Source organism: Salvia splendens, chromosome 3, assembly GCF_004379255.2.
Source record: "Salvia splendens isolate huo1 chromosome 3, SspV2, whole genome shotgun sequence".
In the NCBI taxonomy this organism is placed as follows: Eukaryota; Viridiplantae; Streptophyta; class Magnoliopsida; order Lamiales; family Lamiaceae; genus Salvia; species Salvia splendens.
The window spans coordinates 33,354,744-33,426,832 of NC_056034.1; the positions used below are offsets into that span (position 1 = coordinate 33,354,744).

The 72,089-nt window shown below is 40.0% G+C and overlaps 3 protein-coding genes, 3 long non-coding RNA genes and 1 pseudogene across 6 annotated transcripts; 3 read left to right on the forward strand and 4 right to left on the reverse strand.

Annotated features, from left to right (window-relative positions):
* Positions 1 to 364: 364 nt before the first annotated feature.
* Positions 365 to 757, reverse strand: LOC121796893. Its single transcript, XM_042195661.1, has one exon. The coding sequence runs from the start codon at positions 755 to 757 to the stop codon at positions 365 to 367; it is 393 nt and encodes a 130-aa protein (XP_042051595.1).
* Positions 758 to 2,376: 1,619 nt separating this feature from the next.
* LOC121795732 (protein TSS-like) lies at positions 2,377 to 22,305 on the forward strand. The gene is made up of 23 exons (XM_042194331.1): positions 2,377 to 2,616; positions 2,708 to 2,769; positions 10,894 to 10,986; positions 13,598 to 13,670; positions 13,815 to 14,099; positions 14,388 to 14,452; positions 14,569 to 14,700; positions 14,824 to 14,865; positions 14,939 to 15,463; positions 15,554 to 15,711; positions 15,897 to 16,386; positions 16,585 to 16,647; positions 16,734 to 16,835; positions 17,229 to 17,549; positions 17,607 to 17,699; positions 17,788 to 17,889; positions 17,987 to 18,091; positions 18,387 to 18,520; positions 18,685 to 18,868; positions 19,034 to 19,165; positions 19,243 to 19,355; positions 19,673 to 19,754; positions 19,837 to 22,305. Exons 1-23 carry the CDS (start codon positions 2,547 to 2,549, stop codon positions 21,928 to 21,930), a joined length of 5,520 nt encoding a protein of 1,839 aa, XP_042050265.1. The 5' UTR covers positions 2,377 to 2,546; the 3' UTR covers positions 21,931 to 22,305.
* A 2,364-nt stretch (positions 22,306 to 24,669) lies between these two features.
* Positions 24,670 to 34,622, forward strand: LOC121795733 (annotated as a pseudogene).
* On the reverse strand, positions 30,902 to 32,607 carry LOC121795735. Its single transcript, XR_006049623.1, has 2 exons — positions 32,420 to 32,607; positions 30,902 to 31,586 (listed from the first exon to the last, which is right to left on the reverse strand). It is a non-coding gene; the product is annotated as an uncharacterized LOC121795735 (long non-coding RNA).
* A 222-nt stretch (positions 34,623 to 34,844) lies between the features above and the next one.
* LOC121793699 (histone-lysine N-methyltransferase ASHR3-like) lies at positions 34,845 to 39,868 on the reverse strand. Its single transcript, XM_042191742.1, has 11 exons — positions 39,508 to 39,868; positions 38,720 to 38,872; positions 38,225 to 38,389; positions 38,021 to 38,047; positions 37,710 to 37,827; positions 37,406 to 37,496; positions 37,242 to 37,335; positions 37,094 to 37,172; positions 36,377 to 36,548; positions 35,911 to 35,991; positions 34,845 to 35,285 (listed from the first exon to the last, which is right to left on the reverse strand). The coding sequence occupies exons 1-11, from the start codon at positions 39,772 to 39,774 to the stop codon at positions 35,105 to 35,107; spliced, it is 1,428 nt and encodes a 475-aa protein (XP_042047676.1). The 5' UTR covers positions 39,775 to 39,868; the 3' UTR covers positions 34,845 to 35,104.
* A 6,229-nt stretch (positions 39,869 to 46,097) lies between these two features.
* LOC121794051 lies at positions 46,098 to 47,099 on the reverse strand. The gene is made up of 2 exons (XR_006049223.1): positions 46,650 to 47,099; positions 46,098 to 46,330 (listed from the first exon to the last, which is right to left on the reverse strand). It is a non-coding gene; the product is annotated as an uncharacterized LOC121794051 (long non-coding RNA).
* A 21,683-nt stretch (positions 47,100 to 68,782) lies between these two features.
* LOC121794896 lies at positions 68,783 to 70,276 on the forward strand. The gene is made up of 3 exons (XR_006049370.1): positions 68,783 to 68,927; positions 69,351 to 69,411; positions 69,872 to 70,276. It is a non-coding gene; the product is annotated as an uncharacterized LOC121794896 (long non-coding RNA).
* Positions 70,277 to 72,089: the final 1,813 nt, after the last annotated feature.

The following is a 72,089-nucleotide window of genomic DNA, read 5'->3' on the forward strand; positions in this document are numbered from 1 at the left end:
AATTCCTCCAGTGAAGTACACGGATTTCTCAATCTCATTCCAAATTTTGCTAAGTGTAGGAATTGAGCCAATCATTCTCTTCCCCTTTGATTCAAAATGGGCCCATCCCATACCCATTTAATTAAGACCAGCCCACTCTGTCCAATTATAAGCTAGAGCACATCTCTTCATTAAAATTGAATATAGAACAGCTCCCTTTGTTAAAAAAACGATACCCCAAAGAACTTAAGACTCCCCAATGAATCTATTTCAACACATATGATAATTTTCTTTTCTTTTTTCTTAATTAATTTTTTTGAAATATTAAAATAAATAAATAAATAAAAACAAAAAACAAATATTTACATGAAAAGGTTTTATCACCCTAATTCGAAACCTGAGGCATATACAATGGAATCTCTTGCACTGTATATGCTTCTAAAGGTTCCAAATAGATTTTCAACCTATAACCATTCACAACAAACGGTGGAGAAGAAGAGTCAACTCTCTGAATTTTAATGGCTCCATTAGGTTGAATTGCTCGGATCTTGTAAGGACCAGTCCACTTGGACTTCAATATTCCCGGCATGATTTTGAGCCTTGATTGGAATAGGAGAACTTTTTGGCCCACTTCAAACCACTTTCTTCTCAAATTTTTGTCATGCTGTAACTTGGTCTTTTCTTTGTAGCACATCACGGCAACATATGCTTCTAGGAGAAATTCCTCAAGCTCTTGGAGTTGGAGCTTTCTCTCCTCCTCACACTTGCTCGATTCCATACTCGTCTTTTGAATGGCCCATTAAGCGCGATGCTCACTCTCTATGGGAAGGTGGCACATTTTGCCGAAAATGAGGCGATACGGCGACATCCCAATTGGCGTCTTGTACGCTGTGCGGTAAGCCCATAGTGCGTCATCTAGTCTCGCACTCAATTGTCCTTGACTGATTCACCGTCCTCTCTCACACATGCTTGATCTCCCAATCGGAGATCTTGGCTTGGCCGTTGGATTGTGGATGATATGGGTAGCGATGATACACACCATATGTCTTCATCAAAGCATTAATTGTGCGATTGCAAAAATGTATACCTTGATCATTTATGATGGCCTTTGGTACCCCATAACGGCTCAAAATGGTAGACTTAAGGAAAGAATAATGGGATTTTGGGGCATCTCATCTCTAGCCTAAAGTCTTCCCATAAATTGACAACGAGAGAAAATCCATAAGCATCACGATGAAGTGTCGGCCAAAAGAATCCACTGTCCAACACCTTCCCCATTGTTCTCTTTGGTCCAAAGTGTCCCCCGCATGCTAATGAATGACAATGCAGTAGTATGTCTTCTTGATCGGGCTCAAGAATACACCGTCGAATTACTTGATCGTCTCCCACTCACCAAAGGTATGGATCATCCCAAAAGTAGTATTTGCTCTCGCTACGGATCTTCATTCTTCATGCCTCCGAACCATAAGCTCAGTTCCCTGTCAAAATAGCATCTTCTCATACAAATATTCAACTAAATAAGTGCGAAAAGTGATTAAATTCAAGTGATGAAAACTAGCCTATCATCCATTTTTGTAACTGATGCAGATTATCTAAGTACGTATGTCTTAATAATGCAAAATCTTTGTTCAGCCATAAGAAACATTGTTAGTGAGCACATATTTGCTTGGAAATAACTCGCAACTATATGTGGGAACTTTTACCGCCAAAAGTCTTTCCGAGCATAATCAACATGCTCGAAAAATGCTCGCCAAATTAACATGTTTCAAAGATTCCGACCAGTGCTCGGAAAGTTTTTCGGAATTGACCAAATACCCAGAAAAAAAAAATTTGTAGTGGGTGTACATTAACTTGACCTAGTACCCAACTGAATATTAACTAGGCATGCATTTGTGTAATGAACTTGGATTGGAAAGACATCACTAGTATTTGATCTCATTTTATATCCTTCCAACGGTATGATAAGAAGAATGGAGTCCACTTATTTTGATTTGATCCACTCGTTAGATTTCCAATTGCACATATGAATTAATGTGCATGAGACAAAATTAAATTCTGTGTATCTATGTAACACAATAAAATATTTCGGCGTAAGCTCAAAACTTATTTTTAAAATAATTTTCCTTGCAAATATTCAACAGAAGTTAGTTTAATTAGTATGAATGTATTTTAGTTATATTTTTATAATACGTTATACTCCTAATAAATTTGTATACTTTCAATTAAAATTCATGATTTAGATTTACTAGATGAATTTTGTAGAAATCAATTTAATTTAAAAAGATGGGTCCCGCACCATCTCTGCTGCGCTGAAATTTCAGCCTTTCATTCTTATTGAGTTATGTATATAAGAAAAATAGGATTGTGGGTAACATGTTACCTTATCCTCCTATCTTTTCCAATCTCTCTCTCCTCCTCAACGATGTAATTATTTCATCTTCCCTTCATTCATATTTTCATCGAGTTTAACGGCTACTTCTTGCTCACTGTTTCTTACAAATTTGTTTTTGAGTTTCACATTATATACATAATATACACACACATACAAGTAACCAAGCATATAATTAATGGCTCCTAAAGCGGGAAAGACTAAACCTCACAAAGCCAAAGGAGACAAGAAGAAGAAAGAAGAGAGAGGTTGGTTTTTTTTACATTTTCTTGAAATTTTATAATCAATAAGGTGGCAAAATCATATTCATTCAAATTATTCTTGATTTTGTTTCTGCAGTTTTACCAACTGTGATAGAAATAACTGTAGAGACACTTGAGGATTCACAGGTGACATTAAAGGTATGTATTATGTTTCATTCAATTCCCCACTACAATGTGTTATTAATTTATGATGTTATACTTGAAATATTAAATTTTCTACAAAATATTTATCTCATCTCCAACTTGTCATTCAAATGCATGAACGTGCCAAGTAAAGAAATACATCATTCACTAATTTAGAAAATTCTCATTATTCTGCTTATTAGACCATCCACAACGCGTCTCGCGCCGGGCTCGCGTCTCGTCTCGGAGAGATGAGACCCCCGCGAGACGCATTGCAGCGGCCGTCTCGTCTCCAGCTCGCGACCGGCTCGTCGCGTAGCTCGTCTCGGAGAGACACGAGACGAGCTGTCTCGCCACGCGCCCGAGACACGTGGCACGTCCCCATGCGTGCGTGACGCCCACTCGCTGGCCCGCGAGTGGGCGTCGTCACTGATGACGCAATAATTCATTTTTTTTAAAAAAAATCGATTTTTAATAAAAAAAAATTTTTTTTTTTTCAAACGGTAATATTACCGTTAAATATTTATTTTCATTTTTTAAATTTTTAATTTTTTTACTCTATAAATAATTCTATTCCATACTCATTTCAAACACAAACACACATCTATTCCTCTCAAATCCTCTCTATCACTCCAATTTCCATCTTCAATCAACTCAAACAAATGGATCCTTTTGAGCAAATGCGTCAATTAATGGAACAATCACTCGAAGAAGATCGACGACGAGAGGCGGAGGAAGCCGCACCACCCCCACGACGCTCCCGGAAGTACATCAATCGGAACCGGGAGGAAGCCGCCGCACGGTTAGTACGCGACTACTTCTGCGATAACCCGATTTGGGGAGATACCTATTTCCGTCGCCGTTTCCGCATGCGGAAACCGCTATTTCTCCACATAGCGAATACTTTGGCGGCCAGGGAGGAGTTCTTCCGAGAAGGGTTCGACGCGGTCGGTCGTCCCAGCCACACGACGCTGCAGAAATGTACTGCAGCCATCCGGCAGCTTGCGACTGGACAAACGGCCGACATATTCGACGAATACCTGCACATCGGAGACAGTACTGGGCGCTTGTGCTTGCTCAACTTCTGCAGAGGCGTCCGGGCAGCCTTCAGTGACGAATTTCTCCGGAGGCCAACCACGGAGGATTGTCAGTTCCTCCTCAACCTGCACGAACAAGTGCACGGATTCCCCGGGATGCTTGGCAGTGTCGATTGCATGCACTGGCAATGGAAGAATTGCCCGGTGGCTTGGAGGGGTTCCTACACGAGCGGCCACAAAGGCACCCACCCAACCGTTGTACTCGAGGCCGTTGCCGACTACCGACTTTGGATCTGGCACGCGTACTTCGGGGTCCCTGGCTCGAACAACGACGTAAACGTGCTCCAACAGTCCGACCTCTTTACCGAAGTTTTGGATGGTAAAGCGCCGGCCATCAACTTCGTCGCCAACAACCGACGGTATAAAATGGGGTACTATCTCGCCGACGGCATCTACCCGAAGTGGCCGACCTTCGTGAAGACGTGCGGCAGGCCAGCGAACCCAAAGCAGGCTCTTTTTGCGCAGAAGCAGGAGGCTGCGCGCAAGGATGTGGAGAGGGCGTTCGGGGTTCTCCAAGCGCGCTTCAACATCATCAAAGCCCCGGCTCGTTCGTGGTTCATGGAGAGCATGGTCGACATCATGTATACGTGCATAATCTTGCACAACATGATTGTCCGAGACGAAGGACCCGATGCCGGAAATTGGTTCGACCCCGAATCCCCCGGAAGCTCAACTGCAAGTAGTCCGCCGCGAAGTGGAGCGCATCCATCTATACAAGAACGGTTGGCTATTCGGGCAAGGACACGCGACTCTAGCGCCCACACCCAACTCCAAGAGGATCTAATTGAGCACATTTGGGAAAACTTTGGCGGAGAATATTAAATTATGTCATTTTTATTTTTTTAGAATTTTAATTATGTCTTCGCTTTTTTAATGTTAAGTTGTAATATTGTTTTAATTTTAATAAAGTGTGTTTGTTTAAATTGAATTGGGTTTTAAAAAAAATTATAAATTAAATTGAATGAATAGTAATTAAGAGACGGTATAGAGACGGTTAAGAGACGGAGCGTTGCAGGTTCCGTCTCTTAGTTAAGAGATGGAGGAAAAAAGGACAGTGGGGCCCTCAAATAGTGCTCAAATAGTAGTTAAGAGACGGTTTAAGAGACGGTATATAGTTAAGAGACGGTTTAAGAGACGGTATAGAGACAGCGTTGTGGATGGCCTTAGACTTTTCTAATTAAATTGATTTTTTTTACTGTATTAGTACAGTCCAACGCCTACATTGGTGACATGTCGTGTTCGTAAATTTAATTACGGCCACCGCAATTTCATTTTAAGATAAAAATACATTTCGCCAATCTATATGTTTTCACATTATTCATGAATTTACTATTGACCAACCTACCATTGTGTTAGGTGATATTTAAATGTGATATTATTTATATTAAGATAATTGTTTTTTAGTGCTCAAAGATCGTAGATGTGTTATGTGATATTAATTATATTAATGAATGTAATTGAACATTAACTAGTAGTACAATTTTAATTATCATCAGTAATTGTCACCCACAGGCCACAAGAGACTCTTTAGTCTAAAATACTTTCATTTTATTTCTTATTTAACTATTCCTTTTTTTGGTAAATCTACCATTGTGTCAGTTGAAATTTTCACCGAATTCACGGTGATACCGCACTCATATTCGTAAGTATAAACGAAGTGATTTATAGTGCTCAAGAGTTGTTGATAATGCAAAAGCGCGTGAATATCAACTTTTTATTGCTCAAAGATAGTAAGTAGGTGCCTTTTCTACCTCTTGTAAATTGAATACTTTTCAATTTTGGGAAATGAAGTCGTCAACATTTTTTTGTCGACAATTCTACTCTTAACAATCGTGTCATTAACCCCCTAGCTCGTACAATATTTTATACTCCAGTTTAGCTTTCTTTTTTTTTCTTTTTTATGGAACATCAAATATTTTTTGTACTCCGGTTTAGCTCTTTGTACTTTTGTTTCCTCGATTAATAGGCTTATACTATCTTTTAAAATATCAAATGTACACTATTTTTGTGAATATGTGCATAAAAATACTAGCACTAATTTTTACTACGATATTCATAATTTAATACAGATGTAAAATGCACGGAATTTATCTGCTTTGTAGCAAATTTATTATTAATGTTAATTAGTATTTTGAATAAAAAATTATCTACGCATAACATCACATGTTTTATTTATTTTTTTCAGAAGAAAATATTTATTCACGAGAAGAAGACTCCCTAGTAAATTAATAAATAAAATTAAATATAGTTTTTTTTAACTCAAATGAGTATGTGGCATTATGCATCAAACGCCACTGTTTCAATGCTAATTAATGATGTATTTCTCTTCTTTCTCTCTGCATATATGTGCTGTGTGCATCTATTTCATAAATTACAATAGTATACTTGGTAACTATACTCACGTTGCAGCCTGGTAATGACATCTCGATATTTTATTTGCACATATATTTAAAATTAAGAATAACTTTTTTAAGTTGCTCCTCATGCATGCAGATATGTATATAATTGGTAAGAGCATCCACTATAGCATAGGCGCGCCTATAGCCTCGGAGGGGGCGACGGCGGGGCGCCTTATAGTGGGAGGGACGTCCGCCCTGGGGCGGACCGACGATCGGCGTTTTTGGGGCGAGGACGCGGCGGTCGCCCATAGCAGCGCCTATAGGCGCGACGGTCTATAGTGGGACGGCGTTCGGCGTGCCTATAGCCCCCTTCGAATTTTTTTTTCTTTCAAAAATTAACCCTATAATTACCACTTCTCCACCATCCATTTACACCATTTTCACACACTCTTCCTTCATTCACTATCTACACTTTCACTCTCTAAAAATGCACGGTGGAGACGACGAATCACCCGGGTCGCATGAATCGAGATATGGCGGCAATCCTTCCCAGCCGTCGGAATATGGCGGCTATTCTTCTCAGCCGTCGGGATATGGCGGCTATCCTTCTCAGCCGTCGGGATATGGCGGCTCTCCGTCCCAGCCATGGTGTTGGAGTCAATCTCCCCCGCTGTGGGCATCGAGTCCAACTCCTCCACCATCTCAGTCGTGGAGGTCTTCTCCCACGCCCCAACCTTTGCCGAGGAATCTGACCCGCTCGGCGTTTGGAGATTACAGACCCAACCTCGACGCCCTTAACCATCCGCGTCCGGAGACCCCTTTCCAATCCAGCAGCTCTCCTTTCAATGACGCAGATCAAGACGCACTGGAGACGATGATGGGTCTGCTCAGTTCCGGCGTACCGGATACGCCTGTTGCGACGAGACTCAGGGGGTCCGATGGGGCTGGCTCGGGCAGTGGCGGTGGCGGCGGCGGAAGAGGTGGCGGCCGTCGCAGTGGCGGTGGCGGCTCGGGCAATGTCAGCGGGGGTTCGGGCAGCTGCTCAGTGGAAGCCGGAAACAGACGGGGTGTCCACTACACCAAAGCGGAGTCCATTGTTGTGGCGAGGGCGTGGGATGCCGCCACATCCGACCCCATAGTGGGCACCGATCAGACCGAGGTGAGCTTTTGGAAGCGCGTATTGTTGGCCTACAACGAGTTCAAACCTCGCGGCGCCAGACCGCGTGACGCAGAACAGCTTCGCAAAAAGTGGTCTAGGATTCTGCCGGCCACCAAGCGGTTCGCGGGCATATACCAGAACAACTTGCTCCATGCGGAGAGTGGCCGCAGCGAAGCTGACGTGAAGGCACTTTCGATGGGCCAATACAACACACAGGGCTGGCCGAAGTTCACAATGTAGGAGGAGTATCTAGTTCTCGAGGACTGTCCGAAATTCAAGGCCATTTGTGCGTAAGAGCAGGCTCCTGCGCCGAAGCGGACAAGACACAACATTGACGGGGACTACAGCAGCGGCAGCGGCTCGCAATCGTTCGACCTGAACGACGAGCAAGCCGAAGAGCCCTCCGCTACACACTGTAGGCGCGCACGCCCTCCGGGACAACATGCTTCTATCCGACGCGCTAGAGAAGCTGGAATTTCCTCCCGCCGATCGTCGGCAGCGTCTGGATCGCGCACCCCGTGCCTATACCGCCGCCAAGGGTCCCTATTGCCAGCGAGGTCTTGAGGGATAACGTATATGTGCAGCTGATGCAACAAATGCATGAAGTCTGCAGCAAATACGAGGCCGCAACCGACCCGTTCATCAAGGATATATACTCCGACCTCATACGTCGGATCCATCGCCGTCTACGTTTGGCTGATGAGGGTCCTGGGGCAGCGGCGGCCGGCGGCAACGAGGGAGACGGAGAAGAAGAGGAGGAATCGGACTCCGCCACTTATTAGACGGTGGCGACGTTTTTATTTGTATTTTGTTTTAAATGTTCGTTGTATAATTTTACCTTTGCCAATACAACGAATATTCGGTCTCAATTACCTCGTTTTATAATTATTTCAATTCAGCTGATTTTAAAACTAAACAAAAAAATTAAAATGAAAATTGGTTATAAAATTTCGGGGCTATTGGAAGTGTCCGCCTATAGTGGCGGAAACAAAAATTTGGGGTTGTGGACAAAAAAATTGGGGCTGTGGACAAAAAAATGGGGCGGGGTTATTGGGGACGTCCGCCTATAGTGGATGCTCTAAGTCCATACCTCTAGGTGGTGTTCGGTTTCCTAGATAAAATAATACCAAGATATAATTTATGATTAAGTTTGTGTGATTATTTTAGTCATAGGGGATTAGCTCTGACTAATTATCTCATGATTATCCATCTAAGATTGAGCTGGATGACTAAATCTTATGAACTAAACACACTACTAATTTAATCCGAGATACAATCTTGCAAACCAAACACTCCTTAATAGTTAATCTTACTAAGTCTAAGGCCATCCCAACGTTGTCACTATACCGTCCCTTAAAACACTATTTGCGGGCCCCACTGTACTTTTTTACTCCATCCCTTAACTAAGGGACAGAACCTGCAACCCTCCGTTCATTAACCGTCCCTTAAATTACTATTCATTCAATTTCATTTTTTTTTTTTTTCACCAAATTCAATTTATAAAAAACACACTTCATTAAAAATAAAATAACATTACAACATAAAATAAAAAAACAACTTAACATTCAAAAAAATAAAAAAAGACATAATTAAAATCCTAAAAAAATAAAAATGACATAATTTAAAATACAATTTTATAGAAAATAAAAAAAAAACTACTCCTCCGGCGAATCATCCCCCGAAGGCGGTGGAGGTGCCCTGAGGCCACTTAGAGGCGGGATACCAAGTTGTGCCGCCATAAACATGACTCCGTTAAGCCAGGCTTCGTATTGGGTGGGCGTAAAGCGGGAAGTGTCTGCCATTGTGGCGGTCATATACATGGACATAAGGGAGTTCGAGGGTCCCCCCGAGCCCGAGCCCGCCTGGCTTGATTCGGCTCGGCCCCTCCTCCCTCTAGCCGCCTTCGCCGCATTTCTCCCTTGCGGCCGACGGCGCCCACGGGAGGACCCCCCGACATCGTCTGCCAGGGTCTCCTCCTCCTGCGAGGCAAACTCTTGTGGCCCGATGCCCGAACCGCCCTCACCAGACGAGTATTGGCCACTCGTCGTGTGCTTCGTGCGCTTCGAGGTCGAGCCCGAGCCCGAGCTGGACCGCACACCCCCGGCCCACCTTTCCTCGTCCCTGACGACCTCCCAAACATCGCCACATTTGAATTGTTTGCCGGTGTCTTCGTAGTAGACCCGCAAAGCCGACCTCAGAATGTCGGCTCCCGTGGCTCCGCTTTGGTATTGAGCCGCTTCATTCTTATAGATGCCGCAGAATCGTTTGACCTCTCTTTCGACTCTGTCAAAGTGAGCGCGGAGCATCTTATATGTGCGGCGGCGGGTCTTTTTCGGCTTAATCTCGTGGTAGGTCTCGGTGACCTTTTCCCAGAAGCACTTCCGGGGCTATTGATTCCCGATGATGGGATCGTACGAGACGCTGATCCAGGCGTTGTACACCGCCAGCGTTTCTTTGAGGCCGTATGGATGCCGACCTAGATCCCCCTCCTCCTCCTCCTCTGCCTCCGCCTCCGCCCTGGAGCCTCCCCTGCCTCGGCCTTCTTCCGGAGTGGGTTGAACCGGATAATCCTCCCGAATCTGGGATAATCCCTGCGAATACCGCGGGGCGGAGGGATGAGCGTATGCATCAACATCAAAATTGGGTGGTTGGTACCCCCCGGCGTGCCCGAACCCTGGGTGCCCGGCATCGAGCCCGGTGTCGATGAACCGGAACCACCCAATGTGTTGTACATGCTCCCCCAGTCGCCGAATGCGTTGAGATCCCACGCGCCGGAGCCGCCATCGCCGGACATTTTGTGTTGAGATGTTAGATGAAAATTGGAGAGGAAATGGAGATGAATTGGGATGAATAAATGTGTAGTTATGTGTGAAATGAGGATGAAATAGGAGTATTTATAGAGTAAAAAAAATAAAAAATAATAAAAAAAGGAAAAACGGCTCTATTAACGGTAATATTACCGTTTAACATTTTTTATTTATTTATTTATTATTTAATCCGATTTAAAAAATGAATTATTGGGTCAGCGTGACGATGCCAACTCGCGGGACGGCGAGTGGGCGTCACGCATGGCCTGGGAGCGCGCCACGTCGCCTCGGCGCGTGGCGAGCCGTCTCGTGTTTCGTCGCTGCGGGACAGGTTGCGTGACGGGCTGGTGACGGGACGAGACGCTGCAACGCGTCCCACTCCGGTTCCGTCACTGCAGAACGAAACACTGGCCACCCGCGTGACGCGTTGCGGGTGGCCTAAGTCTTAACAAAGAACTTTAAATTTCGTCTCAATATATATTAATTTGATATCTAATGGAATGAGTTTATTAGGCATGGTGACTTAATTTGTATAAAAAATCTTGCTTTTCTATTTTTATTTATCTTTTAAGATTAGTCATTTTTTCCATTATAAGTTGAGTCTTATTTTCTGCTAAAACATTTTAATCATTTTTATTTTTATTAATTCTGTCAATTTTATATTATTAAAATTTGTGTTTAAGATTAATTTTTCAGACAAAGAATGCATTATTTTAACAGCAATCTTCGAATTGCAGGGAATATCAACAGATAGAATACTAGATATCAGAAAGCTATTGGCAGTCAATGTTGACACGTGTTACTTAACCAATTATTCGCTGACCCACGAGGTATCTCTATCTTCTACTCCTTCCAGTACTAAAATCATTTTGCCAATTTTATATATTTCATAATAATTGAGTTATTTTCTTTTTTAGTTAAAGTCAACATTTTTCTTCTCACTTACTTTTCCATCTTTCTACTTTTTCCTCTCTTCTACTTTATTATCTTTTTATTTAATAGTACATTACACACATTTTTCTTAATTTCTATACCGAAAAAAATGCACCAACTATTATGAAACGGAGGGAACACTATTTGTGCATTTTTGCAATGCAAGTTAGACCAAATTATATTGCGAATTCGTACTACACATATTAGTGTTGTGGGTAAATAGCCAAAATTAGGGTTGGAACGGTACGGTATACCGCGCCGAAATGGTCATACCGCATACCGTATCGTACCGTTTTACTCTCTCCATCTGCCATTAGGAGTCTCATGTCTTGGCGGCACGGGTTTTAAGAAATGTTAAAAAAAGTGGGTGGAAAAAAGTTACTAAAATATACGTCACACTTGTGTATATTAGTTTTAAATTAAAATGTGAGTAGAATGAGTTAGTGGAAGGTGAGACCGTATTACCAAAAATGGTAAAAATGAACTGGGACTCATATTCACGGACAGACTAAAATGGAAAAATGAAACTCCTATTCGCGGACGGAGTGAGTATTAATTAATTTGGTTTTCACGGCAAATTAATAATATTAAAATTCATGGCTAAAGTGTGATGGTTCATGTACTATAATCACATATTCATAGTTATTAATGTTTAGATTATAAATTGGAAGAATGGGAAATACTCCCTCCGTCCGTGAATAAGAGTCTTGTTTTTTTACTTTAGTCCGTCCGCGAATAGAAGTCCCGCTTCACTTTCACAATAAATGGTATTAAGGTTCCACCTTCCATTAACTCATTCCACTCACATTTCATTTAAAACTAATATATTCAAGTGGGACCCCTAGTCCAATAACTTTTTTCCACCAACTTTTCTTAACATTTCTTAAAACCCGTGCTGCCAAGGAGTGGGACTCCTATTGACAGACGGAGGGAGTAAGATACAAATTCAAAGTAACGTCTAATAAAATTGAATCATTGTGAGGATTACAATCAATCAGTTTTTGTATATTACATCCCAATGATCCCATGAAAAAACTTAAAATTTGATAATCAAAAGCAATAGTACATTTTTAAGGGGTTACAAATAAAATCATCTAAAAATTAATGTATTTTTTGACCACGTTCAATGTCTGTCTACTTTTTTACAATATTATAAGTTCGTCTATAAACCATGTGGAACCGGCGATGAGATGACATAGATGGTCACCACGTAGAATTAATATCATTGAAAATTTGAACATACTAAAAACCTGAATTAATCAAAAGTTGGTATTGCCTTTATCCTATAAAAATATGCACACTTTTCATTTTCGTCTGTCCCATAAATATGTGCATTCTATTTTTAGAAAGTTATCCTAATTTATCACCTTTATATATCAACTTATTTATAACTTATACCACCATTAAACGCTCCTAATAATGTGAGTCTCACTATCAACTAAGGGTTCGTTTGATTGCCATGATAGAAAATAGCAAGATAGTTATCTTAAGATAACATTTTCGGGCCGAAAATGAGATAGTGTCTGATAGTATTTTATGATGTTGTTTGATTGACAAGATAGTGTTTTATAGATAAGATGTAAAATGACAGAAATGTCCTTGTTACTAAATATATTTGTATGTAAATGTGTATCTCTATTTTATGATTACGTTAAGTAAATTGGTGTTAATGGTGATGCTATCAACAAAATTATTAACGATAATCAATATTGTAACGATAATCAACAAATCATAATTAAAATGTCCCAAGAAAAGATGAACAAATTAAATTTTCCATTGAAAATTTGAAAAAAAGATTGATTTTGAAGAAATAACATTCTGACTTTTGAACTACTCTTCTTCTCCTCTCTCTTACTTTCTCAATTTTGTTTTAATTCTTATGCCACATCAATTGCCTATATTTTTATGGGATGGGGAGAGGATTTTTTTTACCACATTTAAAGCTCGTGATAAACTAAAAGTTGGTGTAGTTTTTAACTAATTATCCTATTGTTTTTATTACTTACGTATTCTCATAACTAATAAATAAATGTATTGGAATCAATACATTAATACTCATATTCCTATAAACAAAGATGTCATGTTAGTTTTGGTTTATGAAGTTGGACAGCTCGTCCTCTTTTGCATTTGAACATTTTGATTTATCAAAAAGTTTTGGTTTATGAAGCAATGCCTCCTCCATTGATATTTTTTGAAGCACCAGGACGACTATTTAATTGATGTAATTATGGCTCATACAAATATATATATATAATTAAAATTAATACAGAAATATAATACTATCATAATAACAATAACAATAACAATAATAATAAAATTAATAGTTTGATTTGACGACTCATGACCGGTGTGAGCTAAACTCTTTTGGAGAAATTTTGTGTTTAACACACCCTACCCTTGTGTATTTAGTAGAAATACAGAAAAGCTAACATATATGTTAACAGAATGAAATGATGGTAGTTGTTGTTATGTACATATAACTAAGTTTCGATTAATTGTTGGAGCTAGGTCCGCGGCGCAAGATTAAATGATTCGGTGGAGATTCTGACTCTCAAACCAACTCACCTTACCATTGTCCAAGGTATCTTGTTATACTCATACAATTACCTTAATTCCCTTGTTACACAATCTTTAAATTCCAATTTATTTTACTATAAACTCCTCCATATTTCCTAGTAGTAAAATTGTTTAATTGCAAAAAAAATGGGTGTATGATTCCATGCAGAGGAGTACACGGAACGGCAAGCTGTGGATCATATTAGACGGCTTTTAGATATCGTCGCCTGCACAACCTACTTCAGCGATTCACTCCGAACCGGATCAAAAACCGGGACTAAAGAATCCGGTTCACATGATGCTGCTCCTGATTTCTCTCCTAATCCCAAATCCACCGTTTCGCCCAAGTCCAAGTCCGGGAAGCCGGATGCAGCGTCGGTGTTGTACCCTCCGCCAAGCCTAGGGAAGTTCTACGACTTCTTCTCTTTCTCTCACCTCACTCCACCTATTCAATGTGAGCTCTTTGTGTTCGACATTTTGCTTTCTATTTCAGTATGCATCTGATTTTCATTTGATTTCATCAGCGCCTTGTATGTTTGTACGACGTTTTGAACTCTGCTATGATGTGGTGGCTCGAGTTTGATGTATTTTTTTAAAATTTGTAATTCTGGATTAACGAACAAGCTATTGCGTGCGTATATTGTGTATATGCACAAGTTTGATTTGTTTTCCTGATATGTTCTACTTCTATTTGTATAGCATCCATTTGCTAACCAATTAATCCTCAATGTCAATGTTGCAGATATTAGGAGATCAAGTCGACCGTTCCTTGAGGAGAAAACAGATGAGGATTTGTTTCAAATTGACGTTAGCATCTGGAATTACTTGCTCACAATATGAATTTCTGATATTTTTCTCTTGCTGCATGGGGCAGATTGTCTGAGATAGTTTTTTTTTTTTTTGCCATCAATTTTGGAATGTAGGTGCGGATTTGCACCGGGAAGCCAACAACAATAGTTGCCTCTCGAAAAGGTTTTTATCCAGCCGGAAAGCGTAATCTTGTAAGCCACTCATTAGCCGGTCTTTTGAAGCAGATAAGCAGAACTTTTTATTCTGTAAGTGAAGACAAACTTTATCCTGTTAAGCTTCTCCTATTCTCGAAATTCTGCAATTCAAATCTGTTTGCATCAGTCTATTCTCTGAAGTTCATCTCCTTCTGTTATACCTATTTGGCTCAGGCATTTAAGGCTCTGATGAAAGCTTTCACCGAGCACAACAAAGTGAGTGATTTAGAACTTAAAAACCTAAAATGATTTTGTGGATACATGAATAACGTTACCTGTAATCTCTCAGTTTGGGAATCTTCCATATGGTTTTCGAGCAAACACTTGGTTAGTACCCTCTGTTGTTTCTGAGAATCCCTCTATATTCCCTCCCCTTCCTATTGAAGATGAGAGTTGGGGAGGAAGTGGAGGCGGACAAGGAAGAGACGGGAAGCACGACTACAGGCCATGGGCAAAGGAGCTCGCTATCTTGGCAGCAATGCCATGTAAAACATCTGAGGAGCGTCAGCTTAGAGATAGGAAAGCCTTTCTCCTTCACAGTCTACTTGTTGATGTTTCGGTTTTCAAAGCTGTTGCTGCTATAAACCATCTAATAGAAAACAATCAGCAGTCTGCGAGTTATCCTGGTTCATCAATATTACATGAGGAAAGAACTGGAGATCTACTCATTAGCGTAGCAAAAGATCCCCGAGATGGAAGCACCAAGTTGGATAGCAAAAATGATGGGAGCAAGGTTCTTGGAATTACGCATGAAGAAGTAACTCAAAGAAACTTGCTAAAAGGCATAACTGCTGATGAAAATGCAACCGTACATGTTTGTCTCAGTAACTATTAATTTTTCTCTTCTATTTCCCGGCAATGTGTGAAGTTATATTTCTTACTGTGAGATCATTGGTCCATACAGGATACTTCTACTTTAGGTGTTGTCATTGTTAGACATTGTGGGCACACAGCCATTGTTAAAGTTGCAGCTGTGGTAAATTGGAATGGCGAACCCATTCCTCGGGATATTGACATTGAAGACCATCCTGAAGGAGGAGCCAATGCTTTAAATATCAATAGGTTAGTAGAGATAGTTCTACTTGATATTTGTATATTTTTCAGATTCTTCTAACTTTGGAAAAAACATTCATGCTGTTCAAATTCCACATTCATAAAAAACTGAGTTTTTTAGCTACAAACATACTGTGACAGAGTTATGTGATCCTGGACTAATGAATCACTCTGTTTTTTATTTATGTTTCCAGCTTGAGAATGCTGTTGCACAAAGCCACACCCCAATCACCCAACACGGTTCAAAGAGTTCCGAATGCTGATCTGGAAGAATTACGCTCCAGTTGGCCTTTGGTAAGGCAGGTGCTAACCGAGAGTCTAAAGACACTTCAGGGTGATGATTCGACACTTAAAAAATCCATTAGATGGGAGCTTGGTGCATGTTGGGTGCAACACTTGCAAAATCAGGCTTCAGGTAAAGATGAGGCTAAAAAGAATGAAGACGTCAAAGTTGAGCCAGCTGTCAAGGGTCTTGGGAAGAACGGTGGATTGCTGAAGGATATAAAAAAGAAGTCAGGCGATCAAATAAATAAATCTGACCCCAACAAGGAAATTTCTGCTAATTGCTATTCTGATTCAAACAAGGACATTGAAAAAGATGACAAAGAGATTATATGGAAAAATTTGCTTCCCGAATCATCATATTTGCGCCTTAAAGAATCAGAAACTGGTCTTCACCTTAAGGTCGCCTTTCTGCTTTGTCATAAAGTATATTTTCTGTTTTGTTATTCTTAATCAGGTTTACATCTCTCAAGAGGTGATTTGGGAAGTTCATAATCTAGAAAGGTTCTTTTGGAATTGTAACAAGTTGAAACAAAACCTTTTGATTTATAAATAGTGGAAAATTTAACACCTAATCTATCCGGAAATTGGTGGTTGCAGTCACCTGAAGAGTTGATTGAAATGGCACACAAATATTATGCTGAAACGGCCCTTCCAAAATTGGTAATCTTTTATTCAGAACATATCTTTAACCTGAAGTTGAACCTCGGAACTGATATTTATTATTTTCTTCAATTTTCTTCTGACAGGTTGCTGATTTCGGGTCACTTGAACTTTCACCAGTTGATGGTCGGACGCTGACAGATTTCATGCATACCAGGGGTTTGCAGATGTGCTCCTTGGGCCGTGTGGTAATTTCATTTGGTTTTGTTGTTTATCTATAGTTGATGTCCTGATTGCTTTCCACTGCATACTCCTTGTCCATCTAAAATGTCGACCCACTGTACATATTAGTTGGTTTAAATGTCACATGCATCTATAACCTGGATATTTTCCACTTATAGAAGCATACCATAAGTTTTGGGGAAAAAGCAGGATTTGCCAGGCTCAGGAGTTTTGTGCTTCAATTTTTGATGTATGTCATGAATTGCTAACATTGTTCCTCTAAACTTCTCAAATGCTATGTTTAGGCCTATGATGACTTTTTCCACCACTGTTTGCCTTTTGCCAGTCTCACATTATGTGTTGTTGTTAACTCTCGTAGTTTTTCCCCAACCTATTTCCTTTTGAATCATCCTTATCAGGTTGAACTAGCAGACAAGCTCCCTCATGTTCAGTCCCTTTGTGTTCACGAGATGGTTGTTCGAGCATATAAGCATATCCTTCAGGCTGTTTTAGCTGCAGTTGATGATATTGTTAATATGGCTTCATCTATTGCTTCTTGTTTGAATTTGTTGCTGGGGACACCTGCTGCAAAAAGCGGCGATGCAGATGTAAATAATGATGATGAATTGAAATGGAAGTGGGTCGAGACATTCCTTTTCAAAAAGTTTGGCTGGCAATGGAAGGATGAGGCACGCAGTGATTTAAGAAAGTTTGCTATTCTTCGAGGACTCTGCCACAAAGTAAGCTAATTTAGATTGCTTAGCTAAGAAGGTAGCTACTAATTTATTTATTTTCAGACTGGGCTTGAACTTGTTCCAAGAGACTATGATATGGACTCTCCCTTCCCATTCAAAAAATCAGATATAATCAGCATGGTGCCTATTTATAAAGTAAGCTGTTAGTATTCATTTGAAAAAATTCAAAATATTTATTCAGAGGATGTTTCAAGTAGTTCTCATAGAATTTGTTTTCCAACAGCACGTCGCTTGCTCATCTGCTGATGGACGCACACTTCTGGAATCATCGAAGACTTCCTTGGACAAGGGCAAACTGGAGGAAGCGGTTAATTATGGAACAAAGGTAAGTTCATACCCCTGTCCTTGAGAGGCTTTAGATAATGATCAAATTATGCTCAGGAGTGAGATAACAACTATAATAATTATTTTCTCTTTTGTAGGCACTCTCGAAACTGGTTTCTGTCTGTGGCCCTTATCATCGAATGACAGCAGGGGCATATAGTCTGTTGGCTGTGGTGCTCTACCACACAGGGGATTTTAATCAGGTATGAGGATTCAATCCATAACAATGAAGAGTCCCTGATTAGCTGATAACATAATAATATTAATATTCTAGTAACAGTATATGCAAAATGTTGAGCCAAGCATGTAATGTCACAGAAAAGGGCAATCTTAACACTCTTCTCCATTACATCTGCAGCTCAAAGAAACACCCATTCTTTTGCTGAACTATGTTTCGTGCACTTTAATTTGGACAGCGCTGTGCATGCCAAAAATCTTTTAACTTTAATATAGTTTTGTTAATAAACTTCTGATGTAATTGTTTTATCGTATGAACAGGCCACCATTTACCAGCAAAAAGCTTTAGATATCAATGAGAGAGAGCTTGGTCTGGATCATCCAGACACAATGAAAAGCTATGGAGATTTAGCTGTCTTCTACTATAGACTCCAACACACTGAGCTGGCACTGAAGTAAGTAAAGATATTCTCTGTATCTTTGCATTATGGCCCTTCTACATGTACACATATAATATCACCATATATGGAAACAAGGGAACATGAAAGCATCAGATGGCTAAATCATAGAATTTCTGGATATCCTTAATTATATTTTAACTGAACTAATTTTTTTTCAGATATGTCAACCGTGCATTGTATCTACTGCATCTAACTTGCGGTCCTTCTCACCCAAATACTGCTGCCACCTATATCAACGTAGCTATGATGGAAGAAGGTCTGGGGAACGTCCATGTTGCTCTTAGATATCTCCATGAGGCTCTCAAGTGTAACCAAAGACTTCTGGGAGCTGATCATATACAAGTAATCTCTTTTTTTTGTGTTTTTTGCATTGTAAAATGATAAACCTTCGTAATAGAGGTCTTCCAATAGGAAGATGAGGGAAACTATTGCCTAATGGCGACGCCTAGAAGGCATAAGTTTTTTTATATACTGAATCTCCGCCTTTTCATTACTTGTTTTTTCCAGACAGCGGCTAGCTATCATGCTATTGCAATCGCTCTCTCGTTGATGGAAGCATATTCCCTAAGTGTTCAACACGAACAGACCACACTTCAGATACTGCAGGCTAAACTAGGATCAGAAGATCTACGTACACAGGTAATGCTCTTGTCTGATCATTAAAGAATGACTTTTGGTGGTGACCCTTTTCTTTACCTTGTCCGAAATCTCTACAGGATGCAGCTGCATGGCTAGAATACTTCGAGTCCAAGGCGCTGGAGCAGCAAGAAGCTGCACGCAATGGAACTCCAAAACCAGACGCCTCTATTTCTAGCAAAGGCCATTTGAGGTTGAAATTCCATTCTACTTATTTCTAAATTTAAATACACATGTTTTTTTGTCACGTTGCACGACAGAAATAGTTAATGGTGGTTCCGTCTCACACTACAGATGAATGAAAATGCCGTAAAATTATGCAGAAAAGACATTGTTATTTTGTTTAATGAGTTCAGTAGTTGATGGTTGGTCCGTCTCTCACTACAGATCAATAAAAATGTCTTAAAATTATGCAGAAAAGACATTGTTGTTTTGTTTAATGGATTCAGTAGTCAACATTGATTCGAAAAGCTGATTTGCAAAATTTTTGTTGTTCATCTCTGAAATTAGTGTTTCGGACCTTTTGGACTACATAACCCCTGATGCAGAGATGAAAGCAAGAGAAGCCCAAAAGAAGCAAGCTCGTGCCAAGGTTAAAATCATGTTTCTAATAAATTTTGTTATTTTTGTCTTCTGTGGCATTCCGTGACCAAGGTATCATCTTTGTTGTACAGCTTAAGGGAAAAGTTAGTCCAAACTCAGAAACAGTGGATGAATATCAAAATGGCGAGCTCACATTGGAAAGTGAACCTGTTGCAGAGAACTCCAGTGATAAAGAAAATAGATCTGGATTGGAAAACAAATTTGAGCCTCAATTTGTGGACACGATTAAGAAAACCGATTCATTTCTAGAAGATAAAACATTGTTGGACCAAAATGATAGCATTGGGAAGGAGGATATCTGTGAAGAAGGATGGCAAGAGGCTAAGGGGCGCTCTCTTATAGGCCGCAGGCCCTCTGCTTCCAAGAGGCCGAGCCTTGCAAAATTGAACACCAACTCTCTGGTTGCTTCTCATCCGTCTAAGTCCAGAGGTAAACCAAGTAGTTTCAGCTCTCCTAAAACAAGTCCAAATGAAGATGTAGCTTCATCTGGCCCAGCTCCACAGGGTCCTAAAAAGTTTGTCAAGAGTGCTAGCTTAAAGCTAAAGCAGAACGATCCTTCTACACCAGCTAGTAGTGCCAAAGCAAAATCGGCCAATGCAAAATCAGCTCCTAATACTCCAAGCCCAGCTTGTGGTGAAGTTGCTAAAGCTTCTATTGCTAGTTCAGTAAGTGTCCATGCTGCTGGAAAGCTTTTCTCATACAAAGAGGTAGCTTTAGCTCCACCAGGTACCATTGTTAAGGCTGTTGCGGAGCAAAATTATGGGGAGAGCTCTGCAGAAGAAAATCTGCAGCTGATCAAGGAGACGAATAGGCCCGATCCAACAGTATCAATATCAAAGAAAGTGGAGGCAGATCATACTCAAAAACTTGTAGTTGAGGTAAGTGAGATGAATAGAAATAGAAAGGAGGAAGATCAACATGCGACTAAAGGTGCTTTTGAAAATTCCAATGATACTGTAACTGATAGTGAACTAGAAATGACAGTTCAAATAGTGGAAGCTGACAATGGGCACGAATCAAGCTCAGGACCTGAAACGCAAGTGATGACCGATCTTGAATCTCCATCAGACTCTAGGGGTACTGGCACTCAGTTGGAGGTTCATAATGCCTCTGGTTTGAAAGAAAAGGTGGAGGAAGAGAAGAAGGCTGATTCATGTAACGGAAATGAAAGTGTAGGTTTGCTGACAGATGAGGAAGCGAACCAAGTTAATGGAAGTGTTGCTCCGTCGCCCACTGAAGCTGAAAAGCAAGTTGATACAGAGATTTATAAGGAAATATCCAAGAAATTATCTGCTGCAGCTCCTCCATATACTCCGTCAACAGTTCCAGTTTTTGGCTCTATAACCCTACCTGGCTATACAGAGCACGGTGGAATATTGCCACCTCCAGTGAATATAGCACCTGTGCTTACAGTTAACCCTGCCCGTAGATCACCACATCAATCTGCTACTGCTAGAGTTCCATATGGTCCTCGCCTATCAGGTGGCTATAACAGATCTGGTAGCCGTATCCCACGGAATAGGCCTGCTTTCCACAATGCTGAAAACAATGGGGACCCAAATCACTTCAACCCTCCAAGAATAATGAACCCACATGCAAATGAGTTTGTACCTGGTCAATTATGGGTTACAAATGGCTATTCTGTTTCCCCAAATGGTTATATTGCTACACAAAACTGTGTTCCTTTTACCTCTCTGTCACCAAATGGGGTAGCAACGGCACATGATGGCTTCCCACCGTTACCAAATGGTACACCCGAAACTCAAGATGGCCTCCCACCGTTACCAAATGGTACACCCGAAACTCAAGATGGCCTCCCAGTATCTTCAGTAGATCCAACAGATTCTCCTGCAGAAGAGAATACTGAAGCTGATGAAGAAGTCAGTCATTGTGCCATGTCAGAGGGGAATAGACAGAAATCATCAATCTACTCAACAACCATCCATTCAGAAACAACAAAAGTACAGGAAAATGTTAATGAAGAAACTCATTCTGAACAGACAGTAGAGAATAATGATTGTCAACCTGCAGGAGAGTGTACCAATGCAGATGCAGAATCTCCAGATCTTAGGAGTACGGACACGGTGGCTGTAGAAGGAAAGACAATCAAACGTTGGGGTGATTACAGTGATGAAGAAGCAGATGTTGCTGAGGCAGCAAATTAGAAGGCTTTATATATTTAGTTAGACAAGTCCCCTCTTAATCAGAGAACGTTTCTTCCCTCTTGGTGAAAGTTCTGTATGAATCCAGGAGATGCAGTTTGATATCGTTCTAGCTCATTTGTTGAAACATCATCAAGTCAGGCATTCAACAGAGAGTTTTGATTTTGAAGAAGTGATGCAGCAATCTGCCGACAGCTCAAACACTTTTCCGCGCCTTGCTTCAAGTTTTGTAATATTAAAGTTTTGAAGAGACACTAACTCCTCTTGTAATAACTGGACATAGATTCCAATGCTGCTTTTGCATGAAACTGCTCATTTTCAGCTTCCCTACAAGTAGGAAAACTTAAAAGAGGAAACAAACAATAGGGGTTTGAGTTAGCCTCTAGAATCTCTCTACATGGTTTAAAGAAATTTACGGGCAAAATATCAGGCAAGCAAGCTGCACCGGGAGTCCATGATCATGAATAAGGCGGCGGTGCAATGAGCTGTGAGCAACGCCGGTAGAAGAAGCGCAGCGGCAGTAGGGGTGGTCTGCAAACTATCATGAGGGAGGGCCCAAAAAGAAGCAGTGGAAAACGCCAGAAAATTGTAAGTACAATTCAACTAACTAAATGCCTGGAACATTTTCTCTAATTCATCATCCAAAAAAATACTAATGCACAGTTTTCAGCAGAAACAATGTTAATTTTTTAAAATGAAGGAACAGTTACAAGATTAATTAGGGAAAATTTCATTTAAATCATATTTTCTCATACAAATAAAATTATATTCCATCCGTCCTACAAGAATGTGCACTTTTAGTTGAGTGGGGGTTTTAATATATAATTGGTAAAGTAAGAAATAAGTAGAAAAAAAAAGTAATTAAGGTATTGCTAGTGGGGAATGCGTCCCATCTAATGTTCATTAGAAAGACTAAAAAGAAAAGAGTGCATATTCTTGTGGGACGGAGGGAGTAATAACTTATGTACCTTTGTAATTATATTTTCATCATTCACATAATATCATCTAGGAAATAGAGCATCATAATGTAGAACAATCTCAAATTAATTTTATCGAAATTTTAATCATGAAAAGGTACAAAAGTTATGGTTTAATTTGCTAGTTTAAAAATCCTTCATTTAACATTGAGAGTATGATGGATACGAGTACTTCACGACCATTCTTGTGAATGAAACGTACGGAAGTTAGTTGATTATGCAAAAAGGCAGTTAATTTCGGTAAGTGGAAGCAGTCGGGTTTGATGGCAGTGATTATAGTGAGGAGAATGTGTTGGCTGTGTTGTGAATTGGCAGTATACAGACACCTCATGTTTGTCTTTTCTTAATTCTTATTGGTTGCAACATTGTTTCTTAGTATTAGTTGGCATCTGTGCACTGATGTTGAGCTTCAATTCCAGCTTTGTCATATGTTTCTATACAACATATTATTAACTCATTATTATCTTTGTCTATCTTCATTTCCTATAGGATTATTTGCTGGCTTATTTTACCTTTACCTAACTGTAAATTTATAGGCTTGTTCTATTCTGTGTCTTTGTTCACATGACATTCATGATTCCTCCTTATCTCCTTGTATCATCAAACTTACACCATCTAACAATACTTTGCCTCTTTCCAACTGTCCCAAATGTTACATATTCGTCGCTTTTTTGCATCAATTATCAGATCTACCTACCAATTTGAGGCTAAAACATATATATGAATGCTGTGATGCTCACCATTTCATTACATGCTTCATTAATCTCCACTTTATCTGTGTGGATTTCAGAATATGTTTCTTTATTTCATCTTTCGTATTTTATAATTTCCGTTTTCATCTAAGATGTGAAACACACTTTCTAGTCTTAAATCATGATGTCTCTCTGTTTCTGGTGCTGTACTAAGAAGAATCACTGCATGATTTTGATGATTATGCATAGTTTTATTTTTATTTTCTAAAAAGCTAAACAATGGGATAGACAGTATAAGTAATCTTGATTAATGATAGTATCATGTACTAAGTCTCCATGAACTATCATGTCTCAAATTATTTTCTAAATAATTGAGATATAAATAAAAAATGCAGCTAATAAAAACCAATGCTAAAATGTGCTCTACTTTCTGCAGGCTAATCAACGACACTCAACATTAAACTGTTTTCATCACCTATATCGATATCAATTTAATTTATTTTAAGATATTGGTATCCTAAGATATTTGGGAAATATACTGCCAAATTAGTTAAAGATAGTATTAATTGATTGTGGACTCACATAATTAGTAGGGTAATGTGTTATAAAAAAATATCCAAGCTTAGATATGGGCTAATTTTGGTTGACAGAACAAAATGATAAAATGAGACAATAGGCAATATACTGTACTAGTATTTTGTATTGGTCTAATTTTCAATTTACAAATATTTTGTCGATCGTCCCAACACCATTTGGATACATTAGATCACCCCCGACCACCCTAATTAATTTGTCCTCTAGTTCTTGACGTAAAGACTTCAAAACTATCTCCAATATCTCATTACCGAATTCATTGAAATAGTATCTATGCCACCATTAATGTAGTAAAAAAAAGAATTGTACTGTTTTATAATTAAAAGAAGTAAATTAGTTGAGGAAGTTGGGGCAGATATGGTTGGTTGTTGATAAACTAATCAATCAAGAAAATAATAAAATGTCAATATTTTTCACCTACAAAGTGTTAATGAATAACACAAAACCAAGATGAGACAAGAGAGAGACTGTGGAAAGCCGGTTAATTCGGCCAAACACACTCCCACCATTTCATTTATAAGCACCTTTGCTTGTAGACTTAGTCATGTTTAATTATCCTCAAATAACTACTTAGATCAGTATTAGTCTAAATCCAAGATTTGGTAGTGCCATTTCTTGGTTAATACTAGTACATATCATATCATGGTGAAGTTGGGTCAGCAGAAACCGGGTAACGCCTCAATTCCGGTGAACAATCCCGGGACTTAGGTAAAACGCACTAGGAAAGCCATCCCTCGAGACTCCCCATCCAAGCGCAGCTCGGTTTATCGTGGCGTTACAAGGTTTGTTCATATTCTAAATTGTCTTATCTGTCTTCCATACTAAACGGCCAAATATATTACTATGTGATTGGTTTAGGCACCAATGGAGTGGTCGATTTGAAGCACATTTGTGGGACAAGAACTGCTGGAATGAAGCACAGAACAAGAAAGGCAGACAAGGTTAGCCAGCTAGTGCTACCATTTTATCCATCAATATATATATATATATATATATATAGGGTGCTGTTAGGTTGAGATTATTTAGCTAAATTGAGAAATGAGATGCAATCTCAGCCACTAATCCACAAGATTAACGACATGTCAACAGCTATCACATTATGTCAACACGGGGGTATAAGTGTTATTTCGTGATTTAATGTGTCGGATTGTTGACATGACTTGGATGTCTAGTTGACATGACTTATAATTGTTGTTGACATGGTTTCTATGTGCAGTTGACATGGTTGTACGTGTAGTTGACATGGCTTGTAACACAGTTGACATGGCTTGTACGTGTAGTTGACACGATATGTACCGTAGTTGACATGACATGTATGTGCCGTTGACACGATATGCACCATAGTTGACATAGTGTCACCAGCTTATATATCAAATGTCAACAACTTATAGTAAAATGTCAACAACTTGTATATCAAATGTCAATAAGACATTAATTAATAAATTTCTAAAACAAATCTTCAAAAACACCATTAATAAAAACTGTAAAATTAGGGGCAAAAGACAAATAAGCACTAATTTATCGGTTAATTTGTAATAAATGAATTTTACTTGAACCGACAAACATTAGGGGATTGGCACAAATCTGGGATCCCAATTTCTCTATTTCATCTAAATCATTTTATCTTGAAGATAGCTAATCACCTGCTGAAATGGAGTCGGTGGGAGAAACTAAATCGATTGCAATCGATAGCATCATTCCGCTGGAAGACGTCGGCCTTGAGGACTGTTCCCTACCGCCGGATTCCATCAGGGAGGCATTTTGGAAGGCAGCCTCAGCCGTGAGATCGATCGTTTCGGACGAAGGCGGATGCGTGGAAGATCCATGGGAAGAGTCCTCCTACGAGGGCTGCATGGTGGAGAAAGGCGGCGGATGGACGGAGGCGGCGGGAGATAGAGTGGTGGTGGTGGGGGATGCGGAAGAGAAAGTGGATGACTATGTGATTTGGGATATAGGTCCATGATCTAATTGATTAGGTTGTTTGAAATCTGTAATTTGAAATCTTTTTTTGCCGAAACCGATTCGGCGACGGGGGAGACTTTGACGAGCGGAGTGGGGGTCCAGACGGTGGTATCGTGGCGGAGGGCGGTGGAGGAGACGGCGAGGCCGCGGAGGAGGAGATGGCGAGGCCGCGGCGGAGAAGACGGCGGAGAGGTGGTGAAGGGCGGTGGATTTAGCGTTCACAGCAAATTGGAAGATCCCTTGTGAAATCATAATTAGAATATAAAATTACCACTATGCCCTTTTATAATTAATTAATCTAAAAATATTTTTTGTGCGGTAAAATCTGGACCACTCATTTAATAGAAATGAGTGGCTGAGATTACATCTCATTTCTCAATTAACCTAAAAAATCTCAATTGATCATGGACCTATATATATATTTTGCTATTTTACTTGTCATTTTAATTATTTTCGACTTTTATTGGTGGGATGATGAATTCTTGATGGGAAATGCAGTGTAGCTGGGCAAGTAAGTAATAGTAGTAATATTGTTGTTAATAAAAAAATTATGTAGGAATTTATAATCCATGATCAAGATTTTGTGATGTTTAGGTGCTTATGATGATGAAGAAGCAGCTGCACATGCCTATGACTTGGCTGCTCTCAAGTATTGGGGTCAAGACACTATCCTCAATTTTCCAGTAAGTAAAACGACGTCGTTTTTTGGATGGTGTTTGCAGAAATGAGATGCTGATTTTTGTTTCACTATACAAATATATAGTTGTCTACTTATCAGAAAGAGATTTTGGGCATGGATGGGCAGTCTAGAGAAGAATATATTGGATCATTGAGAAGGTAAGTAAATTGGGGTTTAAGTGATGTTTTAGTGTAATTGCTGTGTTTTCTTCAGTGCTTAACACTATACTATTCTTATTGGTGGTTGCAGAAAAAGCCGTGGATTTTCGAGGGGAGTATCCAAATATAGAGGCGTGGCAAGGTTAGATAGATGATATATATATAGGGGTGTGATAAAAAACAAACTCTCTAAAATACAAACTATACAAACTTTAATCATACTCACTTAATACAATTAATCAACGGTTAATATAAGAGATTTTTCTAATGTGAAAATTTTGACATCGAAAAATCAAAATTTGGACACCCCCGTCGACAGAATTTGTACACTCCGTACATCCCCCGGTGACATAATTTGTACATTCCGTTGACATTGACCCCCGGTGACATAATTTGTACAGTCCGTTGACATAATTTGCACACTCCGGTGACAGAATTTGTACACTCCGTTGACAGAATTTGTATAGTTTGTATTTTAGAGAGTTTGTATTTGATCACACCTCTATATATATATATATATATATATATATATATGTTAGTGATCAAGATATAATTAATTTTAAGTGTATAACTAGAGAACAAATCTCAGCCACACATCTTAATGGAACAAATATTATTTAGTTTAATAATATAAAATAGGAGAAGGGTATTTTTAGAAATTACAGTTGAGATTTAAACCTGCGATCAATTACGCAGTTTTCTTCTTTCTCATTCCAAATCTGCGATCAAATCTCCTTCCAAATTTCCTTCCAAATTTCCTTCCAAATCTGATCACTTCATCCAAATCGCAATTCCATGATCTGTGATGAAATTAGGTGTGTTTGGTTGCAGAGGATAGGGTGAATTTAATAGTTGAATGTTTGGCAATTCCTGTACTCTTTATTCTTCAATTTTTTCTGTAAAATTTGGGTTTGACTGTGGAGCAAGTCCCCTTGCAGTTTATATTTGTATCTGAGGTGGGGAACTTAAATACAGGAAATATATTGTAATGATCCTTGATAATTAATAAATTTTCATAACACGATCGAGTAAATGAGGGATGTATTACAGTTGGGTTTTACTGTATATGCTAATGTTTGCATCATAAATCATACATTGCGCTATTTAGGGAGTTAATTAATTTAGATTCATAATTAATTATCGACTGAATATGTAGTACTTGTAGATGCTTTTGTGAAAGATGGGTATTATGCTATGCATGGACCATAGTTAAATTGGAAACATTGCTAGGTTCAGAATTGGATCGACGCCTTGACGTGCCCAATCAAACTCACTTATTACTTCTATTCATTTAATTCCAAATCCAATATTTTCAAATTAAAATCCGCCACTTAACCAATTTTGAAGTACTAGTTTTGTTAACAATATTACCTCACTCTTTGTGCAAATTATTACTGATTTTACTTCACTCTTATTGTGATTTTACTTCACTCTTGTTAACAAAACACATCACTCTTATTGTGATTTTACTTCACTCTTATTAACAAAACACATCACTCTTATTGTGATTTTACTTCACTCTTGTTAACAAAACACATCACTCTTATTGTGATTTTACTTCATTCTTGTTTACAAAACGCATCACTCTTATTGTGATTTTATTTCACTCTTGTTAACAAAACACATCACTCTTATTCTGATTTTACTTCACTCTTGTTAACAAAACACATTACTCATATTGTGATTTTACTTCACTCTTGTTTACAAAACACATCACTCTTATTCTCATTTTACTTCACTCTTGTTAACAAAACACATCACTCTTATTCTGATTTTACTTCACTCTTGTTTACAAAACACATCACTCTTATTCTCATTTTACTTCACTCTTGTTAACAAAACACATCACTCTTATTCTGATTTTACTTCACTCTTGTTAACAAAACACATTACTCTTATTGTGATTTTACTTCACTCTTGTTTACAAAACACATCACTCTTATTCTCATTTTACTTCACTCTTGTTAACAAAACACATCACTCTTATTCTGATTTTACTTTACTCTTGTTTACAAAACACATCACTCTTAGCATGATTTTACTTCACTCTTGTTTACAAAACACATCACTCTTAGCATGATTTTACTCCACTCTTGTTAACAAAACACATCACTCTTATTCTGATTTTACTTCACTTTTGTTAACAAAACACATCACTCTTATTCTGATTTTACTTCACTCTTGTTTACAAAACACATCACTCTTATTGTGATTTTACTTCATTCTTGTTTACAAAACACATCACTCTTATTGTGATTTTATTTCACTCTTGTTTACAAAACACATCACTCTTAGCATGATTTTACTCCACTCTTATTTACAAAACATATCACTATCAGCATGGTATCTGAGAGTATAAAAGTTTTGAAAAATTCAATTAACATTCTGCCATGTAATGCAATCTCAACTAGTAATCACCATTCCAAATTCCTGAAACTTGAATATATGAACTTGCAATAGTATAATAATATAGTCCAAAATTCAACACGGTTGGGCATCAACTCAAAGTCAACTTGCAGTACACAACCATTTTCTCTAAAATCAAATCGGCAGTTGAATTGTATCAATCCCCAACCAACAATAGCGGAATACGTCGTATTCTGTGTAATACGCAGCCTCAGCGAGTTCCTAATATACGAAGCAAGCCACATCCCCGAGCTCGGCGGCCGAATCGAGGTGATCCAAATGAAGCTCCGACAGCTGCAATCCATCCTCAAGATCGCCGATGCCAGGCATGAAATCGACAAAGGAATCCACAACTGGATCGCCGAGACCAGAAAAGTCGCCTACGACATCGAAGATCTCCTCCTCGTAGTCCTCTCCCCGCCTAATTTTGCAAAAGAAGGAAGAGGAGAAGATGAGAAGAATGCAGTTTCTTTTTCAAATGCCAATGACGTAGCCTAATTTTGGATGTGCAATGACCATTATATCCCCGCCTTGTTATTGTGGAGTAAATTTGTGATTGAGGGAACTAATTTCTCCTTAAATTAAAAAATGACATGTATTAATACTAGCCCTTGATTTTTTTGATCTTGTGGCTATGATTTGTTCTCTAGTTATTTGGTTAAGGGGCATTTGCTCTAGATCACTACTCTATATATATATATATATATATATATGAGTATGATCAAATATAAACCCTCTATAATACAAACTATACAAACTTTAATCCTACCCATTAATTTTAATTAATCAACGGTTAATATAGGGGCTGATTTTCGATGTCAACAGATAATACTAATTCTGTCAACAAGGGTGTATATGGAATTTGATTTTTTCATTAGTTACAACACTCCCTAATTTCACGCCATACTACTAACAAGATTATTATGTAACAGTTTATGCAAAAGTCAATTATGCGTCCCTAATCTATCTCCAATCTCCCAAACTACTATTATTATCATTTTTGGAAAGAGATTACATTTAGCCAAAAAATTGTATTAACCATTCAGCCATTAAATATCAAACTTCTTCTCTGACATAGTTCTTCAATAATTCTCTAAATTTCGATATCAAATATTCAACATATTCTCCTTGGAATAATACTATTTCCGTCATACGAAATTGATCTCCAGTGGTCTTCTCTGGCGTTCTTCTCCGGTGGAATTTTTATTCGACGTAAGCTCAACGGCCACGTTTGTGTTGAATGGAGATGTCTGACGAAACTCAAGGTATTTTTCATGCTAATATGCAAAAATATGGGTATCATAATGATGAAACCAATGACGATTATGTTGGATTTTTTTACGTTCGTTGATGAATAAGGTTGAGTAGTAGTTTACCTTTCGAATTTGGTGATGTCCCTGTGATGAATTTGGTGACGATTTTTTGGTCAAAAATTTTTTGATGCTCAAGTCATTGATGCAGTTTCAATTTGGTGAATATCCACATTTTGCTCAATTTTGAAACGAATATTCAAATTTTTTTCTGAATACAAATCGATGCAATTTCAATCTTGTTTCAAGTTTTTTAAGCTACAAATGTCAACACGCCTACAACAAATGTCAACAAAATGATGTTGTTTCAATTTTTTTCTGAAACGAATGTCAACAAGTGGTATGGTTTCTAGGTATATCAACATCCAGGACCTTCGTCTGCATAGAATATATATCAACATCCAGGACCTTCGTCTGCATAGAATGTATATCAACATCCTCCTCAAGTGGTATGGTTTCTAGGTATTTGATGCCAGTCATTCGGTCACTTCGATGAAATGTAATCCTCCATTTGGGAAATCAAAAATAAGCTCAACATCTTTCGCGCCAATCCCTACCTCATCACCATTAGGCAGCTTGAGACTGCACCGTAGGTGGTCAAAATGCTCCAGTAGCCAATAGGCTAACGTTGTTGGAATATACGCCATATCGTACTCGAGAAGACCACCAAAGCCGAGCTGCCTGACTGCAGTTTTCTGCTTTTCATTGAGAGACTTCAGGATCCGCAAGAAAAAAACGCATTGTTCTCTTGATCCTTAGCTGTGTTATGTTGGCTTTTATAGGCATGGACTGCACAGATTTTGACTGTTTTCCAGTTGTTCTAGTCCGCTTCCCACTCCCCTCACCCTCATCTACAGCTTTACCCTTTGTTTGACGTTTTCCTGATCAAATACCAAAACATCAATAAATAATGTCAATGAGAAATGTCAGTCACTATACACAGCAAACCGAGCAACGTCGATACGAGCAATTACAAAAGCAAAATTGTACAACACACTAACATGTTGTTTCCACTTCCCAGATAAATTATCACCACGGAATTGTTCTACGCAAATTTCAACACCCTTTTTCAAAAGCGCCAGTATTCCATTTTAGTTACTAAGCAAATTTCATCACCCACCGGCTAAATGTTGGCCTCCCACGTCATATACACACCAAACCAAGCAATGTCAGTACGAGCAATAACAAACGCAAAATAAAACAACTCACTGACATGTTATTAGCACTTCCCAGATAAATTATCAGCATGCAAATTGCAACCGATCAAAGGCTTAGAACAATGCCAACAGCAAATTTCTACACCCATCATCAAAGTCACAGCCAAGATGTCACTTTAATTCTCATATACATTTCAGAATGTCAGAAACACACAACATTAACATCAGATACATTCCAGAATGTCAGCACCCAAATTTCCCAAATGAAATGCACAGTGTCAACAATGATGATGGCCGAAAATTTCAACAAACCAACATCAACAAAATTTCACCATACTACTCCACTATTTTAGTTTGTACAATGTCAACAGCTAAATTAGTACACTTTAAGTAGCATAAAGAAACACCCAAAAATCACCAACTCGGCGACACCAAAGAAATAGCCAGAAATTTCACCAAAATTTCAACAACTAGGGTTTTGTTGCTCGAAAGCTCACCAAAAAAACCCAACAACAATGGAAATCTCAACAAATAGGGTTTTTCGCCGGAAATCTAACCTTCAGATGACTGCGCCGAAGTTTTCCCCCTTTGTCGCACAGAACTCATGAAGCCGCCGACGAGGATTCGCTGACGCCGTCGCCGCAGAGGATCACCGTCGATTAACTATGGAGAAATTGCTAAAGACGAAAACGTGGAATGAGGGGGGAAGAAGAGAGATGAAACGAGGGGATATGAAACGTGAATAGTGGGGAGACGCAGTTATCGGGATTACATAATCTCTCATCATAATTAATAGTTTCAATTGATTAATTTTGTCTCAAAAATACCCTTTGTTGACAGATTCATAGGAAATATTGACATCTCAAATCTAACATATATTAACCGGTGATTAATTACAATTAGTTGGTAGGATTAAAGATTGTATAGTTTGTATTATAGAGGGTTTGTAGATTATCATGACCCTATATATATATATATATATATATATATATATATATATATATATATATAGGGAAATGATCAAAATAAAAATGCATTTAAATCCAGAAATGCAGCTCAAATCTTGGCCCTAAGATTAGATGATCTAATGGTCAATAAATCAAAAACACGGAAGGTCATAATTAAGCAATTTTAGGTCATATTATAATATTTGGGTTTAATGTCATGCTAAGATCATTTTAGGTCATGCTTTGTTAGCATGACCTAAAAATTAACTTACTATGACCTAAAAGTGCCCTACGTATGATATTGTTCTCCGTTTCTGTATTTAAATCTAGGTTTGCATAGATCAAAACTATATATATATATATATTCCTAATCCTTTTAACCCACCATCTATATGAGAATTAATAACCATTCTGGTTCATTAGATCATAAAATGGATGGTCTCATTTTAATATCAGTTCGTTGATTTATGAATATCAGTTGTGGCAAAAATATAATTTGAAATATATAAATCCGATATTAATATTAAAGAGAACTGACATGTTTTGAGATGCAAATTTATAGGATTTGTATTGTAAACTATATGTTTTTGTTAGTGTAAATATACAATAAAATTGTTGTTAAAGAGAAGTGATATGTTTTGATATGCAAACTAATTTAATTAATAACTTTGATAACTTATTCAACTCGGTATATTAAAAATGTCAACACAATATAACATTAGTAGGTCAACACAATTTAGATTGACATACGTTTTTGTGTTGACATTTAAATAAATTTGAATCTGATATATATTTACGATGCCAATTCAAATTGTGTTGATATACTCCATTATGTTAATATTTTTAATATATCAAATTAATTAGTTATCAAATTAAGCTAGTTATCATTTGTTTACGGCCCTCTAAAGCATAATATATATTTGGATTTTGATTCTATATATCTCAATTTGTTGTAGACATCATCACAACGGAAGATGGGAAGTTCGAATTGGGATGGTTTTTGGGAACAAATACCTTTATCTTGGAACTTACGGTAAACATTCAAATCCTAATATCATTTTAAGTGAGACAATTTCAATATAGTTTACACTTTACAATGCACGTCACATATACAAATTTCAATATTGTACATTCACAACCTTCATTTAATTTGGTAAACTTACCCCCCAAACACTATTTGACATTACACTCAAATTAGTTGGTGAAGCTCACCAACCTTAACCTTCCCACACCAAAAATTGCATCACCCCATTTTTTCCAATCTTTGATCATTCTAACCAAATCAAATCAAATGATGCAGCTAGCTACACAAGAAGAGGCTGCCATCGCATACGACATGGCAGCCATCGAGTACTGCGGCCTCAACGCTGTCACAAATTTTGATCTTAGCCGTTACATAAAATGGCTAAGGCCTAACAACAATAACAACAACACAAGCTCAGACCAAAGCTTAAACCTTGAGTACTCAGGAGGAGCCCTAACCTCCCCACACCTCCTCCATCCGGCCTCAGACGCCACCTCATCCCAGCCACATCCTCCCACCACCGCCACCTCAGCCCTCGGTCTCCTGCTTCAGTCTTCCAAATTCAAGGAGATGATGGAAATGACACTGGCTGCAGAGTACCCTTCCACTCCTACACACAGTGGTCCTGATCCGCCACAATGCAGCATTCCTGACGACATAAAAACGTATTTTGAATCGAACGAATTTAGCAACTATAACGAGCAAGGAGATGATATATTCGGGGAGCTCTTCATGCAGCCTATGGTGCAGTTTGATTCAATGCTTAATGCTGAAGATTTGGTTTTATAATTCATATTCTTTTCATTTCATTTCAAATAGTCGCAGGTTTCTCAGAGTCAAGAGTGACAGATTCTAATAGATATGCTCAAAGCTAATACTATTTAATTCTTTGAATCATCATTTTTTTTGTACATACTAATGTAATAAATCTGAGAAATTGGCTACGCAAGGACAAGTAATTTTTTGTAATTTTAAACTAAATTTTAACTATTTAATTACTAACGCATTTCGTTTTATACTCTATATCTTGAGCTATCTTAAATTTCCTTAGTATTGTTCGGTAAAAATGTACACGTGAATCTAGAAACACAATTCTGTCAACGTCAACCCCAACAGAATTTGCAGTTCTTTGGTTGCTAGAGAAAAATGAGGATACCTTAACAATTTGCCCGGAAATGATCTAACTAGTCGTAAAAATGGAGCTGATGTGCTCAATCAAAGCAATATACACACACCATAGCATATATGCGCCACCAAAAACTGGTATGAACTCAATTTGTAACTACCACTATCTTCTTGGATGACCTTTGTCTTTTAGGACCCCACGATACGTGCAATTCCAGCTTGGTTTTTGTAGCTTGGGAAAACACGATCTTCCTTTTGGTTCCGAGGTAGCCACCGCAGTTTGGAGCTCTGCAATGACACTCAACCTCCGGCCCAAATTGTACAAATCTGCACAAGTAGAAGAAATAGTTCTTAGCCTCTTTAGCTATTGTTTATCAATGCATAATTTCTTTTGGAAGCAATAGTTGTTAGATGAGCAAGATGGCAAAAGTTGACACCAAATCAAATCAAGTTCATGGGAAAAAGTGATATCTAATTACCAATTTCAGGGAGTTTCAATATAATTGCTTCTATTCACAAAATCTTGAATACTTGACTAAGAAACTGAATTAGTGACATTGAATGTTTATCCCTGTTATCTTCTTTAGTTCATTTGGGGTCCTTTCTGCTCACACATTGTGCTTTTTAGCTAACTCATCACCATGTAGTCATACCAAAGCCGTCTACTACGTGGGTTAGCAGTCAAACCAGGATAGTGTGATAACCATTAATGTAAGCAGCCGTTGCACAGATACCAGTGGTGGACATGGAGTGACAAACTCCAGCCTTGCCATTACTGAGTGATCAAGCAAAGCTTCTTACTGTTTATGTTTGAAATGAAGAAAATAGAGGCATGAAGTCCAGATAGTTATGAGTCATGACTCTGAAAGCTTCTCCCAATAATACTGAAACTCCTAATTCGGTATTTATGTATTTAATTAAGAAGATAAAAGGGAAGGGTGATGCTAAATACCGGTAGTCGTAGGTCAGTGGTTCTCCAACTTCAATTAATCTGGAAGCAAAAATACCAACGCGTGTCTCCCCTTCAACCTGCCTATTTATTAGGAATAACAGAGCAGTCTATAAATGATTTAATCAGAGAGCGTTTTTACTAAAACAGTCAGCAGTCTATAAAGGTCATACTAGGGAAAAAGATAAATGAATTTGTCCAGCATCGCTGTAAGTTCGCAAAGTGTGAAATGTGATATCCAGAATATGTCACCAGAGTAAGAATTTGTAATATATGAAAAGAAAATTGCTGCTGCCTGACTGCTGCAAGTAGGTAGTACTACTATCCAAATGCTAAAAGACTTATATTGGTCTCAGGTTATTCCTAGACTATCAGAATTGATTTGTTTAGGAAAATCCGTTTAGCTTTGCCTAAAAACAATTTGACAAGGCATGAATAACTATGATGAGAAATCATAAAATATACTCACCATTTCTCCAGTTTACAGTTAGGGGCACAACTGTGATTTAGAAACCGAGATTCATTCCCCTTGAATGTCGCATCAATCACAAAGTCCTTATTGATTTCACACATATAGAAGTTCTTAGCATCCTGGTCTTTCATGTCCCACAGCCTTTTTTCACACGAGGCATCATTAATTACTGCAAATGAAAACATATCATGAGTAAAGTCCCATATCAGTAACTAATAAAACCTTTATACATATATCGAAGCTAAGAGTACTGAGTTTGATACGGATCATCTCTGCAGATTAGCTGTAGGATATCTTATTATTTAGGTTGGATGACAATAAGCACATGGTACATATAAAACACACTCCGCCAAATACCATAATGGGACTGCTACCTTTGTTCCATTTAGGCATTTACTAGGGAAAACAATACTGAAACAATCCCGCATTGTGAGGCTGAAGATCAGGAATAACTTATTTATTAGTAGATATTTTGCCCTTCCCAGGAAAAATGCTAGTACTATATGCCAGCTGCTGTCTAGAATATTTTTTGTATTGACAGTATAATTAATGCATCTAGGCAAGAATGCAGAACTCCAGTTCGACACAAATGTATGAACTTTTTATGCAGATGGATGGAATAGGCATGAAGATCAATATGTATTATGTAAGTAGATGATTAGACAAGAAAAAGAGCATTTGGAGCGTTAATATTTCGGCTGTCCATGAATTTACCTTCTCCAACATATTCTACTATGAAATCTCCTTTACTGATTGATTCAGCAGCCACTACACCCCAACCACAGAGCTCCGTCTGATAGGCACCATAAGTAATTCTTGAGGATAAATAAATTACAAGTCTAAAATAAAATCCAAAAGTTACCTTCACAATCTGGATTTTCTTTCCTTTCTGAAATGGCCGGTTTGTACAGTTTCTGGGGCAACGACAAGCTTTTGAGCAGCTGATGCACTGAACCCTGTTCCACAATTTTTATAAAATAATCTTAGCTGAATAATAACAATATAGCTTTAATGCAGAACTAGTACCTGCATACACAACCATCAGAGCATTGGTTGCAGTTTGTGCATCCAATATCAGTATCAATACTATTGCGTTTTCTCTTTACAAGGTATACATCTAAACATAGTTAAAGACACCAAAACTAATTTGTCCACAAACATAACTGAAATATACTGAATCAGCCAAACTGTTAGTAGGTAGTTTTCATCCAGAGTTATAAATGGAGTAGCAATATATAATTGAAGACAGAAGCTTCCGAAAATCAACACATTAAATGAGAGTTGAAAGTATTCCCATTGATGCCTAAAAGACACCATGTGCAAAGGATACTTCGTTTGATGTGAACATATGAACGTGGCTCCAACTTAGTTTCCGCCTGATGTTTCCAATTTATGTCAATTTTGAACTCCTGCTCAGTATATGGAAGAGGCAATAGAGAAAATATATCCTGAAAAGTAACAAAAGAAATAGTACTTACTATAGGTACTATAATCAAGGAGGGTAAAAGTCATTCAATTATTCCAAGCTAAATCCTTATGTGATCCAGTACATTCATTACAAAGATTTCTTAAAACATGTCACTCAGAAGACCTTTTTTATGTAGATCTACTAGGAAAATGCATAAATAATAAAAATCTGACCTTCGTGATATTTGCAGGAACCTCATGCTGCATACGAAAAAAGATGTCAATAAACTGAAGTATGAGTATGACATAAAAACTTACATACTAGATATCGAGAATAATGGGAATTACTCAAATATGTTGGTATAACCAATGAAAATCCTATACCTATACAGAACAACAAATTAGGGAAAATGTTGGAGAGCAAAGGAAGAGATGGACCTTCTCTAGACGCCAATCATTAGGATGCTTCCAACATATAACTTCTCCTGGCTGGTTAGGAATGCGGACCACATGCTCTGGAAACGCAGCACATTTATCATGACATGCTATCGGGCATCTTATGCAACGCCACAAATGATTTTTTTGCTTACAAAGAAAACAAGCCTGATCATATACGAGATGGAAGAAATGTAAGTCCTCATTAACAGACTGCTCAGCAAACACCTACTCAAAAGAATGAATCCGCAACTAGTAGAATTTAGAAATTTGTCTTAATGGGAATACATGTAATAGGTCCATTTGATACTCACCAGTTCCTAAAAAAAGAACACAAAATAAATCCACACACAAAATCAATTTTCTACTCATACAGTTGATTTCTTTTCTCGCAGTCATGGTGTGAAATGATGATGAGAATGCTACCAACATAAAAATTATGAAGATTTTCTATCATTGAAAGCACAAAGTCTAAGTAGTGATGGCAATGGAACTTACATGTTGAGGGCACTTAAACTGATTTTGCTTTGAGGATGAAAAACCCAGACTCTCTTTAGCACATATTAGGTGAAAAACACCCTTGCAACCACGAACAGTGCACAATATCTTCTCCTCAGGGTAGACTCCACTTCGGCAAACACCACACTGAATCTGAAACCATGATAGGCATTTTACATTACAGAGAGCTTTATTCTTTTTTCTTCTTTTTCTAGATATGTTAGTGAGAGTATTTCTAAGTACTTGCTATTCAGATTTGTGAAGTTGTACTGGATTTCCAGCTGTAGTGAGATGAACACACAAACACTAGAGATGTACAGTACGTTATTACAAAATTCGAAGAATTTCTTATTATCTATCATATGATAACAAAAGATTCACCTGGAAGGTTGTCTTGTAATGAACTAATCATTAATGCTACCAAGATTTCTAACCATATTAGCTCTATGGAACCAAAACAAGTCATTAAGAAACACAGCTGCAAACAAAAATTCAAATTAAAATACTACTATAATTGTTGTAACCATCGTAACACAATAAAAGATCTTGGAACTAATCCTATAATTTTTAAAATATAACCTAACAAAATACAGCTTGGAAGAAGTTGAAGCAGTATTAGTAGTAATTTACAAAGCATCAAACAAGCGAACCCTAAGAACTAATGATGCTACACCAACAATCCACTGAATAACTAATGTTACTACTACAACACGGGATGTTTAAATAAAGAAATGAATTCGATTCCATCAGGACTGAATAAACAAGGAAACAATAGCAATGATATTTACCAATTTGGGAGCACCAAGGAGGAAGAGCCACTGGAAGTTGGGAATTTTGGTGTGGATGTCCCCTCCTCCATCTTCATCAAAGGAAGCGAGATTGAGCCCCTTCGAAATTGCTCCTTGTTTCAATTCTCCTTTATCGTTGGACTGCTCGGATTGGGGCTCCCGAGCGAGAGCTGGGTCTTGGAAGCTGGTGTGGTAGTCATAGAGAATGGGCTTGAGGTCTGGTAAAGCTGAAGGCGGTGAATTGATGAGATTGCTGAGACATGGCATTTTAGCTGGTGGTGGAAGATGAGAGTATACAGCGTTGGAATCGTATTTGTGAATTTGGGGGAAGATGAAGATTCATTTGAGAGAGAAGGCGGGTGATGCTTCTCTTTGGCGGGAAACATTTTCGGATTCACAACAAATCAAAATTTACAACACAAAAAACAGTACTACTACTACTAACGCTCCGTTTGGTACACGGAATTGAAATTGGAATTGAAATTCTATGGAATTGAATTGGAAGGAATTATAATTCAATTCCAAATTTTATGTTTGGTAAAGTGAAGTAATTGATATGAAATTGAATTTGAATAATTTGTGTACACACTATACACAAAATACGCACACACATTTCACACAAAATACACATTCTATACACACATATACACACTTCACACACACCGCACACACTACACACACTACACAAATTTCACACACTTCACACACTACACAAATTTCACACATTTCCTGCACTACGCACGTTTCACACACTACACAAATTTCACAGACTTCACACTTTATACACATTTTACACATTTCAAGCATCAGATTTTTGGAATTTTTTTCAATTTTAGATTATTTTTTCGATCTGAATAAAAAAACTGAAATTTTCCAAAAGTTTAAACTGAACCAAATTTGAAATTTTAGTTTGTGAATAGTGTGTGTATTTTGGGTATAGTGTATATTTTGTGTAAAATTTGTGTCGTTTGTGTATTTTGTGTGTAATCTGTGTAGTATGTGTATAGTGTATGTAGCGTGTGTATTTCGTGTAGTGTGTGTATAGTGTGAAATTTGTGTAGTGTGTGAATTATGTGATATGTGTGTAGTGTTTGAAATGTGTGTAGTGTGTGAAATTTGTGCAGTGTGTGAAATGTGTGTAGTGTGTGTATAGTGTGAAATTTGTGTAGTGTGTAAATTGTGTGTAGTGCGAGAAATGTGTGAAATTTGTGTAGTGTGTGTAGTGTGTAGTGTGTGAAATGTGTGTAGTGCAGGAAATGTGTGTAGTGTGTGTATAGTGTAAAATGTGTGAAATTTGTGTAGTGTGTGAATTGTGTGATATATGTGTAGTGTGTGTAGTGTTTGAAATGTGTGTGGTGTGTGAAATTTGTGTAGTGTGAGTAGTGGAGTAGTGTGTGTAGTATGTGTAGTGTGTGAAATTTGTTTAGTGTATGTAGTGTTTGAAATGTGTGTAGTGTGAGAAATGTGTGAAATTTGTGTAGTGTGTGAAATGTGTGTAGTGTGTGTAGTGTTTGAAATGTTTGTAGTGTGTGAAATGGGTGAAATTTGTGTAGTGTGTGAAATATGTGTAGTGTGTGCAGGGTGTGAAATGTGTGTATTGTGTTAAATTTGTGTAATGTGTGAATGTGTAGTGTGTAGTGTGTGTGAAATGTGTGTAATGTGTGAAGTGTGTGAAATGTGTGTAATGTGTGAAGTGTGTGAAATGTGTGTAGTGTATGTGAAATGTGCGTAGTTGGTAGTGAAACTATCTAATTTTATGACTATTTGGAATTCCAATTTTCTACTTTTGATATGGAATTCAAATCGTGGAATTGAAAATTTTGGAACTATAATTCAATTATAATTTTATACATTTTTGTGATACCAAACAATGAAATTGGAATTGGAATTGTAGCCTCCAATTCCAATTTCATAGCTCTAATTCCATATTCCCAAACACACCCTAAATCTATTTTCTAATAGTATTCTATTTATTTTTTGCAATATAGTGGAGTACTACTAGTACTGTATTCTTTTTCTGTCTGACGTTTTATTGTTTACTCTATCTCTATGTAGGAGTATTTAACTTCAATTAATAATGTTTCAGTTAATTTTCCTATTTTCCACTCATTCTACTTTACAAATTTTACTATGTAGAGTTGTAGACCAATACCATGATTACTGGTAGTGGATGAGGGAGTATAATTTTGTAATAAACATAAATTCAAATTTTCAGTTGGTAAATTCTTTAGTGGATAAAATTTTGTTTTATGTTATGGGAGCTTTGTTGCATTCGAGCATCTAACTTTATGATTAATTCAAATAGATAAGTTTCACGTGGTGAACAAAATAAATTGTTTTAATAGTAAAACTGTGACTTAGAGAGTTGGCGTTCTACGTTATTGTTTCATTTATGCCCTATGGCGGATCCAGAAAATGAAGCAAGTGGGGTCGGATATAGTTAAAAATTTAATAATAAATATAATATTTAAATAATTATTTAAAATTATTATATTTTAATAGTCATATTCTGTGAGGGATAGTTAATTTTCAGAATATCCGTATGTGAAAGTGTAAAACAACAATTTTAAAATTCTTAGAACCAAACATTTTAATAGTAATAGTTTTAAAATATTACTCCCCCGTCCCACAAGAATATGCACTCTTTCTTTTTTAGTCCGTCCCATATGAATATGCACTTTCTAATTTTGATAAGTCATTTTTCTTTAATGAGGTGAGATTCATTCTCTACTAACAATCATTTAATTACTTTTTTTTTCCACATCTCTCTTACTTTACCAACTTTATATTAAAACCTGTAGTGAACTCAAAATTATATTCTTTGGGAACCTAGGGAATAATAAATAAAATATAAATATAATGAAACTTGAAACGAAAAATACAAAAAATAGTTATGCTTAATAAATCCACAATGAGCCAACCTATTTAATTAGTTGCCCACTAATGGCCCAACTTAATTGCACAAAATAGGCCCAAAGGTCGTCTCCTTCAGCCTTCCAACACAGTTTCTGCAACCCCTTTCCTATACCTCTCATCTCTCCTCTTATTTTTAGAAAAAAAGGCAGAAGGTTTCGGGTGGAGTTGAAGCTACCGTGGGGTCGGAGACGGAGCTGTGCTGGGTCAAAGGTCGAAAATGAAGTATTCCGGCAGCACTCGGTGGACCGCCGGTGGGGTCGGTAAACCCCACGCGACCCCACCTGGGTCCGCCGCTGCCCATAAATATATAAATATAGAAGTAAGGTTATTATTACTGAAATATTTTATTGAGATCCAACAGGGTAAAATGGGTAAAATGAGATGATTATTGGTGGATAGATGGAGCATAAATATAAAGACTATTGTGCAACATACAATTTTCATAACTTAGCTTTGTTATGAATGAAATTAATTTATAATTAAAATAGGGATCTCTTAATATAGCATTATGGTCTCTATAACGTATAAATACGTCAACAGATTACATAACTATTGACAGAGAAGTTAAAACAAGAAACGAGATTCTCTAAAGAACAGTAATATTTAGAAGACGATTTGCTCACTTCAGATTCTTTAAACAACAATATGAAAAAAAATATCAAACTTCATATTCTCCAAATGATGACATAAATATAAGTATGTTTTGATAGTTTGTCAAGATGTATTTCATATTGAATTGTAATTTAATTGTTTTTTGTCATTATATATGTTGATAATTATTTTTAATTTGAAAGATGTATTTCATATTGAAGTTTAGTATTTCAATTTTTTGTTATTACATTGATATTCATTCCAATTCATATGGAATGACTTATGTATGCAAATGGTAAGCTATATGGAATGGAAATACATTGACTCGAACATGGAAAGAGATCTCTAATTGCGTGTGTATTGCCTTTGAATTCTCTTGATTTATTCACTTGATATTGCTAACACTATCTCTCAAGTTAAATAATGAGATTAACAAATACTTCCTTTGTCCGTGAATAGGAATCCCGTTTTTCTATTTTAGTCTATATGCGAATAGGAGTCCTGGTTCACTTTTACCATAAATGGTAATAGGGTCCCACGTTCCACTAACTCATTCCACTCACATTTCATTTAAGGCCATCAGCAATGTTGTCTCTTATCCGTCTCTTAACCGTCTCATCTCTTAACTATTCATGGGCATCACTGTACTTTTCACTTCTTCACTTAACTAAGAGACATCACCTGCAACCCTCCGTCTCTTATCCGTCTCTTAACCATCTCACCCATTAACTATTCATTCAATTTCATTTTTTATTTTTATTTCCAACAAATTCAATTAATAAAAACACACTTCATTAAATAAAATAAAATTACAACTTAAAATTCTAAAAAATTAAAAAAACATAATTGAAAATCCTAAAAGAATGAAAAATACATAATTTAATTTCTTCCGCTCACTCTCTCTAAATTCAAAATCTCAAAGCTAAAAGAAGCAGAAGAAAAATCATGTGCGTCTACCGGTTGCCAAATTTTGCCCAAATGTGCTCCATTAGATCATCTTGGAGTTGGGCGTGGGCGGTAGAATCACGTGTCCTTGCCCGAATAGACAACCGATCTTGCATAGACGGATGCACTCCACTGCGAGGCGGACTACTTGCGGTAGAGCTTCCGGGGGTTTCAGGGTCGAACCAATTTCCTGCCTCAGGGCCTTCATCGGCGACAATCATGTTGTGCAAGATTATGCATGTATACATAATGTCGACCTATTCTCCATAAACCACGTACGAGCCGGGGCTTTGATAATGTTGAAGCGCGCTTGGAGAACCCCGAACGCCCTCTCCACATCCTTGCGAGCAGCCTCTTGCTTCTGCGCAAAAAGAGCATGTTTTTCATTCACCGGCCTGTTGAACGTCTTCACGAAGGTTGGCCACTTCGGGTAGATGCCGTCGGAAAGATAGTACCCCATATTATACCACCGGTTGTTAGCGATGAAGTTGATGGCCGACGCTTTACCATCCAAAACTTCGGCGAAGAGGTCGGATTGGTTCAGCACATTGACATCGTTGTTCGATCCGGGGACCCCGAAGTACGCATGCCAAATCCATAGCCGGTAGTCGGCAACGGCCTCGAGTATAACGGTGGGGTGGGTGCCTTTGTGGCCACTCGTGTATGACCCCCTCTACACCACAAGGCAATTCTTCCATTGCCAATGCATGCAATCGACGTTGCCAAGCATCCCGGGAAATCCGTGCACTTCTTCGTGAAGGTGGAGCAGAAACTGACAATCTGTCGTGCTTGGCTTCCAGAGAAATTCATCGGTGAAGACTGCCCGGACGCCTTTGCAGAAGTTCATCAAGCACATTCTCCCAGTACATTTCTGCAGCGTCGTGTGGCTGGGACGGCCGACAGCGTCGAACCTTTCTTGGAAGAACTCTTCCCGGACTGCGAATGTATTTGCGATGTGCAGAAATAGGCCTCTCCCCATACCGGGTTATCACAGAAGTAGTCGCCTACTAACCTTGTGACTGCTTCCTCCCGGTTACGATGGATGTAAGTCCGGGATCGTCGTTGGGGCGGTGCGGCTTCCTCCGCCTCCCTACGTCGATCTTCTTCAAGCGATTCTTCCATTATTCGACGCATTTGCTCAAATGGATCCATGAATGGATTAAATTTGGGAGAAGAATAAAAGAGATGATTTGAGATGAAAATTGGAGAGGAAAGAGAGATGATTTGAGAAGAATAGATGTGTGTTTGTGTGTGTGAAAGAGGAGTATTTATAGAATAAAAAAAGAAAAAAAATAAAAAAATTATAAAATGACCGTTGAACGGTCATATTACCGTTTTTTAATTTTTATTTATTATTATTTTTTTATTAAATTCGAATTAAAAAAATTATTTATTGCGTCAGCATGACGAAGCCCACTCGCGGGCCGGCGAGTGGGCGTCACGCGTGGCGCCTGCGAGCGCCACTTGGCAAGCTGGCGCGCCAGCCGTCTCGGTGAGACGGGCATCTCGGCGAGACAGGGATGAAACGAGACGCTGCAACGCATCTCGCGTCCATCTCGTCTCAGAGGGACGAGATAAGAGACACCCGCGGGACGCATTGCGGGTGCTCTAAAACTAATGTGTACAAGTGGGACTCATATTCCACTAACTTTTTTCCACCTACTTTTGTTAACATTTCTTAAAACTTGTGCCGCCCATAAATGAGACTCCTAATGGAGGATGGAGGGAATACTTAACTTGTCAAGAACTTCAGTAAAATTTATTGAGTCCACACATTTTGCTAAAATATCAAGTTGAGTTGATATTCAAGATGTACAAAGAGAATCCACGATTCCAGCTTCAATTTTATCTTTGATGAAATATCTTTCCACTTTAACATGTTTAGTTCATTTATGTTGAACCATATTTTCAGATATACTTATTGCAGCTTTATTGTCACGTAAGGGCATCCGCAGTGGTGCGGATGTCCGGGCTGACATCCCCGCGGACATCCCAAAAACACCTCCTGCCACGTCATATGGACATGTAACGCCCGTACTTTTTAAGTACTAATGTTACAATAGCTATCTTAATCTTTGTTGGAAATGGGAACGATGAAATTAATTAAAGTTTTCCGTGAACTTTGAATAAATAAAGAGTTATGCGAAAAGTAAAAGTTGGGCTTCTCAATTAAATAAAGTCCAATGTTTTATTTTACTATATGGCTTTGGAGCTATTAAATTAAAAGGGATATCTTTGGGCCTAATTCATTCATAGGAATTGTTGGTGCAAGCCCAAATTCTTCTTTCTTCTTTCTTCCCCTGCGCCGGTTCCTTCTTCATGGAGACCCTCCATCATTCGAACCTTCCACCTTCCTCATTCAATCCTACATCTAAAGGTCACACATTTAATACATTAGTTCCTTCATTTATCTCCTCCCTAACATCACAATAACAATCATTCACAATCTGAAATTGTTAGCAAAGCAATTGAAAAAAAAGACGGCAGAGAAAGAGCATTTGGTTTCCAAATTCCTATCACCACAACTCTCGATAGATCGAGGAACTGCCAAAGTTTTCGTTCAACACTCTTTCCAATCGGTTGAGGTATAATTCCTTCCCATTCAATCTCTTTTTCTTCTTTAATGGCATGGTATGCAATCAACAAACTATAGAATAAATCTAGAAAGAATAAAACTAAAATACACGAACCTATCTTCGGGGCTGTCGGGGGCTGTTCGGCGCTTTCGGGGTGAATCTGGGTTGTTTCGGAGTGGTTCGGGGACTCCTTGGGGCGTCTCGGGGTGAGTTCGGACAGCTGCGGGCCTGTTCGAACGTTTGCGGGGCTGTTTCGTGCGTCGACAGCAATCTCCGGCGAGGAGACTGCACTGCAGCGGCAGGAATTACTGCAGGGAGGGCCGAGGACGACGGCGCTGCGTCTTCTCCCGGCGAGCAGCGGCCGGCGACGGTGGCTGAGAAGTTAGAGAAGCCGACGGCGGCGGATTCGTGGCAGCAGCGGTGACCTCCGATTTGGGGAGAGGCGACGGAATTAGAGGAAGAAGAAGATTGGGGAATTTTGGAAGAAGAGAACAGAGGAAGAAGAATATGGGGTTGTTTTCAATTTGAGGATTTGGTGAAGGAGATGAAATGAGGGAGAAAGAGTTTGACCGATGATGGAAGGGAGTAATGGAGTTTGATTTTTTTTGGGCCTCCTTCTTATTTTTGTTGATGGGCTCACTTTTTTTAAATGGAGGAATAAGGTTGGTTGGGTTTTTAAATTACTTTGGGCTCAAAAATTGAATAACTTGGGTTGTGTTAAATTAAATAATCGTTGGTCCGGTGAATAACTTAATTGTGGGAAATTATTTAATTTATTCTCAGAATAATTCGATGTACAAATAAATTACCCCAAGTTTCGAAATGAATATAATTGCGAAGAGAAATAGTTGCGATAATTTAATTATGCGCTTAAATAATTTTTGGAAATTTATTCCGACACCATGGAAAATACAAAGAGCTAACGGAGGAAGTATAGGTGTACGCGGCCGACCGGCGTCGCCCGCGACGCCTTAGGCGGCCGTCGAATAATCAAGAATGCACGAAAACCGAGAAAACGAGATAAAAGACTTTAATTAGAGTGCATGCAGTCTAAATGTTGTCGTTATTGAGATTGATGTGTACTTTAATTGTTTTTCGAAAAGGTGGTTCGCACGCTCGTTAAAGTCGGATCGAGAAGTTTTAAAAAGAGATTTCTAAGCTATTGAGGTGGGCTTTATTACTTAAACTCCTTTATTTGCAATGATATATAAATGGTGAGATAAGGGTGGTTTAAATGTTATGTCATGCCGTATTTTATGTTTTAAATTTCCTATCTAATAGGATAATGTCCTACTAGACTTTGATGGTTAACGAATTCGGGTCTGACTAGGGAGTGAGTCCCTACTCAGACTAGTGCACTGATGGGGATCGTGAGCCGTCCTTTGTGGTCGGCCGGTCCAGTGATCGAGTTTGTGGCCACATTCTCGTTTCACATGATGGTTCAGATATGGTACATGATGGGGGATGATGATGATGGGCTGTGCAGCCATGTTTTACGATGGAAATGATTTTAGTGTTTCTCGGCATTGTTTTTAAAGTAAAACCCGAGTTTCACTCAATGATGGCTTGACATAACTTTATGGATAAAATGTATTTTGGGCATGAGTTCACTGAGTGCATCAAGTACTCAGCCCCTGCATATGTTTTCCCAATGTGCAGGTTGAGCGTTGACGAGGACGGAGGATGTTGAGCATTTGGACAAGGATCGTATTCAATAAATGTTTCGGTTGCTATTGTGTCTTTATACATAGTAGTAGCTAACTCTCAAATGCTTCCGCTATGCCAAGTTTTAAAACCCTTATGTTTCCTTAATCTGTTGAGCTATTTCCATTCAAACTATGTTGCTTCGTGATCTCAGACTATAATTTGGTAATAAAGTTTCGTCTTTTGATCTACATGTCGTACTTCCTTGATTGCTACCCCTTCTTCCCCGCTTCTTAACTCCCCCACTAGTCGCGATCCACCGTGCTTTCTATCCTTAGGAAGTGCGGTCGTGACAGGACATCCCATTGCGGATGCCACGTCATAAGGACATCCCACTATACAGTGGCGGACATCCCCAAGGACATCCCGGCGGACTTCCCACATTAATAAAAATTCACAAATTCACAAATTAAACAATTTACTGATTTAAACAATTTACGGAATTAAATATTTGACGCAAATACGGAGATCTTACAACCACTTTATTAAAAAAAAGATACATAATTATAAAAAAACATACATAGTAATTATAAAAAATTACCTAGATAAAAAAACCACTGGCTCACTCCTCGGATTCCCAGCCGCCAGTACCCTCGTCGTCGCCGCTGCCGCAACCCCCCTCGTCGTCGCTCCCTGACATGTCTCCGAACCCCAAATCGATCCGCATACTGTTGATGAGGGGTTTAAGCGACCGCTTGTAATGGGGGTCGGTCGATTGGCGCCATTCAACCATCGCACGTAACAAGGTTTCATGTGCTGCGATGCGGGCGAATGAGGGGTTCTCGGGATTGTTTTGGGTGGGCGCTGTCGATTGGGCCTCGGCGGATCCGCTGGCGCTTCCCCTCGCAATCCGCACCGCCACCTTTTGCCCAACCGGGCGACGGCGGCGGTTCGACGATATGGGTGTCGGGAATTCTGCATCGGCGGGGGGGAGTTCGTGGGAACCAGCACTGCTACTGTACTCCCCGGAGGCGCTGATCTTCGTCCGCTTCGGCCAGCCAGATTCAACGCCGGCAATGAACTTGGGCGAAGACTGCACCACAAGATAGACCTCTCAATATTTGAATTCCCCAAACCCCTTTTCACTGTCGGGGAACTGATGGTGCGCCAGAAGCTTCACATCCTCGGAAGACATGCCGCTGGTTGCCGAGCGGAGGTTGTTTGTGTAAATGCCGGCAAATCGGCTGAGCTGCCTCCTCAGCCGCTCCCACTGTTTCCGGCATTGCTCTTCGTTGTGAGGCTTCCCCCCTGGTGGTTTGAACTGGAGGTAACTTTGGCTAATGCGCCACCATATCCGGTCGATGTGCTGGTTCGCCCCGACGTATGGATCCTCCACTACACTGATCCACGCCTTCGACAGCACAATGCACTCCTCCATGCTCTAGACTGTCCTCTTGTTCCCGTTGGACCCATCCCCCGCCTCACCACCGTACATCGGGATGGGCGAGGTATTGCCCCGTCCCCTGCCCCTCACTCTCTCTGTCCTCCCCCTCCTCCCTATCGCCGTTGGTTCGTATGTGGGAGAATCCCGGATCGGAGATAGCCCCAACTCCTCCATCGAGAACGTGTCGATGCTAGTGAACTGAGTCTCGAAAGGAGTACTCGGGGGGTTGTCCGTCGACAGTAAATCCATATAGGGCCGGTAGACGTTGTCCACCGGTGATTGGGGGACCCCCTGCCTACTCCCCCCGCAGCCGCCGGCGACCCATGCATCATCCTCGGCATCATCATACCGGGCATCTGGGGCATCATCCCCGGCATTCCAGGCATCATTCCCGGCATTCCGGGCATCATCCCTGGCATTTGGGGCATTCCAGCACTCGCCCCGGGCATTTGGGACATTTGGGGCATCATACTATACCACTGCGGGTACATGTTGTAGTATCCGGGCATCATCCCCGCCGACATTTGAGGTTGGGGCATCATCCCTGGCATTTGGGGCACCGTGGCGGACACCGGCATACTCCCGCATCCGGGAAAATAAGGCGACTGTGACTAGCTCGTAGCGGGGGAATCGCTATCGTGATGCTCCATTGTTCTTCGAAAGAAAAGTATTTTAGAGAGAGATACTCGTTAATACAAGTGGTGCGAATGAAATGAAGTGCAACAAGACGTATTTATAGAATTTTTTTAAAAAAAAATTAATGCAATAATCGGGACGTCCACGCTGACGTCCGTGAGAGTCAATGCAATGGCGGACGTCCGCACGGACGTCAGCGGAAGGCCGCGAAACTGTGGTGTCCGCAGCGAATGTCTGTATCCGCGTCACATGCACACAATGGCGGACGTCCCGCGCGAACGTCCAGCACGCCGGTCTGAAGTCCGCCACTGCGGATGCTCTAAGAGTGGCAGGTTTGTGTCACTAACATTTACTTTTTGTTTCCTATGTTGTCACACCCTAACCCCTCTTGCATATATATTTATAATCGACAAGTATAACTTAAAATAAAGTAATCACCGACTTAAAATAAAGTAATCACATTCAAATAGAAGACCACCCAAATACTTAAATTCCAAAAGCTAGCGTTTATCAAATACATACTTTTAAATATTTTAGCTTACTCTTGAAAGTATCTGTAATTTATATGAGCTACAACCCAATGTACATAAACTCTACCTTTAATTCCGCATCACACAATTATCAAACATATTCTTTTGTTAATGTCATAAATAATTTGCACATCCATATGTATATGTCTCTCTGTTCAATTTATTATTCTATGACAAATCAGGTTGGATATCTGCCTCGAATTTCTCTATGACCTGAAGATCCCTCTGTAATTTGACTCATAGGTCCCTCTGTATTTGACCCGAATATCCCTCTGTATTTGAACTCATAAATCCTTCTATATTTGACTTGTAGGTCCCTCTAAAATTTCAGATTCAATGCAATTCGTCATAGATCCTCTTTAATCGTATGATTCATGTAATTCCAATACCATTAGTAAATTACATCAATTGCATCAATTATATATCCCCATCACATTTCACCATCTATATTAAACAACATAACTATATCAAGTTCACACCATAAACTAATTATTCACTTTAATTAAACACATAACAATAAAATTAAAAATATGACTAATTAAGATAGGAAATTTAACCGAAACCCCAATTCCTTCTCCCGATTTACAATTCTCGATTGTATATAAATATTATGTCGAAGTAGTTCCCCCTCTCAATTTATTTTTATCTATTCTACTAGATCGCCCAACTCTCATAACTAGTTTTTCCTCTATCCTAACTTTTTCTATCTCCTTCTGATACAACATATCTCCCATTTCTCTCAAGTAATATGTCGGTTTAGCCGACTCCTATTGCGGCCAAATCTAATCTCATTTATAGTATATGGCCGACATTCTTACTTAAAATCAAGTTTACCATTTAGAGAATTAATTTATACCTAAGTGAAAATATACATGTTACAAATGTACAAATTTTAGATGTACACGCGTAGTTCATGTGTTCTTTAAGTTTATAATTAAGTTGCCAAGTATGTATCTTATATAGTTATATGTATCTTATAGGAGTATGTACAAATGTAATACTACGAGATATCATCATTTCTTTTGTAGTAAAGAAACGTTATACTACAAAATACTTATGTATGGTTTATATACACTATTACACATAATTAATAACTAGATGAATATGTCTACCATGTGACCATGTCAATAATGTTGGGATTCTTCTCTTACAAGAGATAAAAGCCGGGCGTAATACAACCCAAAGAAGGAATACAAAAGAACGAACTGAACCGAAATTACAGTGGAAAAAATCGAAACAGTAAGACCGTAAAAGTGTTTAGCTGAGTCGAGCAGGCCTCTTTCCGCAAGACGAGATACGCCCCGGTAGTGCTCTCGGTTTGGTCCCCAAAGATAAAACGGCTACGTCTCTGGTGAAGCAGCACCGCAATCAACAGAGCTCCGACGAACTGGATGGAGGAGAGGGCAGAGCTTTCGACAGGAAAAACAATGCAGGAGAGGGAGAGAGCTTATGATGCTATATGCTTTGTGAATGTTGTGTAGAGATGCATGGAATGGCTAGCCTATTTATAGGCTCAGTCCACTCCTGGGGTCAACAGCCATGATGGTTGTCATCATTGCGAGATTGTAACTGCCGAAAGTTACAGGTGTTACAAACCGTTACGAGAGCTGCTCCTTGACTCATCAGGACACGCGCGCGTCTAGGTTCGTAATGACGTGGACTTCATCACGTGTCAGCCACGTAGGCTCTTACCGCGTCATACTGACGATGTGTCATCCCACTTGGCTTGCTGGCGTGGAAATGTTGGTGGTCAAAAAAGAAAAAGAACTACACCAACCAGCCTTGGGGTCGAGCCCAAGCACCAAGCCCCACGACCAGGCCAAAAGAACACCCAAAGACCAATTGCCAAGATCCAAGTCCACGGACACGGGCTATGGCTCGCGGCAGTGGCGCGCGCGTGTGGGCTCTACAGCCCATCTTAGTCCACTTGAAGTATTACATGTAATAATCCCACTTATTAAATACTTGTTTAATAAGCTTCTAACTTTCAATGTGGGATACTTAATTAATCTCATGGCTTCTCTCATAGCTCATTTAATTAACTAGTAATTATTTCGCAACTTTAATCCATTATTTCTCACTCACCGGGAATCGGATTTGAGAAAATGAATATACCACAGTCATCTACTCCGAACGTAGATCGACGCTATATTATTTAATTTCACAAAATTAAATGTCTCATTGGAAGTATTCTTGGTCAAAGTCCTTTGACTTCAACGATTCCAACAATCCCCCACATGAGTGGAAATAGCCAAATGCATATGCATGCAGACACAAACTCAACCCTCGAGAGGTATATAAACATAAGGATAGGTAGTCGTTGGCTTTGAACCCTCCATAGTCGACACCATCGGATACACATGCGGCTTAGTAGCGCGATGCTTTGAACTAATCCCCCACGGCGTGCACCGAGACAGTGGTGTTAATGCTTAAACACCTCAACCTCATCCGTTCTCATAAGTGTGTTATTTGAAGCGACCTCACTTCATACTTATATAGGTGATTCCTAATCGAGTATCTTGCCATACTCGGTCTCCTTGAGAACTCAAACTCCTCGAGATCCTTAGGAATCATTAAAAGTCATAGACTTAGCCTCACCACTAGGCAAGTTTTCCAACACTCTATTGTTCTCTAGGGAATAGATATAGTTGAGTGTTTCTCATGAACTCTCATAGCTTAGTTGTCCCTTTGAACCAAGTTCTTGGGATCTCCAGTCATCATGGTTGGGTTACCACTATGACAATTCTTTAGTTTGTGGATTTCAAACTCATTCCCTCTAGCAACTTATTCATTTGATCACGGTTTAACCCTTTGGTTAGCGGATCCGCTAGATTATCTATTGACTTCACATAGTCAATTGTAATAACCCCTGTTGTGATCAAATGTCTCACAGTGTTATGTCATCGACGTATATGTCCAGACTTACCGTTATAGAAGCCATTGTTTTCCCTTCCAATAGCTGCTTGGCTATCGCAGTGGATCAGCACTGGTGGCACTGGCTTAGACCAACATGGAATATCTTCAAGAAAGTTCTTAAGCCACTCGGCTTCCTCACCAGCATTGTTGATCGAGCTATACATGTCTGTTTTGTGGATTTCCACGATACAGCACCACCCCCAATAGTAAAGACGTATCCACTTGTTGAAAGTGAGTCTCTATTGTCGGATATCCAATTTACATCACAGTACCCTTCAAGTACCGGGGGTATCTCGAAAAGTGTAGCCCATGATTTTGAGTATGTTTTAAATATCTCAAAACCCTCACGAGAGCTCTCCAATGCTCTTGGCTTGGATTGCTCATGTAATGACTCAACTTGTTCACGACACAAGCAATGTCAGGTCGAGTGTAATTAATTAGTCAAGTACATAATGCATCTGATGACCCGTGCATACTCTTCTTGTGCAACGAGCTCGCCTTTGTTCTTGCTCAAGTGAACGTCGAGTTCAATTGGAGTCTTAACCGGCGCGCCATCATAAGCTTTGAATTTATTCAATATCTTCTCAACATAATGTGATTGTGTTAAGATGATTCCATCAGACGTTCTTAGAATCTTCATTCCAAGAATTACATCGGCTAGACTCATGTCTTTCATGTCAAATTTTCTCTTTAACATGACCTTTGTATCGTTAATTACTTGAGTGTTTCTACCCAAGATTAACATATCATCAACGTATAGACACACTATAACATGGCCGTTATTAGTGCTCTTGATGTAGACACATTTGTCGCACTCGTTGATTTTAAACTCATTTGATAACATCACATTATCAAACTTCAAGTGCCATTGCAATGGCGCTTGTTTCAATCCATATAGAGACTTTACGAGCTTGCATACCTTTTTCTCTTGTCCAGGTACTACATACCCTTCGGGTTGTTCCATATAAATTTCATCTTCTAGTTCACCATTTAGAAACGCGGTCTTTACATCCATTTGATGAATCTCAAGATTGTGCAATGCAGCAATAGCGAGAAGCACTCGGATAGATGTAATTCTTGTTACAAGTGAATAGGTATCGAAGAAGTCATGTCCTTCCTTTTGTTTAAAACTCTTTACTACTAGTCGGGCTTTATACTTATCCACTGTTCCATCGGCCTTAAAATTCCTTTTAAGTACTCATTTGCAACCTAGAGGTTTCGCACCTTCAGGTAGATCTACCAACACCCAAGTGTGGATTAGCAAAATTGAATCAATTTCACTTTGAACAACTTCTCTCCAATGTAGCCCGTCTGGGCCATCGAAGGCTACTTTTATAGATGTCGGTTTTTTATCTAACATAAAAGCAATGTAGTCAGGACCAAATGTTTTTGGTGTTCTGACCCTACTACCACGTCTTAGTACTGTATCCTTTGAATCGGGCCTTGCACACTTGCGCGATTCAGGTTCCTCATCCGCTGATTTAGAACTAGTGGCTTCTTCTTCCACTGGTTTAGAACTAGTGGCTTCTTCTTCAATTCTTGTCTCATAATTGGTTGAGACTTTTTCCCTGTCTTTGCAAGGAAATGTATTTTCAAGAAATACAACATTCCTTGACTCAATTGTTGTTCCTACTGTAATAGTCGATATTTCAGACTTGTGAACAACAAATCGATATGCAGTACTGTTAAGTGCATATCCAATGAAGATACAATCAACTGTTTTAGGTTCAATTGTAACTTCTTTGGGCGGGGGAACCATTACTTTTGCCAAATACCCCCACACTTTGAGGTATTTGTAAGATGGTTTCCTTCCTTTCCACGACTCATAAGGTGTGACGTCTTTTCCTTTGCGTGGGATTTTGTTTAGGATAGAGTTGGCTGTCAAGATAACCTCCCCCCCCCCACATGTTCTGGGGCAATCCAGAACTAAGTAGCAGTGCATTCATTATTTCCTTTAGAGTTCGATTTTTGCATTCTGCAACACCATTAGATTGTTGTGAATATGGAGCAGTTGTTTGATGAATTATACCACTTGCGTTGCATAAATCCTCAAACGGGGCTATATATTCACCTTCTCTATCGCTTCGAATCGTTTTGATTTTACAACCAAGTTGATTCTCAACTTTGTTCTTATAATTTTTGAACGCTTCTATTGCTTCATCTTTACTTCTTAAAAGATAAATGTAGCAATACCCTGTGCAATCATCTATGAAAGTGATAAAGTACTTTTTACCACCTCTAGTTTGCACCATCTTTAAATCACATACGTCCGTGCGAATTAATTCAAGGAGTTTTGTGCTTCGTTCAACCGAGTGAAACGACAACTTAGTCATTTTTGCTTCAAGACAAATTTCACATTTATCTTGGGTATCCACTTCATTAGCCTTTAGTAAATCTAAATTCACTAATCTTTTAATGGCTTTTGAATTTACATGTCTCAATCTACAATGCCACAAATTTGAACACTCAGTCAAGTAAGAGGAAGTAGATGCTTTATTATTATTAGCCAATGGCTTTGCAACATTGCGAGTTGCCACACTGAGCTTGAAAAGTCCATTGGTTACATAACCTTTTCTGAGTGACTTTCCTAACTTGTACAATGCAAACCTATCAGACTCAAATACAAGTTTAAACCCCTTATTAAGTAGTATTGATCCTGACACTAGGTTCTTGCGGATGTCCGGGACATGCAACACATCCTTCAAAGTGATAGTGACGCCAGACGTCATCATGAGAATCACGTTGCCAATGCCGAGGATTTCGGACGATGCTTGATTCCCCATGTTGATCTTCCTCCCTTCAACAGCAGTGTAGGAGGCAAACTTGCTCCTATCTGAGCAGACATGAGCAGTAGCGCTGGAGTCGATGTACCAGCCACCCTTGTTATCAACAAGGTTAACTTCTTCAGTGACCACAGCAATGAGGTCGTTTTCATCCCAGTCTTTGAACTCCTTCTCAACGACGTGGGCTGCCGGCTTCTTCTTCTTGCTGCGGCAGTCCTTGCCAAAGTAGCCTGTTTTGCCACACTTGAAGCATTCGCCTTCAAATTTCTTTGCAGGCTGCTTTCCTTTCCCTTTATCCTTTTGACCTGGGCGAGGGCGTTTGTTGGAGAGACCGCCCCGCTCCAACAGATTGGCTTTGGCTGCAAGTGGGCTAAAGCCCTTAGCGTTTTGGTCGCTTTTGCGCACATCAGCCTCAATGCGCAATTTCACGATCAAGTCTTCAAGGGTCATCTGCTTTCGCTTGTGTTTGAGATAGCTCTTGAAGTCCTTCCAACTGGGAGGAAGCTTGTCAATGATCGTGCACCTTAAGAATTTGTCGGGCAAGGACATCCCTTCAGCCACTAGTGCGTGGATGATCATTTGGAGCTCTTGAACTTGCTCTATGATGGGTCGAGAGTCGACCATCTTGTAGTCCATAAATTTGGATGCTACAACTTGTTCAGTACCTGCAGCATTATCTATGATATACTTCCTTTCTAGGCTTTCCCACATCTCTTTTGATGTGGTTAGAACGGAGTATACATTGTACAAACTATCATCTAAGGCACTTAGAATGAAATTTTTACAAAGATAATCTCCTTTTCTCCAAACTTCATAGTCTGCCATGATTTCGAGCCTAGTCTCTTGATCGCTTGGCGCATGCGGCTCGTTTTCAGTGAGGAAGTTGGCGACGCCCAATATTGTCAAGTAGAACAACATCTTTTGGTACCACCTTTTGAAGTCAGATCCTCCAAACTTTGGTGGCTTCTCAGCAGGTGGCATCATTCTTAGTGCCAAAGATGTCGTACTTGGTCCATGGAAGGAACCAATTTCGTTGCCCCCGAATGAGCCAACAACGTGGTTGGGCATAGAGCCCCCACCATTCATGTTGGGCATAGAGCCCGCCATGGTAGTACCAGCCCAGAAGGAACTAGCACCCGCGTGAGACCCGAAGGCCGCAACACTCGATCCATTAAAGGATCCGAAGGAACCACTAAAAGTGGAACAAACCGATCCACTCGAGGTGGATCCACCAATGGGCTCAACGGGGTTAACAAACTCCCAAGGCGTTGTTGATGAAGATGGATAGTGCCAAGGAGTGGGCATCATCGTCGAAATCGACGATGTGTTGACCGGTGCAGTGGTCGACAAGGTGGATGGAGATGCGGCGGCGGTGGTGGCAGCGACGGTGTTGGATTCAGTCGACTTCTCCAGCAAAGGTATTAAGTTTCGGAAGTGATTAAGTTCAGTTTAAAGATCCAAATTCCTTCAAAGGCAAGTCTTATCTCGTCTTGCGATTGTTAGAATTCTTCTTCTTACAAGAGATAAAAGCCGGGCGTAATACAACCCAAAGAAGGAATACAAAAGAACGAATTGAACCGAAATTACAATGAAAAAAATCGAAACAGTAAGACCGTAAAAGTGTTTAGCCGAGTCGAGGAGACCTCTTTCCGCAAGACGAGATACGCTCCGGTAGTGCTCTCGGTTTGGCGTGTCGTCCCCAAAGATAAAACGCCTACGTCTCTGGTGAAGCAGCACCGCAATCAACAGAGCTCTGGCGAACTGGATGGAGAAGAGGGTAGAGCTTTCAACAGGAAAAACAATGCAGGAGAGGGAGAGAGCTTATGATGCTATATGCTTTGTGAATGTTGTGTAGAGATGCATGGAATGGCTAGCCTATTTATAGGCTCAGTCTACTGCTGGGGGTCAACAGCCATAATGGTTGTCATCATCGGGACACGCGCTCATCTAGGTTCGTAATGACGTGGACTTCATCACGTGCCAGCCACGTAGGCTCTTACCGCGTCATACTGACGATGTGTCATCCCACTTGGCTTGTTGGCGTGGAAACGGTGGTGGTCAAAAAAGAAAAAGAACTACACTAACCAGCCTTGGGGTCGAGCCCAAGCACCAAGCCCCACGACCAGGCCCAAAGAACAGTCCAAAGACCAATTGCCAAAATCCAAGTCCACGGGCACGGACTTGAGGCACGCGGCGCGCAGCGGGGCGGGCGGCGGCGGCGCGTGTGTGCGCATGTGGGCTCTACAGCCCATCTTAGTCCACTAGAAGTATTACATGTAATAATCTCACTTATTAAATACTTGTTTAATAAGCTTCTAACTTTCAATGTGGGATACTTAATTAATCTCATGGACTCTCTCATAGCTCATTTAATTAACTAGTAATTTTTTCGCAACTTTAATCCATTATTTCTCACTCACCGGGAATCGGATTTGAGAAAATGAATATACCACGGTCATCTACTCCGAACGTAGATCGACGCTATATTATTTAATTTCACAAAATTAAATGTCTCGTTGGAAGTATTCTTGGTCAAAGTCCTTTGACCGCAACGATTCCAACAAATAATAATAAAATATTTTAATACGTATAAAAATTAATTTTGGAAGGGGTCAGTCTTTATTTATTGCAATAGACAACAACATTCATTTGCGCTACTAGTGAGAATGTCTCTAAGTAATCGACTTCATATGTTTGAGCGTATCCCTTTGCTACCAAATGAGTTTTATTTCTTTTTATAGTCTCATTTGGTATGTGATTTATAATAAACAACCTTTTACATCTTACTGGACTTTTCCTTTATGTAGTTTGCATTTTCTTTTTCATGTGTGGTTCCTAGCCAAAGCATGTACTCCACTTTCATTGAATCACTCCAATATATGATTTTCATGACTTCAAAATCCACTGCTTTTGGGAATATCCTCTTCTTCACTGAAGATTGTCTCAAAGGGTCGAGCCATATTTGTCAGAGAGTATGTCGACCGCCTACTTATATTCAAGTTACACAATCTTTTTTTCCTTACACATAAAAAATTGTTTTCATTTATTTTTATTATGATATTACATTAATTCTTTAAGATGACGTTCGGTTGTCATGACTAATATCATGAGACTATCCATCTAGGATTAAGTTGTGGATTATTTTAGTTGGAGGGGGGAGACTATGGCTAATTATCATGAGACTATCCATCTAGGATTAAGTTGAAGGGTTCAATCTTATGAACCAAACATGATACATATTTAATCATGAGATTTAATCTTGCCAACCGAATACCCCTAAGAAGACTAAAACTATACATATTCAAATTTAACTATAAATGAATAGTCGTATAATAGTAATCAAGTTTATATGGTTAAATTAGCTTTCACATCCCATTTTAAATATACAATAAATGATACCTATTCTGATATTGGTAATGAAAATATAGTATTAGTCATAACTTTATAAGCATAAAATCAGACAGACATCCAGGCCATTTTTCTTTCGATACATGAAAGGCTCAAACCATCTAGGCGAGCAACAGTCAGACTCCACAAGTTCCAAACCAAAACAAGGTGAAACGGAAAGAAGAAACAAAATGACTATATGTTAGGGTCTTGATTCCTCAACGACGATCGGGGCAACAAGCTCGGCGATCGCGGAAGGGTTCCGGCGTCCTAAACAGGATCGGCGGAGATTCTAGCTTCTCGCTGTGCGCGGAATTCCTCCGTCGGGCAGCGATGAACTAGGGTTTTAGGGGAGCTTCGAAGTTGTGGACAAAATAATGAGAATTTTATTGATGATTGAATTAATGAACATAGCCCTATTTATAGACTAAGGACCCTAGGATTGGTTCGACTCCTAATCCTAACGCATCTCGGGAAAGAACCAACAAAGAAAACCCGAAATAAATAATTAACAAAAATAAACTAATAACCAAAAATAAGAGATAAATAAAAGGAAATAAATACTCCTACTCTACTTTGGAACGTAATCTCCGAACAAGTCGGGCGGCCGTCGGTTTCGTCTCGCCTTGGTCGTTGCGATTGATGGTTGCTCGACCCTCTCCATAATCGGCGGTGTCTCCTCCGTTCCTTCGGGCTCGCTTGTGGCGGTTTCGACCGGCTGATGCGGTCCTTGTACGGGGATCGTATCAACTCCCCCTCCATAGCAACCTCCTTGTCCTCAAGGAGTACATTTGGAAACTTGTGCCGTACTAATTCAAGTGGTTCCCATGTCGGTGACTCGGTCCCGTCGGACCAACGAACCAAAACATGCTCCAAGGGTCGGTCATTATGCCATAATACGCGCCTGTCCAATACCCGGACGGGATAAACCACCGGCCTGTCGCCAAAAAATTCCGAAGGCAGCTCCATTGACGGTCCGGACTCGCCTCCTTTTATAAACCCGCGAAGGAGGCTGACATGAAAGACGTTGTGAATCCTACTCCCTTCTGGCAAGCGCAACCGATACGCGACTGGTCCAATGCGCTCCAATACCTCGAACGGGCCATAGTAGCGACGTGCTAGCTTAGCGGACTGCGGACGAGCCACCGAATGCTGCCGATACGGCTGTAGCTTCAAGAGGACCAAGTCGCCTACTTTAAACTCCAAATTACGTCGATGTTTGTTAGCGGCCTCGCGCATACGTTGTTGTGCGCGCTCCAAATTCCGTCGTAATTCCACCAATAACTCCCCCCGTTGGCGTATCAATTCAGCCGCCTCCGGCGGCGTTGACCTGGACGGCGCCGCAAAGATCAAGCTCGGCGGGTCCCTGCCGTAGAGGGCCTTATATGGAGACATGCCCAAGCCCGCATGATGGAAACAATTTAAAGCCAGCTCCGCCCATGGGAGAAAATTCGTCCATTTGGACGGGCGATCGGCAGTGAAAGCCCGCAGATACTGCTCTAATCCTCTGTTACGGACCTCCGTCTGACCGTCCGACTGCGGGTGGTATGCTGTTGAAAAATTCAACTTCGTGCCGCTAAGCCGCATTAAATCCTTCCAACACTGGTTTAAGAATACCGAGTCCCTATCAGAGACCAACGTCTTCGGAAACCCATGATGGCGAACAACCGAATTAATAAACACATGGGCCACCTTTAGCACATCGAATTTCGTTGGTAATGGTGCAAAATGCACGTACTTAGACAACCGGTCCACGGCCACCATGATTACAGTGTAGCCCCGGGATTGAGGCAAGCCCGTAATAAAGTCCATGGAAACGTCTTCCCATACCTGCGAAGGAATTGGTAATGGCTGTAACAACCCCGCAGGCTTTTGCGTCGAATACTTCGTTGTCTGGCACACCATGCAAGCTTCCACGAACTTCTTTACCTCATGTTTCATTTTCGGCCAGTAAAAATCCGCAGCCACGCGACGCAGCGTGCGCTCGAACCCGGGGTGGCCCGCCGACTGCGAGCTATGATACTCGGTTAAAATAGGCATCCGGGCCGACGATCGAGAGCCAATGAATATACGACGGTTGTAGTAGACCAGGCCGTTCACCAATGTCAAGTGTGGCGGGGCGCGCCCCTCCTTTATGTCGGCCGTGATTTCTCTCAATTCCGGGGATGAACTGGTCTCCCGTCGGAGCAAGTCCAGTAGCTGCGGGATAGGGTGCGATGCTGCCGCGAGCAGCGCGCCACACTGTTCCGCGTCAGGGCCCTCCTCGGCTTCCGATCTCGCGGAGTCCTGTGGGCCGGGCTTATCTGTCTCCTCGCGGCGTGACAACGCGTCAGCTGCTTGGTTCGTGCTCCCCTTCTTATACTCGATAATGAACTTATAGCCCATGAGTTTTCGCACATAAAGCTGCTGATCTGGCGTCTGTACTATTTGCTGGAGCAGTTCCTTTAGACTCTTCTGATCGCTTCTAATAATGAACTCCCTCCCAAGTAGGTATTGACGCCATTTCTGAACTGCCTCTACTATGGCGTACAACTCCTTATGATATGTCGAAGCGACGCGGCGGCGAGGACCCAATTTTCTACTGAAAAAGGCAATGGGGTGATTATCTTGGAGTAAAACTGCGCCCACACCCGTATTAGAGGCGTCCGTCTCTACGCAAAAAATCTTTTCGAAATCGGGCAAACGAAGCACAGGTGCAGATGTCATGGCGGCCTTCAAATCCAAGAAACTAGATTCCGCCTCTGGAGTCCACACAAAAGCATCCTTCTTCAGTAAATCTGTCAAAGGGGACGCGATCACGGCGTACCCGGCTATGAAGCGACGGTAGTACCCGGTCAGGCACAAAAACCCGCGTAGTTGCTTCACATTCTTCGGCGTAGGCCAAGCCGTCATAGCACTGATCTTACTAGGGTCGGCTTTAAGTGATCCGTCGCCAATCAAGTGACCTAAATACTCGACGGTGGGGCTACAGAAAGAACACTTCGATAACTTGACAAAGAAGCTGTGATCTTGCAAAACCTTCAAAACGGCGGACAAGTGTTCACCATGGACCTCCAACGAGGGGCTGTAAACTAGTATATCGTCAAAAAATACAATGACAAACTTTCTTAACATGGGCTGAAAAATAGAATTCTTTGCCGCCTGGAAAGTAGAAGGTGCATTCGTCAACCCAAAAGGCATCACTAAGAATTCGAAGTGGCCGTCGTGGGTTCGAAAAGCGGTTTTAAATACGTCCTCGCCATGCATTCTGATCTGATGGTAACCCGATCTTAAATCCAGTTTAGTGAACACACGAGCCTTACCCAGTTCGTCGAATAGCTCATCCGCTGTGGGGATAGGAAAATGGTCCGGCACCGTAGCGTTGTTTAGCGCCCGATAGTCGATGCAGAAACGGAAAGTGCCGTCTTTCTTGCGAATAAGGAGTACTGGCGACGAGAACGGGCTGTTGCTTCTCTGAATAATCCCTTGGTCGAGCATGTCATTGACCTGTCTTTCTATTTCATTTTTCTGGAAGTACGGGTATCTGTACGGACGCACATTAACCGGCCGTGTCCCTGGCAGCAAGTGCACATGATGATCAAAGGGCCGAAATGGCGGCACCCCCACTGGAGTGCCGAAAACGCCCTAAAACCCTTCCAACACTGATAACACCCCCGGCGGCAGACCTGCGGGAAACTCGTCCCTGCCCATTGGTACCGATTCAGGCAGATCGGGCTGTAGTAGCAGTATCTCGAAGCATTCCACGTCGTTACCCGAAGATGAAAGCGAGGACAAAAAATGGGGGCTAGCGCGGTGAGGAGGCGGCAACATCCCTTTCAACACAATCGTTTTATCCCCGTGTTTGAATTCCAGCGTCTTACCCGCGAAATCAGCCGCCACCTTTCCCAGGGATTCGAGCCAGTCCATCCCTAGGATAATGTCTGGCCCGTGAACCGGCAAGATGTGCAGATCCACGAAGAAGGTGGAACCCTGCATTTCCAGCGCTGTCCGTCTAGACACATGAGAACATAGAAGAGCCTCACCATTACCCACAATCACCCGGAAAGGTCGAATCGGGGACAGGGGAAGGTGCAAGTGCTTTGCGATATCCGGGTGGAGGAAATCGCGATCGCTCCCTGTATCAATCAGTACACTCACATCACGATCCTGAATCGTCCCCACTACGCGCAATGGTCGAGACCGACGACCTTCATGTAAGGCATGTATAAACGCCACCTCCCTCGGCTCCAGTTCCTCCACTACCTCTCTCTCGGATGACTCTACTTCCAACACATCCTCTTCGTCAGCATAGCATAGGAGGCGTTGCTTGCAAACGTGTCCCGCCACCCATTTGTCGGGGCAGTGCCAACACAATCCCAGGCGTGAACGTTCTACCCGTTCAGCTTGTGACACCCGAATCATTGGATGGCGTGCCTGCTCCTTCGGGCGTTGTTGCTGCCCTGGGGCGGGATTCGCCCCGGCCACAGTTCCTGACGGCGGCTGCGACCCCACCGGACCCGCTGAGGCTCGATTATCGCGGCCAGTCCACTGTCTGCGCTGGAAGGTGGATGTGGATTGCGGATTTGCGCGTTCTGAGTGCGTATCCGCAATCTCTAAGGATAGCGCCATAGCTGCTGCCAAAGAGGTCGGACGGTGCAACGTCAGACGTTCTTGCATCTCTGGTTTTAGGCCTGCCACGAACAGGGTAAAGAGTTTCGCCTCCAGGACCCCCTGGACCCGATTCAAGTACCTCTCGAAAGTGTCATGGTACTCGAGAACCGTGCCTGTCTGAGTTAGCTTGGCAATTAAACCGAAATAATCCTTGAAGCTCTGCCTGTCGAAACGGTGTCGAACATCCTCCAGAAATTCCGGCCATGTAACAAACTCATTATTCGCGCAATAGTTAAACACCCATTCGGACGCCGGCGGATCGAACAACATGACTGCATAGTGAAGGCGTTGTGCATCAGGCATCATAACGTGATTGAAGTAATATTGGACCCTGGCAATCCAATTCGTCGCCTCGCTTCCATCAAACCGGGGTGGTTTCATTGAGACCTGGTTTCGGTCAAACCCCGTGGTGGCTGGGTAATATCGTTGGGGAGGGTCCCAACACGTGCGCCCAAACCGATTCGCTGGCTGGTCCCAGTCGGAGCCACCGTGGCTTCGTTCGGTGCGACGGGCACGCTCTTCCGGCGCTACATCGCGGACGCCGTAGCTAGGGTTTCTTGCGCGAAAACCTTGGTCTCCCGATTTCCCTCGTCTGAAATCGGCATACTCTTCCTCGTCGGGATCGTTTAACCCTAGGGCTGGATCGGTTCCTCGAGACCCTACCGGATTCAATTTTTCTAAGCGACGATCTGTCGCATCCTTCCATTGACCAAATTTTTCCATTTTGTCCAGTATACGATCAAGTTTCTCGTTCACGGGGTCATCACGATGGGATTCCCCGGTTGGGCGACCCTCCAAGTCGTCCTCGTCGATATCCTGGCGTTGGAAGGCCTCGTTACGTCTGATATTAAAATTCGGCCGACGGGAAGCCTCATTATGAGATGTATCTGGGCGATTGGCGCCCCAAGCAGATTTACCGTAATTGTTGAAACGACTCATGAGATCACGGATGAAAGCACCAGATGTTAGGGTCTTGATTCCTCAACGATGATCGGCGGCAACAAGCTCGGTGATCGCGGAAGGGTTCCGGCGTCCTAAACAGGATCGGCGGAGATTCTAGCTTCTCGCTGTGCGCAGAATTCCTCTGTCGGGCAGCGATGAACTAGGGTTTTAGGGGAGCTTCGAAGTTGTGGGCAAAATAATGAGAATTTTATTGATGATTGAATTAATGAACATAGCCCTATTTATAGACTAAGGACCCTAGGGTTGGTTCGACTCCTAATCCTAACGCATCTCGGGAAAGAACCAACAAAGAAAATCCGAAATAAATAATTAACAAAAATAAACTAATAACCAAAAATAAGAGATAAATAAAAGGAAATAAATACTCCTACTCTACTTTGGAACGTAATCTCCGAACAAGTCGGGCGGCCGTCGGTTTCGTCTCGCCTTGGTCGTTGCGATTGATGGTTGCTCGACCCTCTCCATAATCGGCGGTGTCTCCTCCGTTCCTTCGGGCTCGCTTGTGGCGGTTTCGACCGGCTGATGCGGTCCTTGTACGGGGATCGTATCACTATAACACCAACTAACAGAGAACCACCCCTAAAAATAAATTATTAGAAAAAGACAATCCAGCAACGCAACAAACAGCAAAGCAGGACCTCCAACAACGCAGACAATTAAGAACCCAAAGAAGTAGCAAGAAGAAGAGACAAAGGATCAACAAAACCTCATCAATGGTCTTCGGCTCTATGCTTCGTTTTGAGGGTCCCTCTCGACCATCTTCTCACTTCAGCCAAATTCTGACTCATTTGCCGTGGTAAATAAGGAAATTCTAAGCACCACCCTTTAGTCCATGAACCCAATCTCCATAGAATTAGCTCCTTCTCCACATGCCATCTAGGTTCCATCTTTTCGAAAATGACTTTATTTCTAAGACACCAGATGGACCACGAGATCACATAGACATCCGGGCCATCGCCAATCGTGTCGATGCTGTCAAACTAATAACTCGACGGTATATACTTTCAAAATTGTAAAACATTCACACAATGATAATAATTTTGCTACTATAATATATAAACAATTTTGTACAATAAAAAATATAGTATTATTTTTTATTCATTAATTGTCTATTGTTGTGATACAACAAACTAAGTCACGTAATATCTCACGAGTGCTATCCGAGACTTGAGTCGGAAAAAAAAGCATTTGGAGCTTGATTCAACATTAGACGAGCCGAGCTGAAGCATGTTCATGAACCTTAAATTGAGCATGAGAAATAGGTTGATCAAGATCTTAAACCTTTTAACGTGTTATAGCCGGAGCATCATAACTTTGAGCTAAAGCTCGAACATCTGAATATTTAAATGAGTCGATCAGTCTTCAACTCGTCTCGTATACTGCCATAGATAGAGAGGATATCAGCTTGCTAACTTTATCACAATTTGACTATTTGATGTAGGTTGGTTGGTGGTCCAAAAACAACTATTTTCATCCCATACTATCATTCTATCGTTTTCAAGCATCTCTTTAGCTTTCCACTTCTATCATATAATTCTCATTTCTGAGTGCTAAAATAATTAAATAGGACCAATATTTCACTCTGATTTAAACACGGCCAGATGCACCATATTAATAAAACAGTACGATACATGCATATGATTTTTACAAAATAAACTATCTATTAAATTAAATGTATACATTCATTAGTAGTATGTAAGTCTTGTATTTCGTACACTATAAAATATAATATAACATAAAGAATTTAAGTGTGGAAATAAGGCAAACTTTCAAGGTTTAGTATTTAAAAGTTTGCAGGATATCTTGACTCTAGAGTAAAGAATTTTGAGAAAAAAGGAAAAAGAAAATAGTGACTGGTAGCATAAAAGTATAAGGGCATCCACAATGGGGCGTCCTAAGGCGCGCCACGTCAGCAGTTTTATCCTCCTACCACTCACCTGCAATGGAGCACCCTAAGGCGCGCCCTATGCATTTTATTTTATTTGAATATTTAAATAACAAAAAATTGGGAAAAAACTTCATTTCATATATAAAAATTAATACATTACAATACGAATTATAAAAAATACGCAAACTCAACGACGGCGGTTACGGGCCCACACTTCTTCAATCATATCGTTCATGAGTTGCGCATGGTCTTGTTGGTTGCGCATTGAGGTCTGTCTAGCTAGAACTAGTGGTGTCATCGTCGTGGTTCATTTTAATATGTGAGATAGGTAGAAATGTGAGAGAGGAGCGAAACGAGAGAGACGAGATGTTCGTATGAACAAGTGAATGAGAAACAAGGTTTAAATACAAAAAAAAATCAAAAACGCGTGGCATCGTACGTGACCATCATCCGCCGATCCCGCAATGGGGCGCCGGATGGCCTATCGTCCGCCGAGCCCACGATGGCGCGGACGATAGGCCATCGTCCGCGCTTCAACCCGGACGATGGCGGGCACCCACAATGGGGCGGACGATGGCACCCGCGAACGATGGCACGCTTCGGGTGTCCCATTGTGGATGCCCTAAAGAGTAAGAGCATCCACTTGGGGTGCCCTAAAGCTCGCCCTATGCACCGCCACATCAGCATTTTATCCTTCTGCCCTTCCACCTGCAGTGGGGCGCCCAATATGTTTTACTATTATTTTGTTAATTAATTTAAATGTTTTCAAATATATAAATGCAAACTAATTAAAAAACACAACGATTAAATAGAAACGGCAAATAATACATTGATTAAAAAAAAAGTTACAATGGTTATAAACAAATAAAAAAATGACTATTCTACAAAAGCTCCAACTCCATGTCAGAGAGACCGTACGAATTCGTACTGAAGTCGGGGTCGTACTGCGTGTTGTCATCGAACGAACGATATTTGCCAGGTTGTGTACCCGGCCACCGTGTGCCATCTCCAAATATCGGGCTACCAGGACTTGAGTATCCACCGGAATCCATTTTATAGCGTAATTTGAGAGTTGAAAAGTGAATCGAAAAGTTACAAATGAAATATAAGGATGGGGTATTTATATAAACAAAGTTTTCGAATTAAAAAAAAAAACTAAAACGCATTGCATCGTCCGCGCCATCGTCCGCGTCGCCCACAGTGGGCGGATGATGCCCTATCATCCGCGACTAAGCTTAGGGCGCGGACGACGCATCGTCCGTCGTTCGCGCACCCACAATGGCGGACGATAGATGCATCGGGCGTCCTATCGTCCGCCAGTGTGGATGATCTAAAGATATTTACAACACTTTAGCTTTTTCAAAAGCTATGTTATCGAAGAAGCTGCCCACTGACATATCTGTGTGAGGAGAAGAGAGAAGACCTCTTAAATATATTCAAACCTCACCAACTCACCCACCCTTCTTTCTCTCTCACTCTCTCATAACTTCCATTGATGAATCATGATCATGCATGAAGGTTAATAGTGTTCATGCACAAAATTGTTGCTATGTAAGTTCACCATTCACTTTCACTGGTGTGTGTTTTTGGTTCCACCACTCTTTACATTTTCATGTGTTTATGTTTAAGCAACATTCTTTTTCTTTTTCTTTTTCTTTTTTTGGTGTTGAGTTTTAATTGTTGAATCCAAGAATGAAATCGGAAATGGATTTTATTTTTCTGTAATACTGACGCAAATCTGGAAAAAGCAAAAAATTTCATCTTTTGAAGATCTCTACTGAAAACGATTGATGTCCTAACTGGTTCAATCTTCAAATTTAGATTTCTCTACCCATTTTGTTCTGTTTTCCGTTTCTGAATTTTTTTCACGGCATTTGCAACATTTATACTGTGATTATAGGCAATATTACATTGTGCTTAAATTTTGTGATTTGTGAATTCATTTTGTGGCTAATTTGATTTAATTTATTAAAGATGATTCAGATGTGGAATTGTATGCCTTGGACTAGCTGATCTGCCACTTTTTGTTTCACAGGTAATATAATCTCTATCTCTTTCATATTGACTTGTAGGGAGTAGTATGAAAAACTAAAATGTGAAAATTTGAAATTTTGCAGCCTAGTAATTAATTAATGATTATAAGAGGTTGGCATTCTCGAAAACAAACAAACAAACAAACAAACACACACCCCAAAGCAACGGCGTCCTGTTTGGTCTGGTCCATGATCCTTTCCTTCCCTACATTTCAAAATACAAACCACACATATATGAATCTTCACTAATCAAACGGGCCCTACAAACCTGTCCAAAAAAAAATACATAGGGGCTTATTTTGGAATGGCTATGTTGAGACTGACAAACAGACCCACCCCACCTGTGATTAGACACTAAATATCTACAAACCCAAATTAATTAGGAGTTGTTGTTGTTCACCCTTTTACTAAATTCTCTACTCACTTTCTTTCAAAATACTCACCATAAAAATCTACTAGCAGCTAAATATTCTTGCAACTCAGCCCCTCCAGAATCAACTGCGCTAAATATTCCAACGAAAGCATGACACAAGGGTTGCGGCCGATGTTCCGGAAACGACGACGGAAGCAAATGGCTGGTGTTTTCAACTACCTTTCTTCCAAAATCTCTTATTTTTCCTTCCTTGTCAATCTTCTCTTACATTAGCTTCTCATCCCTGTGATATTGGCGGCACGGCTCAATCTCTTCCTTTTATTTAAAATTTTTATTTTTATTTTTATTTTTTACTTTTTTTTATCATGTGTTAGATGCATGCGATTCTTGGCTTCTTCAGCTTTATCTAATTGGATAATATATTCATGCTAACCTCTCCAGCTTTGTGGTATTGTTTCATGATTTTAAATCTTTCAACAAATTAAACCATTTTGTTAGCCATATAGTATGTTTAATTTTTCCAGCATTATTTATGTACTCACAAAACTGAATAAAATGTAATTTAATTGATACATTAGTTTTTCTTTAACTAATACATTTAAAATTTGGAAATTATTGGAGATTCATTGTAATTGTTTTTAAACAAATAAAGTAAAATAGGAGTAATTCCCATTTTTGAGCATTTCAAAATAGTACTAACCCAGTGTGATTAATTCAAATTTAATCGAATTTTTATAGTATTTTTAATTGGTTATGTCTCCAATGCTGAAACGGACAGATCAGATTTTAATTTTATAGCATGTCAATTGTCATTACAAGTAGCTAGGATAGGATAGTCAATTTAACTTGAAACCTACACATTGACCTAGGATGGGCTCCACAGGTATGTTTCAGGCTTTACAATTGATTGGGCCGAGATTAATAAATTATTGGGCCACATACATTTCACAATATCAATGTCAACAAACCAACCAAGTTCTAGCATATACTCACTCCACTCCTTTCCATCTTAATTCACCTATTTTTCTATTTCAGGAAATTCTAAATTAATTGAGTCATTTTTTATTTTTAGCAAAAAGTAACTCATTGTTTTAGTCTCTCTTCATCGATCTTACTTTATTCTCTCTTACTTTATTCATCATTCATTTAACACACTATTCTTAAACTCCATGCCAAAAAGAAATACTTCTATTAACAAGGAACGGAGGGAGTACTGAGTAACTATCAACTAGAAACGTTTGAAACGAAGGTATTTCTCCTCAGGGTGCTTAGGTGTCGTTCAAGCAAGGATATATCCTACTGGCCAGGATAGAGATCCTAACTAAGCCTAGACCTTGGTTTCAAAAATTCCTCAACCCACTTCTACTGATCAGTATAGTGGTGGTAAGGGTCGAATCCCACAGAGATGGTGCGTTAAAACTGTTGTGGTGATATTCTGGATGGTTTGGTTAGCTACCACGCTCGGGTTGAGTATCTACCTAGGCAAAAACTTAAAGGTAATTTCCTACTGACTAGAATGGGGAAAGAAGTGTAGGGGTGCAGCTGTGTACGTGGAAGTAGGGAGACATTTTTGTAACAGAAAATATTTGGAAAGTACGGGATTCTATTTTGGGCTAGACAGAATATTCAGAGGGTAGTGGTAGTCATGGTGACTAGGCTGACAGATCTGCAGGTTATAACTAAAAAGTAAAGGACAAAAAGCAAAAAGCATCTAAAAAGCAAAGTGGTCCCCAACATTAGACTTGGACATCATCTTCTTCAACAACACAAACCAAAATCAGAAAATAATTCCAGATTCAACACGGAAACACAGTTTATCAAATCGCGAACACAGATCCACAAATAAGAACACCAAATCTGAAATCAAAACACAGAAAATGCAACTCCGCGTACTGGTCAGCAGGAAAACGAAAACGAACTCAAACAAGACTTCACATGCAGCGATTTACTCACGATCAACAGTTCCACACTTAACTAAAGGAATTTTGATGGAAACAAAGGAAGAAAAGATTCAGCACTTAAAACACCAAAGAAACTTAGATCTAAGCTAACTAGGCGGAATAGAAAGGAAAAGAAATCAACACCATAACTGAAACGGAAATCAACTTCATAGCATAAACACGTTCGGATCTTCCACAAGTACTTCAAAAGCAGAAAATATCCAAAAGCAACAAAGATCCAACGTAAAGAAAGCAAGCGAATTAAACTACGAAAGCGAGTAAAAGTGTTTTGCCACTCCGGGCGATGATATCTCTAACTACGGTCTTGCTGGCTGGAACGGACGATTTGGAACTCCGGGAACATCTA

Bases quoted from the DNA above. Each gene is read 5' to 3' on its own strand.
- LOC121793699 (XM_042191742.1), bottom strand. From the start codon at position 39,774: ATGCCATGTCTCAGCAATCTCATCAATTCACCGCCTTCAGCTTTACCA. The intron at 37,173-37,241 runs GTAACTTTTGGA...GGTGCCTATCAG, and splicing joins AGAAAATCCAGATTGTGAAG to ACGGAGCTCTGTGGTTGGGG. The intron at 35,286-35,910 runs GTATTTAGCATC...CTACTTGTGCAG, and splicing joins CCACTGACCTACGACTACCG to ATTTGTACAATTTGGGCCGG.
- LOC121796893 (XM_042195661.1), bottom strand. From the start codon at position 757: ATGGAATCGAGCAAGTGTGAGGAGGAGAGAAAGCTCCAACTCCAAGAG.
- LOC121795732 (XM_042194331.1), top strand. From the start codon at position 2,547: ATGGCTCCTAAAGCGGGAAAGACTAAACCTCACAAAGCCAAAGGAGAC. The intron at 14,453-14,568 runs GTTAGCATCTGG...TTTGGAATGTAG, and splicing joins AGGATTTGTTTCAAATTGAC to GTGCGGATTTGCACCGGGAA. The intron at 17,890-17,986 runs GTAAGTTCATAC...TCTCTTTTGTAG, and splicing joins CGGTTAATTATGGAACAAAG to GCACTCTCGAAACTGGTTTC.